This window comes from Pseudorasbora parva, chromosome 11, assembly GCF_024679245.1.
Source record: "Pseudorasbora parva isolate DD20220531a chromosome 11, ASM2467924v1, whole genome shotgun sequence".
Classification (NCBI taxonomy): domain Eukaryota; kingdom Metazoa; phylum Chordata; class Actinopteri; order Cypriniformes; family Gobionidae; genus Pseudorasbora; species Pseudorasbora parva.
In genome coordinates, this window is record NC_090182.1 from 43706585 (window position 1) to 43778673 (window position 72089).

General features: G+C 37.7%; 2 protein-coding genes across 4 annotated transcripts; both read right to left on the reverse strand.

Moving 5' to 3' along the window:
* Nucleotides 1-7078: 7078 nt before the first annotated feature.
* cplx2b (complexin 2b) lies at nt 7079-39237 on the reverse strand. 3 transcript variants are annotated; one of them, XM_067458048.1, is made up of 4 exons: nt 39081-39237; nt 18019-18174; nt 11009-11184; nt 7079-8612 (listed from the first exon to the last, which is right to left on the reverse strand). In XM_067458048.1, exons 2-4 carry the CDS (start codon nt 18047-18049, stop codon nt 8415-8417), a joined length of 405 nt encoding a protein of 134 aa, XP_067314149.1. In that variant the 5' UTR covers nt 18050-18174; nt 39081-39237; the 3' UTR covers nt 7079-8414. The 3 variants fall into 3 exon arrangements, with proteins under 3 accessions (XP_067314149.1, XP_067314151.1, XP_067314150.1); XM_067458050.1 differs by having other exon boundaries at nt 38951-39089; XM_067458049.1 differs by lacking the exon at nt 39081-39237 and adding an exon at nt 18828-18979.
* Nucleotides 39238-46720: 7483 nt separating this feature from the next.
* On the reverse strand, nt 46721-55451 carry slc25a48 (solute carrier family 25 member 48). The gene is made up of 7 exons (XM_067458052.1): nt 55193-55451; nt 54311-54354; nt 53993-54064; nt 52905-53157; nt 49209-49484; nt 48311-48444; nt 46721-47831 (listed from the first exon to the last, which is right to left on the reverse strand). The coding sequence occupies exons 1-7, from the start codon at nt 55236-55238 to the stop codon at nt 47727-47729; spliced, it is 930 nt and encodes a 309-aa protein (XP_067314153.1). The 5' UTR covers nt 55239-55451; the 3' UTR covers nt 46721-47726.
* Nucleotides 55452-72089: the final 16638 nt, after the last annotated feature.

The window sequence follows — 72089 nt, forward strand, 5'->3', positions numbered from 1 at the left end:
TTTGCAGATTTATTAAAAAAGTAAAACTGAAATATCACATGGTCCTAAGTATTCAGACCCTTTGCTGTGACACTCATATATTTAACTCAGGTGCTGTCCATTTCTTCTCATCATCCTTGAGATGGTTCTACACATTCATTTGAGTCCAGCTGTGTTTGATTATACTGATTGGACTTGATTAGGAAATCCACACACCTGTCTATATGAGACCTTACAGCTCACAGGGCATGTCAGAGCAAATGAGAATCATGAGGTCAAAGGAACTGCCTAGAGTGCTCAGAGAAAGAATTGTGGCAAGGCACAGATCTGACCTGAATTTTTTGGCTGCACTTAAGTTTCCTAACAACAAATTGGCCTCCATAATCCTTAAATGGAAAACGTTTGGGACAGCCAGAACCCTTCCTAGAGCTGGCCGTCTGACCAAAGTGAGCTATCAGGGGAGAAGAGCCTTGGTGAGAGAGATAAAGGGTTTACCTGTCCAATGCAGTCCCAACAGTGAAGCATGGTGGTGGCAGCATCATGCTGTGGGGGTGTTTTTCAGCTGCAGGGACAGGACGGCTGGTTGCAATTGAGGGAAAGATGAATGCGGCCAAGTACAGGGATATCCTGGATGAAAACCTTTTCCAGAGTGCTCAAGACCTCAGACTGGGCCTAAGGTTCACCTTCCAACAAGACAATGACCCTAAGAACACAGCTAAAATAACAAAAGAGTGGCTTCAAAACAACTCTGTGACTGTTCTTGAATGGCCTAGCCAGAGCCCTGACTTAAACCCAATTGAGCATCTCTGGAGACCTGAAAATGGCTGTCCACCAACGTTTACTATCCAACCTGACAGAACTAGGGAGGACCTGCTAGGAGGAATGGCAGAGGATCCCCAAATCCTGGTGTGAAAAACTTGTTGCATCTTTCCCAAAAAGACTCATGGCTGTTTTAGATCAAAAGGGTGCTTCTACTAAATACTGAGCAAAGGGTCTGAATACTTAGGACCATGTGATATTTCAGTTTTTATTATTTAATAAAAATGCAAAAATTTCAACAATTCTGTGTTTTTCTGTCAATATGGGGTGCTGTGCGTACATTAATGAGAAAAAAATGAACTTAAATGATTTTAGCAAATGGCTGCAATAACAAAAAGTGAAAATGTAATGGGGTCTGAATACTTTCCATACCCACTGTACATTACAGGGTTAGGATTAGGGTTGCACTTTATTTTACAGTACATGCACTTATGTGTACTTACATAAGAAAGTATGGTCAGGTTTAGGGGTAAGTTCAGGGTTAGTACCAGTTATTACTATTACAAGTACGTAGTATGTACATGCGGAAAAATAAATTGGCTGTAAAATAAAGTGCTACCAGGTTTGGTTTATAGTTACTTACATATATTTATGATAAATGTATAGGTATTACTATAGTAACTATGTATTGTGTAACAAAGACACTGTACAATAAAGTGTTTCAAATGTATATGGAAAAATATTAGTGAAAGTTGATAGTGTTAATATGATTAACTAAAGTTAGTTCTGAGTATCCGATGACATCACAACCAAAAGTGTCCAAATACGTTTTGGGGTGAATCTGTCATGAACGGACGAACCATCGCATCGTGGCTTAGGACACACTGCATGATTGTTTATGCCAAGAGGTATATTGGAAGTAGAACTACAATATCACATTTTTAGTCTGAGATCAAGTTGCAAATGATAAATGACTAAGAAATGACCCGAGTTTAGAAGTAGCAAAGGTTTTGAAATGATCTCTCAGTTCTGTCAGTACCAAACAACCTGAATGATGGGCCTGCTGGTGATAATTCACCATATCCCATCAGACAGGTGGGAACTAATCCCTGGATAAAGGGTGCAGCTTCTGTTGCAGGGACAGAGATACATAAACAGGTACAACCTGACGTTCTGATTTGGTATTTAATGCAAAGTTTATCTGCATGCATACAGGAACATTAGGACTCTCATAACCCGATTCCACCATCTCATTGACAGTTGACACAGCCTGCTTTAGACTGTACATAAGAGACATCAACAGGTATAACATGAAGTAACATTTCACAGCACAAACAGGTACAGACACACATAAATACACACTTACATTGAGAACACAGAAACACGGAAATGTCATATACCTTAGTATATACACTTTCTGACATGAAGAGTTAAATAGATATCAACAAATTTGTACAGGTAACAGATGCATGACTACAAGATGATTCTTTTTTTCATTAATTATTGCAGTCTAACAATATGGCTTTGACTAGTGAAAAATCTTTCAGCACTACAAAAATTAAAAAGTCGATCTCATTCTTTCTTTCTAATTTAATTAAAAAAAGAAATTAGTCTACTTGAGACTAGCATGTGTTATTCTAAAGTATGTCATTCTGTTCTTACTAAGATTTTTCTTTTTCTTTTACAAACTTTACAATCTCAAAAGCATTTTGATCACAGAACAACCAGCCTAATGGGTACGGATACATTCCTGTAGTTATATCATTTGCTAACAGAGCTTAAAAAGGGACACATTTTCAGTCTGACCGATTGGAAAACATACAAAATGAAAACTTAGCCTATCTATAGGTTTATATTTCCCATCATGCAATACAATAGCCATTTGAGCATTACTTTACAAAATAAGTTTGCCTCTTTACCCCAGTATTCATAAACACGTATGTAAACATTTATCCCCCCCCCCCCCCCAAAAAAAAAGTGTCCAACATGTTTATCAAATGGCAGTGTTTACTCAATGCTTAAAAACATGAAGACATTGATAATTGAAATAAAAAGCCTTAGTTTATCATATTTGCAACCCCACATCCGATTTTGCCAGCAGTGTATGGATATTTTGGGTAAAATATGAGCTAGCATTTTTACAAATTGTGTTCATGTTGGTATAGTCTCACATCAGGATCAGAATATAACAATATTTCAAAATGACAATGTCTGTTTCTTCATGCCAATCACATCTTTACTAATGTGTATAAATCTCTCTTTGGTATTATTATTATTTTTTACTGTTGTGATTAAAGCTCATGTATTCTCATTATTAAAGCTGCACTATGTAACTTTTCTGTCCGCTAGAGGTCCCCTATTCAAAACAAAGGCGTAGTTTGATGACATTAAGTTTGAGCTCAGAATCTTGGGACATGTGTTCTTCACCTCATAGCCGGTGGAAAAGAATAGGGACAGGACTTGGGCAGAAATCATGTTGATGGATGCGGTTATTAACGTTACTGTAGTGAAGCAGAGCAGGAGCGAGTGTTGAGGAGCTGAGCACGGCTGATGGAGCGATTGTTGCCGAACACACATTGCTCGCGAGCAGCGGGACTTTTATTATGACGGGACAGAGTCACCAGCGCCATTTCCGCTTTTCTGGTCATGAGTATGAGGTAAAGCAGCTCTGTTTATCATATTAGATACATTTAATTGTGTTTAAAATGATGTTATGACGTTACTCTGTGTGTTCGCTCAGCGGCTACTGTGACGTTCACACTGCTAAGAGAAAAGCGCTTCTACCAAATAAAACCGGAAACCGAGGGTAATACAGATATGACAGGTGACTCCCTCAGACGCTATGCTCAGAAAATCTGGCTCCATGGTTAACCTGTTAAGCTGATTTCTAAATTTTGAAAAAATCCTAAGAAATGTATACTCAGACTAAAACAAATACAGTTTGTGAATCCTTTGCACTAAAAGCATAATTATGGTCTCATTTGAAAGCAGACACCTGGCAGTTTACTGTAAAGTCAAAATGATAATATTTTTTATAATAAAAAAAAGCTATAATAAGCTTCAAAGTTTTGTAAAGTTATTAGAAATGTATTTGTATGAAATATCTTTATGAAAATAAAATTGAAGTGGGCCTTGGAGAAATCTAGAAATGCACTACAGCTAAAGCCACAAGTCTGACCATGTTATATTTCAGATCTGAAGATGATCAGTCTAAAACTCTGAATTTTATTAAACGTTTTACAAGATCGTTTCATGTGATTTTATTTTGAGATATCTCTGAAATATCAACTGATGTTTATTGCCACATCTTCTCAGCTTTCATTCTCTATTTTGCCTCTATTGTTTAGAGGTGCAAACTGCCCCATTCAGTTTGTCTCCCAGGCACACATTTACACTTCTGCAGACTGGTTATGGCTCCAATTATTATTCTTTTGTCTGCATTATAATTACTAACGATTCTCTATTCAAACTGTTCTATTCAAACCTCATTTCTAAATCAAACCTCTCACTTTACCCTCACTGAGACTCTATTGAATGCATTTCGTCCAAATAAGCATTTCAGTAGTTTTACATTTAGAAAATGTTCATAAAAATAAAGTTTTTACTCAGTGGCAGGTGCATCTAGGGCAAGCTAGCATGTTAGCTTAGCACACCAGCAAAACAACAATTTATACGATTAAAATCATGTTTTATTCAAAACTTGCTTCATATCACTTTATAATTTATAAGTCGAGTGTTTTATATAACAATATGTGATCTCATGTAGCTTCGGATCAAAAAATCTGACAGAAAATATACAATGCTAAAAGCTATGTGGAATAGCATTGCATTATAAATATCATCTATTATGAAACCACCCAACATGGCATAAAGAACACAGACCAACCATATATTGCCGCTATTGTGTGTTTATTGTCTTAAAACGTGTCTATCTGCATAAAATAGCGATATAACGATCTCAGGAAGCTGTTTTGGAAATGTCAGATACTTCCTGAATGTCACATGGTGTGTCTGTTCTTCATGTGTTCCATAAGGGGTGAATTTTCAGTAGTACAGCTTTCCAGCGCCCTCCGGCTGCCAGAATGAATTGAAAACACAGCTTAACACAGTCTACTGCGCTCATAATCACACATCCGCGGATTTTGGATAAAGATTGAATAAATAATACTTCTCTGTATAGAAATTTGACTCAAACATGTGAGAATCTATCAATATTTCTCCACATCTGCACACATTTGAAGCAGGGGCGAGGCTACATAAGGGCCAGGGTGGCACTGGCCCACTCAGATTGACGGCTGGCCCACCCAATCAGAAAAGACAAAAAAAAAAAAAATTGGGATAGCAGAAAGAATATGCCTATGTGACAACACAAATCACTTAAACACGTTCAAAAAGTTTCATTAAAAAATAGGGCTGTCAAATATGTTAATAACGCAAATTCATTTTAACAGCACTAAATGTATTAACGCAGCGCGCATTTTCTGTTGGATCCGTGGCATAGCCCGTAGTTGGAAAAAGTGAGAGCAGTCAGACGCAAAGGATGCAGCAGCAAACATTAATAGGGAAAGAAAAGGGTTGACATTAATATTCTAAACCAAAAGTGCAGTCAAGGCCTACATAAACTACCACATAAGCTACCACATTTTTTGTTTAACTTAGACTTCAGAAAGAAAAGTGCGTTTTTTTCACAGAGCGCATTCTGCAGTCTGAGCGCGATGCACTGCAGCGCACTCTCGCTCATGTCTGAGGTAAATCATTAACACCATCACCCCGCTTACAGTACACCTGTTTTATTGAACTAAATACATTACAATCGGCTAAAACGAATTTACAGGTTACTTTCCTCAACAAGCGCGCTCCCGAGTCCGTGTTCTTCACACTGTCCACGTGAATCGCAGCCCAGTTCGGTGCGCACACGCAAAATACCGGCAGTTCAATAGGGAGCGCGCGTCTCTTAAAGGGGCCGCACTATATTCCTACTCGTGGAGTATGGACCTCCTCCGGGTGTGGTGTGGTTCTGGTGCGCTCACTGGTACACATTACCAATTTTTCATACGAACTGTGCCCTGCTCTGAATTAAACTTCCAGTGTAAAAACTCCCTTTATATTCTTAAAATGAGAGAAATCACTACTTACACTTAATTTTAAAGTTTAGGCTTAAGAGACATGAACAATTTCTTAGGTAAACATCTTTGACCTTTGATACGTCTAATCTTCATGCTGTATTGATTATTATTGAATAAGTATGGTTTCACTAGTAATAAATGTACATTTGCATAAAGCATGCATATTTGTCCATACTCATGTTGATTAGAGTATTAAAAACTTAATTTTAGATTTACAATTGCTAAAAATGTGCGATTAAATTAGGATTAATCGCGAGTTAGCTCATGACAATCATGCAATTAATAGCGATTAAATATTTTAATCGATTGACAGCCCTATTAAAAAATAATTACGGTAGAGCGAAAACATTTTCATATAACTGCCTTATTGCAACAGCCAATCAATAAGCTTAGTAGTAATGTTTAGCCAATCGCGTATTGTTGAGGGGATGGGAAGATGAGTTTACGTCTGCTAGTGAAATAAACTTTTAACACGGGCCACGATGCATAACACAAGACGAAATTCTCACAGGTTAAGCTGCAAATACATGTTTGATAACAGTTATACTGAGTTGCATTAGTGACAAGAACTGTTTATTCCATTTTAAAATTAACCCAATTACTGAACACTGATGTCTTGTCACAGTGGTCATATAGCAGCACAATATCTATATTTGTCTTCCTTGCAATAGGCTTTGTAGCTGATTGTTATAAATTAATTTTGTATATATGAATTATATGAATTTGTTGGCAAAAATAAATCATATATAGCTTATATTTACTGTCAAGTGATTTTGTCCCATATTGTTAAATTTGTGTAATTTGAGAGTAGTCATTGAGGTCCACCCTAATCCACCAAGGTCCACTCAGTTAAAAATTTCTGGCCTCGCCACTGATTTGAAGTAAAAGCCCTGAGGGAAGTTGTTTTGTCGAGTGTCTTCATGACGACCAAGGAGGAGTTTTTTATGAATGGGAGCAAATGACGCGCATATTACAATCAAAAGGTAGCGACGCCCAAGATCATATTCATAACTCCTGGCACATATTAACACATTACGGTCATTATAAGACTTTGAGAATAAAACAGAGGTAACAAAATTAAACTTTAGTCTTAGATCTTTTTAATGATGTATAGTTTGTCAAGGTAATTACTTACATCTGATAGTAATTTTGAGCTAATTAAGCAAAGAGAGTTTCAGCACGTCCTCGTCCTCGTGACGGTTATCAGGAAGGAACAATTTTCTCAAAATGTACAAATAGTTGGAAACATTTGGGGTATTGTAAGAACTCAACTGACTAAAATATATAACACTGGCCTAGTCGTTTTTGGACATTTTACTGCAAAAATCCTACATAGTGCACCTTTAATTTAGTTTTTTTAGTTTTTCAATAATACATTATTTTTAATAACACAATGTCTCCATATTCTGCAACAGTACTAAATATATTATCCTACACGTAGGCAACCAGACCTTTTGTCAGACCTTTACGTATCTTTCAGCTGAGACAGATATATTCATACGGCATCCCACATATTTCATTTTTTAATTAAGGTTTGATGCCAATTGATTCCTTTTTTTTGTTTGTATGAGACCATTAGATTTCTGATTGTCATATGTGATTTGGCAGTGATGAATGTGCTGTGAAACAGTGACTTCAGATCCTGAAGAACTCTTAAGATGTTTTGGTCCGGTTTGTAAAAACACAAACTGTGGTTTGGTCACAGTTCTAGTATACTGAGCTTTTCCTGATGTTTTGCTGACAAGGCTAATGTGAATATTACTTGTGGTCAAATCGAGTTCTATTTCACACTACACGATTAAAAATAAAGGTTCCAAAAGAACCATTTTTTCCTTAGTTTTTATAATCTACAGAACCTTCTTCCAGCATAAAGAAATGTTTGTGCATGGAAAAGGTTCCATCGATGCGATTAAAGAACCTTCATTTTTTTTAAAGTGTACAATAAAAATAAATATCAATACATCACAGATAGATGAGAACTGCCAGGCTGCATTCAGGTGGTCTAACGTGGCATTTTAACAAATGCTAATGTATCAACGATGGCAAATTTAATTCATCATATAGTAAACTCTTGACATCATGCACACTACTAAAAGCATTATGGCTGCATTCTGCACTTCACTGACATTTCTTTTTATTGTGAAAATGGAACAATTATATCCAGCTACTGTTTAAAAATGCTCTGACCACACTGTGTTTGAAACAGATAGATAAATGAATCCAGGTAACCATCCTATTCCCAGTGCCAGAGCTCAGTATCAAGATCCTGGAACGTGCTGTTACTGTGGGGCTGACCGTTGAGTACCTAAGGCGGATAACTTTCTAATATCAGAAACCCTGGTGATCAGTAAACAAATAGAGATATCTATAGAAAGTGTAAACAGTTTAAACCTGAATGGCAGTGAAAAGACCAAACGTTGTTGGGTAATGATTCGCGTTTCTATCCGTAGAAAAGAACAAATGAAATTCCGTCAAGGCAGTGAAAAGCCTTTCACCTGTTTGGCAAAAATCCCCCTCACCCATTTTCTTCCAGAAACAGCTTTGTGCCTGTTACTTTTTAAACATGTCCTGCAGAGGTCCTGGCAGGAATTTGAGAACGGTGTCTAGGATGCTCTCCTCATCTTCGTCATCATCTGCCCCGCAGCCTGCTGGGATGGCCTTTTTGGGGCGAGTCAAGGAGCCCTCACACGCTTGTTCCATAGCCGCTTTCTCCTCTGCTTCCTTCTCCTCTTTCTTCTTTAGTCCGTACTACATAAACACGTTAAATATATCAAGATAATTAGACAATAGGGGAAGAGGGATTTTCAGAATGTTAAAATGAAGCAATTTTTCATTATAGTGTAGGTTTACTGTACCGGTATGTCTTATTTAATAACATGATCGGCATAGATCAAACAAAAAAAAAAATTTCAGCAATTATATGCTATATACTATAATATAATATATGCTATATTATCCTATACTATGCAATATAATCAGTGCCGTTCAAATGCTGTATTCTTTACGTTTTTGATAAAAACGATAAAAATATTATAAAACAGAAATATTGTGAAATACTATAACAATTTAATATATTGATATGAATTTCAGCAGCATCATTTCAGTCTTCAGTGTCACATGTAAAGAATTTGTAAGAATTTATATTTATGCAAACAGCAGACAATTTTATCTGAATTGACTTACAAAAGAAGATCAGGCAATTCATCAGAGCCAACAATATTTATTACATTGGCCTTAAAGGGAAATTCCAAGCTTTCTAATGGGGGTGAATAGTAACTTGGTTTTTGAAGCCAAAAAGCACATCCATTCATTATAAAAGTAATCCACGCGGTTCCAGGGGGTTAATATAGGCTTTATAAACTATAATCACTGGCTTCCAGGAGCGGTTAAACACATGTGACGATTGAAAGAAGAAAGTCTTATACACCTAGGATGGCTTGAGGGTGAAGGGATAATTTATACCCAGTTCTGATACATTTCTAGGCTTTCTTAGGCTTGAATAAGACCATGTCCAGATGTTCTCATGCTGCTTCTTATGTCCGCATTCATGACCCTATAATGACCTGATACTCTCGGCTAACACTTATGCTGTGTCCCAATTTGCCTAATTATACTACATCCTAAAAATATGTACTCTTTGTGAATCAAAAGTATATACTTTTGAGTGTGTAGCAGAAAATTATGCAAGCTTCGGGAGATACTACTTCGCCATCTTTAAAGGAAGTGTATGTAAGATTATGGCCAAAACTGGTACTGCGGGTGTATCCCCTCTCCCCCTACCCCTGACTCGAGGTTGCCAGATTGGCTGCAGGATCAGCAGGAACGTTTGTAGATCTGCAGCTGTGGTAACTAGAGCAGATCTGGCAACCCGGATGCAGAAACACTACTGACTTCGTGATTGGTAGATGGGTGGAGGGCGGAGCTTCAGGCAAAAACACAACATGTCAACATCAACATCAGTTGAGGACTGCAACAACAACTTTTAAATGACAATATCCTGACCGGACTACTGTAGTCAGTGATATAAGTATTTGAAATTAACATGATTTCTTAATATCTAGTGACATATCAGGGCCATTTTATGATTCATTGAAATACATTTCTTACATACAGTTCCTTTAACGACTCGGTCGCTTAGTTACGTGCATCCCATCACCGTTTAACTGCCCTGTAAGGCATCGTCAGATGCGTCCCAGTTTAAATCCTCCACATTCAGTTTAATTTCCTACCGTATCGGAGAGAAATGTAGCCACACGTTGATCTGCCATGTGTGTGTCTTTAATGCAGACTCTCCTCATGTGTTTGCAGTTTAAATATAATGATGCATTTAAAAGTTAATGGCCAAACGTGTCATTACAAAAGTTCACAATGCTACTGCAGGTAAAATATAATGTGGACAACACTGAATAAATATATTTTTGTCAGGTTAAATACTGATAGTTGGTCACTCAAGCCCCTTTATCTAAACTTCTCTACTTAACCATCGGACTCGCACATCTGCCATGTTTGTAGTTTTTTAACACTTTTTATCCACGTTTGTAGTTCTAATCGAATCCTCGTCCAACTCGGGTTGTGGGCAATATCAGGCGTTAAGAGTGTGCGTCGATCTGTACTTTGAATTCTGACCGGAAATAGTAAACCCGGTTATGTTTGGAATACTCTTTTCAACATACTACGATTTGGGACATGCTAATTCTATTTTCGAATACTATTTAGTATGGATAGTATGCGAATTGAGACACAGGGTTACTCTATTTTCCTACCTTAAGAAGGAGCTGTTAAATTAGCTGTAATTAGCTGACGTTAAGACCTCCTGCAAATGTGACATTTCATTAAAGGGTAATGGAGATTTTTTATATATTTATGATATATCCCTCCCCACCACCACCACCACCACCACCACCCACACACACACACACACACACACACACACACACACACACACACACACACACACACACACACACACACACACACACACACAAATAATTAAGTCCCATCATTATGGTATAACGGCTTCATCCTGTTTTAGTTTGAAATTGATTAGCAATTAACAAATGATGTACCATGCTTAACAATTCACATTCTCAGTATAAACAGTTGTCACGAGAAGCTAAAGTGGATGGGAAATGTGAAATTAGTACCTTATCTCGAATGGCCTGTCTGACTTTTTCTCTGTCTGCCTCCATACGAGCATGTTTGGCTTTTCGTTCCTCCTCTTGTTGTCTCAGTGCCTCCTGCCTTTCTTCCTCCTTCTTCTGTGCATCCGGGTCCTTCTCCTCCTCTCCACCTAACATCTTCCCCATGTCTTTGGTGGCCCCTGTGCCAAAAAAAATACAGTAAATAAATGTTGTCCTGCTGTTATTTTAAACTTTCTATTCATTAGAGATTCATGATAAACATGTATCATGGTTTCCACAAAAATATTAAACACAACAACAAACAATGCTCCAACTATGTTTTCAACACTGATAATAATAAGATGTTAATTAAGCAGACAATCTGCATATGAGAATGATTTCTGAAGGATACATAAGTACATTACATTTTAAAATCCATCAAATAGAAGACAGTTATTATAAATTGTAATAATATTTCACAATATTACTTTTTACTGTAGACTCCAAAAACCCTTCAAAAGCACAGAGAGACTGATCACGTTTTGCACTGGGCAATCTCTTAATATGTTGATAAACTGGAGCCAAAATGATGAAGGCAAACCGAGACACCAGAATTATGCATGTGCCACTCCTCTCACTGCCATCTGTTTAAATGGTGCGGCTCTACCTATCACGCTGTGTATTCGACATGTTTTGGTTTCAGCAAACAACAGCCGCAGGTCATTATGGGTAATGCAGCATTAAATGCCTTTAAGCAATGCCCATGTTTGCATATACTTCAATTTTCACTTCAACAATATGTTTTAAAATGCAAAGCACAGCTGTGTTTGAAAATCGGTACAGGCTGTCTCAGGAACATGCTGAAAGATTATGTTGCAAATGCGGTACTATTGCTTTAAGTCATTAATCATTTGCATAATGGCTGTGCGTAAAGTGTCTCTACAAGCAACTGTACACTCATTTATTATTAACGGCAGTCGTTTATTATGCATGAGTGTGCATTTGAAATCCAGCGTCAAGGTCTACGCATTACCTTCACGTGCTTAATTGCTTCCGTATGCCACTCATGACACTGAAGGAGAAAGGAGTGACAGTGAACTCTTTAAGTGGCCTTTAACTGTCTGCGTGTGTGTGTCTAGGACACCTTGAGCTGACTTAACAGTTCTCGTATTGTGTCATGCTGCAGGTTGCCCAGGGTCCATAAGGAACGCATGCATTTTTTCACTTTCTGTGGCCTCAAACCCCACACTAACCCCCACTAACTCCAAACCTTCCACCAGACGGTGTTTGAGATGTAACAGTATGTAACATGCAATTCCTTATGATCTTTTGCTAATCAAGAATATTTTTCTTGTTTAAAAGATTGGAAAACAAGACAAGACTTTTTTGCAGTATATTTTTATGTGAGCTTTAGGAAGTCTGTACCAATGTCCTGTGTTCAAGTAACAACCGCACATTTACAGACACAGTTTTTGCAGTTAAAAACGTGACATGCAGATCAGTGGAATAGGAAAAAAAACAAGTTGAACTTCTTTTAAAGGTGCAGTATGTAATATTTACAGCTAGTGGTTGAAAGGGGAACTGCAGTCTAAAGTTGTTGGCCCCGCCCTCTCCTTCTAAGACTGGATGCTCACGCAGGTTGCCAGATTGACGACATGCAACAGGAATGGGTGAAATTGACAATGGAAGGTGACGAGCCTGACTATGTAAGATGCTGAATTGATTTCTCCGCTATTTTAATATGTCTCTGCGTTGAGATTTTTAGATGGATGCTGATGCTTTTTAGGTCGGGTAGGATCTGCAATCTATGACTCAGTTTTTTTTGCTGGTTTCCATGGCTGCTATACACTGTGTTTAACATTAACGATAATATCCCGTGTGTTGTCTAGATCCAACGCAAGATGCTAGTACAGTAACAATAGGAAACTCCAAGTAGTAACGTTAAACATCAGTATGACAAATGTCAAAGTTAATATTATTTCCTGCCAGTGTTGTCATACAAATCTACAAAATGCAACCGTAGATGCACATGACAATCCCTTTTGTCGGATAGAATTATAATTTAGCCTATAGGCTATTTTCAATTTTCATCAACAACACATAACTCAGGAGCTAACTATGTTAGTTTGGATGCTTACAGATCGCTCACTCGATCCTTCTAGCTAGCGTAACCTTTTCCACCACTTAAGTTGAAACGGTAGTAATTTGAAAAGGCATCGTCAATTTGTAAAAAAAAAAAAAAAAAAAAAAAACTGTAAGATGTAAATGTTCTGTACAAACAACATATTTGTGCGTTAACGTTACCCAGTTCGCTGTTTAGAGTTTGTGATTCAAAGTGAAGAAGCTATCATTGTAAAATCAAACGGTGACGCATTACAATGATTAAAATGTTTTTAAAATGCTAAAAACAAAGTTGTGACTGCTGACAATATGAGTTAACCTGTAAAGTTAATGTTATATGCTAGTTCACATGTAGCCTGAAGTTATAGTACTACTGTTACGTTTTGCTGGCTTACTGAAAATAAAGACTATACTTACCAATCAAAAGTGTCCAATTCCAATCTCAAAACAATTGGTTGTCCCTTAAAATCTTTATCTTCGTCAGAAACAGGATCAAACATAAAGTTGGATGCATAATCTCTCCATGATTGACAGTATATAGTAGATGTGTTTCTGTCACTGAAAGGAGCCACGCAGTGAAACAGCCAATCAGAGCCGAACTCCACATTAATATTCATGACCCTTCCAAATAAGGCAAAAACAGACCATTTCATTCTAGGGACAATTTATAGGGTTGTAAATGGACCTGTAAAACCTTATCTGGACAATTTTAACCCTTAAATAAATCACATACCCTATATGTAGATATCAGAGAAGAATTTAAAATATTTTTTCAACTCATTCTAGGGCACCTTTAAAAGACCTTTAAACTCATTAACATCACAATAAATCATACTGTAACATTACAATTTTTCTGATTGAATTGTAACACTGTTTGCAGAATAAATGCACCTTCTCAACCTATAAGGCAGAGGTCCGTGTTGCATTTGTTGAAATTCATCGCTGAAGGTTTGATCATGGCAAATTTAGTCTCACAAATAGTACAAGTGGCATGTGAAGAAACAAAGACTGGCTGTATGACCCTTTCATTGAAGCAGGATTGTGCAGTGGAGATCATTAAAGATCATTATCCGAGATCATTATCCAGTGCATATGTTTGTTTTCAGGTCATCAGCACTCCTTCTGCATTTATTTCACACTCACACTTTTGGTGCACACCGAGTTCGATTGACATCAGAGTTTGGTTGGTTTGAATGATGTGAACGTGGTCTTCCGAATTCGGGTGCGCACCCGCAAACCGCTTAATAAAGGTGGTCTGGGGTTCGGTTCATGTGAACTCTGGTACGGTTCGATGCTGATGTGAATGCAGTCGTACTAAATCTCAGAAGTGAACCACTATTAATGACATATGATTTGATAAAAATGTGATAAAAACACGTTTTGTGTGCGTTTCACTCATTTACCTGACGAGCGTGACTGACATACTACAAGCAGAGAGCTGTAGATCTCATCTCTGCTCGTCTTCGGCGTTCTTTAGAGGATTTGCAGTACATTCGCGGCAAATAGACGCAAGTGCCATTACGTACTGAAGCTCTGGTAACAAAACCAACAGTCCAAAAACTAAAATATAAAAGTGACGGGAGCAACGCTATGCATTTCGCAGCCTTCACGCTGGCTGTTGTTACTAAGCAACCGGGTAAACAGCTGCTGTTTCTGCAGATGCTGTTGCTTTATGCAGCAGCAGCAGCTGCTGTTTTTGATGACGCAAACGAACCCTGGTTCGGAACCAAATAATATAACATGAACACAGTCCGGGGGAGGCAGGATGAGGGGGGAGCAATCGAACTCGGGTTTGGTCCAGGCAATCGAATCAAGTGTGAAAGCACCCTTAGAGGGAGTGCGTGCACCGAGTTGCCAGATTGCACAGATTAGTAAAACACCAGGAAGGAAGTATATCCTTTTAAGGGAAAAACTCAATTTGGGGGATTTAGTACAATTTTGGTTTTGTACCTTAGGGTAATGCCCTAGTGAAAGTAATGTACCCTTCTTTCCTCACAGTGTATGATAGTTTTATGCTTTACTACTTAAAACAATTACATAGAACACCTTTAACTTGAAACCTGAATTTTTGGAATGGAGTGTCACGCAAGAGAGGCTGCAAAAGACGCAAGACATGAGCACAATGGTCAAACACGTCTGTCTATAAAAAAAAACTATGGAAAAGTAGCGAATGAAATGGAAAAGTGCTTCTGTGTAAATGTCACGTGGGGCTTAGGGGCAGATTTGCTAAACAGAAAAGTTATGTGCATGATCTACTGACGGCGTGCAAAATAATGAACACAGACGCAGCCGGATCATTTCCATAATGGCCAACGGCATCTTCCTAGAGCAGCGCAAATTAGTGTCTTGTTTAAGACGTGCTTTTGGGGGCGTTAAATAACGACGCAAATACCAGCCAATTGACTAGCACAAACCTTAGTGAATCGCCTTGTTTGATTCATTTAAATACTCTCCTCCCATAACTCTTGCATCTGAAAGGGAAACTCCTACAAATGCATATGCAATAAAATCAGCTGCAAAAACATCCCTGTCCAGGCCTTTTCAGTGCAAATTTTTCACTGGGAGTTTTTATGTTGGCACACGCTGTTAGTAAATCTGGCCCTTTGTGTGTCATTTCTGGGCTCTCCTCCCTTCTGCCATTGGTCGATCAAACTGATAGCCCTACCCTAAACTCACACTATTGGTTGAGCCAGTGTTGCTGTTGTCGGGCTGGTAAATAAACAGAGTAATGTTTTGATAATGATAATCAGCCACAGTGCTACTCTTTATAGGGAAATAAATCCACAGACATCTTAATCATAATCGTCTCTGCATATTAAACTGGGATATGACAAAGTATTTAAAAAATGACATGCTGCAGCATTACGAATGAAATGTTCCTCAGATTTTCATGTACATGGATTGTTCTACAAACACAAAGCAATTGCCACTCCGGAGAGAATGAAGCAAGATGTAGGCCACTGAATGTAGTTCTGTTGTCATGTTTAAAGCCACACAGAGGGCTGGTTAACATAACAAAAGAACGGCTTCCCTCTATCAGATTCTTCATGGCTTTACATCAAAGCACTTGGCAGGAACAGCAGTGATGGTTATGGATGGAAGAGCAAATCTGGGCTCTGGATAATGATGGCGCAGCGGCCGGAACTGTATTCCAGTATCTCTGAGAAAAGCTTAAAAAAAGCTCATTCTTAATGATATGTGAATTATTGGAGCTTAGGAAATTTGCATATTAATTACCTTCTTTTATAACAGTAAAGTAGTAGTAGTAAAATAGGTCACTTGTATTTCATAAGCTCTGCCTTTAAAACAACCTCAAAAAACAAATATCTTACAGTAGGAGAAGAGAATCTGAGAATGATTAATAAGAGGTTGGTGAGTGTATCTGGAGATATTTTGTGTGATTACGCCACATGAACGCTACAGCCCTGTCCATTAATAAGCAGAGCTGTCCTGAAGCACATTTTTATTACATTTTGAGCCGTTTTTTGTTTTCCATATTTCTTTAATAAAAGCATTTCACACGTTCAGACAACAAACATAAACGTTGTGTTTTTTTACAGTCCGCTGAACGCGGAGGGCGGCGTGGGGTGACTTCTCTGTGGGATCTTGAAGACATTCTATATGCTTCTGAATAATTTGCAAGGGTTGAGGAAATCTAGCGAGGGAAAGTCTGTTTAATAATGGATGATTTTCATGAGTAAATCATGCTTCATTACCTCAGAGCTTTGGAGCAGAATTTAAACAGTCATTTTCTAAGGTCTATGCAGCAAATACAGTAAAAATCAGCACATTTGACAAAGATCCTTGACTTCAGGATCAAATTCAGTGCACATTTACATATCAAAGCTTTTTTGAAAAAAAAAAAAAGTGCGACACAAAACATTTCTTTCATATTTCATTTTAGGTTTCTCAATTCATAGTCATAATCGGACGTCTTGGCCTCATCCATGAGGAACACCAAAGGAACTGTAAAATACGGCGTGTTTCTTAAAGACACCTCACGCAGAACGCAGAAGGTCATTGTGTGGTCACACAGTCTGCCTCTTCTGGCCCACTCAAGGGGATTGAAAGCGGAGAAATACATTTCGTTTTATTGCCCATAGTCACTCAGCTGATAAAACCAAATCATGAAATTGATTTAAGGGCTCCGTGACCTTTAGACAAAGTTAAGTTCATGGGATGGGATCTATAACCTTTACACAAAACAAATAAATGTCAAATAAACCAGAACCAGATCAATAAACAAAAATAAACACTTTGTAAAAATGTATGAATTATAAAAAAACATATTGCTGACTTACTATCTTGAAGCATTCATTTAATTCAATGTATTAGTATTATTATAAAATGTCTAGCAAACAGTCTAACCTAATACATATGAATAAATCAAATGTTGGTTTTTAAGGAATACATTATTTTAACACATTGCACATATTTTATTGCACATATTTTAAAATGAATACAAATTTATCTCTTAAAAAACCGTCATCATTTCCTGTTTACATGCTAATATGCATGTGCGTTTTTATAATAATGCATACATATATTTATATAAAATGTACCTATATTATTATTATTACCTATATAGACACAGCAGACAATTTGAAATGTCTCAATTAACTGGTATTATTTATAAATACTTTTTAGTATTACTAGTAAATCCTTTTAATAACTATATATTTTTTAATAATTTAAATATCAATAAATGTTGTCGTTTTTTATTGCATTATTTTAATTTTACAGTGAAGAAAATTGTCTCAGCCTCATCATTTTCTGCCACGTATCCAATGAAAGTTAAACCATGAACCAAATTAATTCAACATTTAGAAACATTACAATCTGATTCTTGGTATTGACCAAAGTGACATTTGGATTGAGACTAATATATGCCAGTTTGATAACTTGACACCTACCGCCCAATGCTTGCTTCATCACAAAATCCATGATGCACTCAGATATCTGGTCCTCTTACAGCCAAATAAAATGTTGCATTTAGTCTTGCGGTGATCCTGATTCTGCCGGTCCACCACAGTATGTCAGTCTTCTGTGTCCTGATCAATCCGTCAGACCTGTTGGGATAAAAATAAAGAAAACCTGATCAGCATGTAACGTTAATCATGTTGATCGCTATGTTATCAAGACAACCTCATCTGTCAAATCTATTAGTATTGGAGCTGAAATTTTACAAAGCTACCATAAAAAGTAGACAAGTCTCATGCAGCAGTTGCACAAAATGAATTCACAGTCAGTTCTGAAAACTCACAAAAGTCACAGGAATTATTGCTTACAGGAACACACTGAACATTTCCAGCCACACCGTGACATTAAAGACATAACCAGTTATTGTGGATTTCATCTCAAGGAGTTACCTGCCTGAACCTTTATAAAAACGTGCTTTCCTTTAGCAGACAAGAGATGGTTTGTCATGGCTTGGCCATTTTTCAGACATTGCCATGTGACCATAACATATGGCAAAAAATAAATAATAATAATAATAATAAAAAAATTAAAAAGCAAATATGAGCTGCACTGAGCCTTTGAATGCTAAAAGAACATCTGAAGATCAGCACAGGAACAACAAAAACAAACCTACATGATAGCAGAACCGCTCTAAAGAGACAAGACACGATACTACAGAACAACAGACTGACATTATTTGTGTTTAACTCTGACAACTGTATCCACTTATGTATTTGCTTAAATAAATCTGCCTCCCACTTACCAGTTTACTGACTTTAGCTATGTGTTCTTCTTGAAGTATTCCTGAGTGAATGATGAAAAAACCTATACTTGCTCGAATAGCTGAAACATGGAAAAACTCGCTGGGTCCTGATAAACCACCTCTCTCTCTTTCTCGCTCTCTCTCTCTTTCTCTCCCTGTCTGTCGCTCCAATAGCCTCATTCATACTCCCCCACACTCCGCCTCCTCATCTTTCCATCTCCCTTCTGTAAAAGGAAGTTTATTTTGCTCAATTTAAAGGACAGATTATCCAAATTACTGCATGTTTCTGCTTGCTTAAAGCATAACAAAATAGCTTTTTTAACAATATATGTGTGTATGTGTGTGCGTGCGTGCGTGTGTGTGTGTGTTTACATACGGTATTGCCAAAATCAAGTTTATTTTGCTCAATTTAAAGGATGAATTATCCCAATTACAGCATTTTCTTTAAAGCATAAATATTTTTTAAACAATTCATAACTTTTATAACATCTTTTAACTACTCTAATCTGACTACTTTTTCCAGGAATGAGTAATCTAACACATTACTATATCCAAACCAGTAATCAGATTAAAGTCATTTATCCAAGTCACTGTGAGTTACTATTTTAGTAATTTTCCTTAGTAAAAAATAAAAAAATAGATATATTTTTGCTTTATTCTTGCATCTCAGGGAGAATATTTTTTTTAAAGAAATATTTTTAAATTTCAACTTAAAATGTCAGGAGATACATTGTTGACGTTACTGTTAAAAATGAACTTCTAATAAAGTGAGTGTTGGCAAAAACGGTTGTCATTTCTATGTTGAGTGTTGTCGGCAACTGCTGAATGTAACTAATAAAGTAACTTGTAATGTACAAGACAAATATTTGTCAAATAACAACAACTGACAGTTGCAGAATTATATTAAAGCACGAGAAAATGAACGAAACAAATAGAAACTAATATTACAACGAAAAAGCAGTTAATGACTGGTTGTTAATAATAACTGGTAATGTTAATTAAAATATGGACAAATGTGATATTTTGTGGAGGTTGAAGCTCACAATATAAATAGTTATCTCTAATGTTCAAGAATCCCAACTAAATCCGGTGGTGTCATCATTAACTGACGCCGCTTTGAAGTGACGTTAAAGGGAGCGAGGATATATCATTTCACTTGATTCAATTCCTCTGTCCTCACGTCTTTTTCTCGCGTCCTTCCCTCTAAGGAGCTAAGGAGCGAGGAAAGGAAGCTGGGAAAGGAAACGAGGATGCACAAATAAGAATTGGGAAGCACCCACTGTCTTCTCTAATGCAGCTCAACCATGCCCCGCCCTTTTTTTGAGTATTCCGTGGGCAGTAATGAGTTATGTGACTTCATAAGATCCCGAAAACTCGTGTAGTAGTCCAAACGAGCTGTTCATTGTAGTTCTTGGAAAAGAGGAATCTGTTAAATAAAATATCTCCCTTTGGACTGGGAATATTTGATATTGGAATTTGAGGAAAAGCATAATAGGACCACTTTAAAGAGGGTGGCTGTAACTAAGTAACTGTAATAAGGCGGCATCCATTTAAAAGCACAATATGTCATTTCCGCTGCTAGAGGTCACTCTTTAAAAAAAGGTGTAGCCTGATGACGCCTTGATAATGCAGAATAATGGGAGTTGTTGTCTCCACCTAGCCTAGAAATCTAGACGCACCCTAGTGGCAGCAAATCTAATCTGCCGCGAGTGTCGTCTAGCAACTCTCAATACCCTTCTGAGCTGTATTCGCCTAACTCTTGCTGGGCCAATCACATCGTGTATAGAGTTGGTGGGCGGGGCTTAACATAATGACGATTCGTTGCTCTGGTTGGTGTAGCGCTATCCTATCGCGTGCAGAGGGAGTTTGAAAGACAACCGTTTATCCTCCCCTCAGATTGAGCTGTCAATGGTGAGTTTCCAGACCAAACATCTTGATGTGGGTCTGGCTTGTCAGGCTAGTCTCCACCTCTACAACCGATGGAAAAGAGCAGAACGAGGCTGCTGGAATGATTGCTAATGAGAGAAAAGCACGTCACGGCTCGAGAACAGTGGAGCTTTTTTTATACCGCACAGTAAAACAGGCATGGTAAAAACATGGTAGTCACGATAAATCAAAAGAATTAGATTTAAACATTGACAAACTGTGTTGAGCTATATAACAGTGATTAGTTTTCTGTTGATGAATGTATTAATACATAACATATTAAAGTGTTTTTGGTGTTTTAATAATTTTATTTACATTCATTATGTTGTTATTATTGCACACTGTTTTACACTACAATACACTTACACTTTACACTGAAAATAGTATCTGTCACCATTTGCAAGTATAAATGGCACCTAACCACTAATTACATTTAGTGCAGATCACATCTATCTACTAAATTTTACACTTTGTGAAAAGTAGACATCGCTTTCAAACATGTTTTCAATTCATGTAAGTAGCATTTAACGCAAATAGCCTATCCCCAATAAAAATATTAAAGCTACAAGGAATTAGACAAATGAATCATCCTGACCCATCCTTACATGCAATGGCTGTTCACCTATTCCAGAGTCAAAATGGGGCTGTGATAACACCCACCATGTCTGATTAGCATAACACATAGCATCCTTCTGTGACCTTGAGGTCGGGTTTGGTGCCATTTACCAGCTCATTTCAACCTGACTCTACCTGGCTGTGTAGCCTCTACCAAGTCAGCAGTTTACTGACAGTTTTACTATAGCAAACTAAGTCCTGCCAGTGATACAGTATACATAAACGCTTCCATTAAACTGTCTTCGAGTGTTTTCACATGAGTAATGAAAGACTGAGAAAAGATGTGGTGCAGTAACCATTTAGTTTAAATGATTTGCATTATCATACCTTCTAATTATAGATGTTTCTGTCATCCCATATTCTTTCCAGCTCAAGCATAAGTCCTGGTGAATGCATTTGATCTGACATCCGAATGTGGAGATTTGTAAAAAAAAAAACTAAAACAAAACTAAAAACAGCACAAGTATGTCATTTGAATGCACAATGGCCTATAATGGTGTAAATACATGAAGGAGAAACAACGTTCTGAGTGATTCTGATGGTGCATCTCATCCATCTTTGAGCTTCTAGAAGTATTTAATGGGATTTGAATGAAAGCCTCAAGGTTACAGTTTGCTAACTGAAAGCATAAACGGAAACTCAAAAGGGTTTTTTTTTTTTTACTTCTTCATATCTTCATATCTTTTTTTTTACTTCTTCATATCATCTTAGCACACATGAATGCAGTCGCTGTATAGTTTAATACTAAAAATAAAGAAGAAGAGGAGGAGATCATATACTTTCTATTAGTGGATTCTTATGTAAGCTCTACTTCAGTGGCAAACTACAACATCACCGCAAGGCGTTTGATTTCCTAAACAGAGAATCACTGATGTATGGCACAAAATAACATTGTGATAATATGACAATTAAGATAAGATGCTTATAGTGCTAAATACTGAGGTGGATTTTAAAAATCAAAGGTCTCACAAAAACAACATAGCTGCTTAAAGCATGGATGGAGACTTTGGCCAACCAGGCATGAAATTATTACTCTTCCTATTAAAGACTTTACACAATTATGCAACACAATAATGCATGAATAGAAAAACTGTCTTTGCACATGTACAGGAAACCTCTCTGAGGAAGTCATTTCTCCAGCATCGGTAAGAATAATAGATGCTTTTTATGAGTTTGGGGTCCTATTAAATTTATTTTCCACAAGAAAACAGCAATAATATGCCTCTTAAAACAAGCAATTTTAAGAGACTCTCACTTTAAACCAGATCACAGCAGATCTGTACGTGAGAGATGTTTCCTCATATTTTTAGTCTGAGAATACATCAATTGATTTGCTAAGGCAAATTAACAACTGTTAAAGAAAGTAAATGTATCTGGTAGATTGCCCAAAAGTCACTTTCTATGTGACAGTGGAATAATGACTCCAGTGAAGATACATTCTCCATGATGCTGTCCACATCCCCTCTTATCTTCTTACAGATCCTTTCAAAGACAGGCATTTAGGAGTAATGCACATGGTTCCTGATTGCATCCATTAAGCCTATTGGAAGCTACCTTCAGCCACAGCTTAATGACTCAGGTAAAAGACGCCTGGGGCCGTTCAAATCAATAGATATAGACAAGGAAAGATGCCTGACTTTCCCGACAACCCCAGAGCTTTCAGCTTAAGGGCAGGGCTGAGTGCAGATGCACAACTTTAAAACACATTACAACTCTAAAACCTTTCTGACAGTTTCTTATCCAAAATGATGCCTTTAAAGCAAAAGGGAGAGACAATTAGCAACAAAGCCTTGAGGAAATATCGTCTTTTCTAGTTTCTTGATGGACTCTGTCATGTGAATACACCACACAGAATTGTATCACTCTGCTTTTTTGTGTTTGTTCATTCCAGGCAGACTGTTAGTCTGTGCATTAAAATGAAACGGAAGTTGTGATAGTCTTTTCTTCCCTGTTGTGATGTATATCTGAGTGAAACGCTTGTCGAACAAGAACAAAAATGTAGGGCAGGACTTGATTTAGTCCATTAGGGATTGATCGGATGGTTGTGGTTTGCCATTGCTGTGATCTCATGTGATTAACAGGTTGTCCCGCAACCTGCAATCAGAGAAGACATTACTGCAAGAGGGATGGGACGTTATTTAGATTAAAGATTATGAGGGGACACAAATAAAAAAACATTATGATGTGCACGGATAAATCATTTATTATAAAAAAAAATACTGCAATATTCCTTAAAAAAAAAAGAATAGTCCATTTTGATTTCATGGTGATGATAATAAAGTATAGTTAAATATCCACTACAATAGTGCACACTTTAGGGCTCGCGGTCTTTGGAAGGATTTACGCAGTCAACTACTGTATGTGTGAGACAGAGCAGAACGCGGAAAATGAAGTAACCTTTCTGGACAGATAAGTCAGCTATACCCCAGCACATAGAGACTCTTTTGCCTATTATCACGTATTAGAGACCCCAAATTAGTAAATACAATAAACCATCAAAACCATTCAAGGGTAAAAATGTAATTGATGTCTACAAATAAATAACATATATAATACAGATGAACAAATTATGAAGCTCAGGTTGCTGAATATTCAATTCAAGTGCTTATCATTAATGATAAGATTACAGATCAAAATCTAGACATGCTGTGTTTGACAGAAACCTGGTTAAAACCTGACGACTACATTACTTTAAATGAGTTTACTCGCAAGATTATCATCATAAACACAAGCCGCATCTAAATGGTAAGGGGGAAGGGGTGTTTCTGTAATTTATGATAATATCTTCAGTATTACTCAGAAATCTTTCAAATACAATTCCTTTGATTTGCTTTATGTAATGTTATGTAGTGTAATTGATCATTCTGTTTGACATTTGTGTTGGCTACTGTTTACAGGCCACAATGCAGACTTTATCAAAGAATTAGCTGTTTTTCCTAGTACTAGCTGAGTTAGTATTGGCTGCAGATAAAGTACTAATTGTTGGTGATTTGAATATCACACCCGGGCCCTTAAAACGGCAGTCAGTTCTTTACCTGTAAGTAGGGCTGTAACGATACACCAAACCCACGATTCGGTTTGTATCACGATTTTTGACCCACGGTACGATACAAACCTCGATATGGGGGGGACAAAACGGTTTTATTCTGTACAGTATTCTGTAGCCTATTTTGCCGTCAATACCATATATCTGTATGGTCAATAGGCTACTGCCGACGTTTTCTTTGCGGTACCAATAGGCAATATATATTTAACATGAAGTATAGGGCCTCCTGTACATCAATACCAACAGAAGCGCCGCGTCAGACACGCTTCTGGTGTGCAAAGAAAGAGAAAACGCCACGCAGCCGCCCCGCGGATGACACGCAACAGAAACGCCACTCACACCACGTTGCCAGCCGGTTGGGGAAGCTTCTTGAAACACTTACGGCAAATTGTGTGGGTCTTGTCAACTACACGATTGCCATCCTTGTTCTCCACCGGGTAGCTGAAATGTTGCCATACTGCTGACTTAAAAGTTGGACCTGGACAGGAAGGATAATTCTGGGAGTTGGAAGGAGTGTGTCGCGATTCTGCCTTCTCACATCGCGATACAGGTTCGTGGACCTGCGTATTGCGATTTCATATCGCATATCGTTACAGCCCTACCTGTAAGATTGATAATATTTGGAAGTATATGATAACCATTAAGCCGTCTACAGTAGCACATCAGACAGAGCATTGTAGTGTCACTGAGGAAAAATTACACTCGTTCACTGCTATAGGAGAGGAACTCTAAACTCATTAAATCATCAAAATCAGCATATGCTTGAGCTTATCCCGACTATAGGCTATTAAAAGAGATGCTTCCAGAGGTCAAAGATCCTCTTCTTAATAACATTTATTCATCTGTGTCATTAGGATATGTACCGAAAACTTTTAAGCTGGCTATTAGTAAACCACTTATTTAAAAAACGCAACTTGATCCTGCATAATTAGCCAATTACAGGCCAATCTCAAATCTACCTTTTCTGTTAAAAATACTTGAAAAGGCAGTGTCTTCACAATTATGCTCCTTTTTAGAAAGAAATGGTATATATGAGGATTTCCCGTCAGGATTTAGACTGTATCGTAGTACTGAGACTGCCCTCATTAGAGTTACAAATGATTTACTCTTATCATCTGATCATGGTTGTATATCTCTATTAGAGTTACTCGATCTTTATAACTCAATATTCAATCGATAATATCGACCACAACATTCTTTTGCATAGACCCGAAAATGATGTTGGCATTAGTGGAATTGCATTGGCATGGTTTAAATCATACTTATCTGACCTTTATCAGCTTGTAGCAGTAAAAGAAGAGATGTCACACCGATCACAAGTTCAGTATGGACTACCGCAAGGCTCAGTGCTAGGGCCGTTGCCTTTCACCCTGTATATGCTACAAGCATGGCGTTAGTTTTCATTGTTGTGCTGACAATACTCAACTCTATATTTCTTCATGCCCTGGCGAAAATGACTAATTCACAAGATTAATGGAATGCATAGCTTATATAAAAAATTGGATGAATAGTAATTTCCTGCAACTTAATTAAAACATATATATATATATATATATATATATATATATATATATATATATATATATATATATATATATATATATATATACAGTCTTGTTCAAAATAATAGCAGTACAATGTGACTAACCAGAATAATCAAGGTTTTTAGTATATTTTTTATTGCTACATGGCAAACAAGTTACCAGTAGGTTCAGTAGATTCTCAGAAAACAAATGAGACCCAGCATTCATGATATGCACGCTCTTAAGGCTGTGCAATTGGGCAATTAGTTGAAAGGGGTGTGTTCAAAAAAATAGCAGTGTCTACCTTTGACTGTACAAGCTCAAAACTATTTTGTACAAACATTTTTTTTTCTGGGATTTAGCAATCCTGTGAATCACTAAACTAATATTTAGTTGTATGACCACAGTTTTAAAACTGCTTGACATCTGTGTGGCATGGAGTCAACCAACTTGTGGCACCTCTCAGCTGTTATTCCACTCCATGATTCTTTAACAACATTCATTTCTTGGTTTTGCTTCAGAAACAGCATTTTTGATATCACCCCACAAGTTCTCAATTGGATTAAGGTCTGGAGATTGGGCTGGCCACTCCATAACATTAATTTTGTTGGTTTGGAACCAAGACTTTGCCCGTTTACTAGTGTGTTTTGGGTCATTGTCTTGTTGAAACAACCGTTTCAAGGGCATGTCCTCTTCAGCATAGGGCAACATGACCTCTTCAAGTATTTTAACATATGCAAACTGATCCATGATCCCTGGTATGCGATAAATAGGCCCAACACCATAGTAGGAGAAACATGCCCATATCATGATGCTTGCACCTCCATGCTTCACTGTCTTCACTGTGTACTGTGGCTTGAATTCAGAGTTTGGGGGTCGTCTCACAAACTGCCTGTGGCCCTTGGACCCAAAAAGAACAATTTTACTCTCATCAGTCCACAAAATGTTCCTCCATTTCTCTTTAGGCCAGTTGATGTGATCTTTGGCAAATTGTAACCTCTTCTGCACATGCCTTTTTTTTAACAGAGGGACTTTGCGGGGGATTCTTGAAAATAGATTAGCTTCACACAGACGTCTTCTAACTGTCACAGTACTTACAGGTAACTCCAGACTGTCTTTGATCATCCTGGAGGTGATCATTGGCTGAGCCTTTGCCATTCTGGTTATTCTTCTATCCATTTTGATGGTTGTCTTCCGTTTTCTTCCACGTCTCTCTGGTTTTGCTCTCCATTTTAAGGCATTGGAGATCATTTTAGCTGAACAGCCTATCGTTTTTTGCACCTCTTTATAGGTTTTCCCCTCTCTAATCAACTTTTTAATCAAAGTACGCTGTTCTTCTGAACAATGTCTTGAACGACCCATTTTCCTCAGCTTTCAAATGCATGTTCAACAAGTGTTGGCTTCATCCTTAAATAGGGGCCACCTGATTCACACCTGTTTCTTCACAAAATTGATGACCTCAGTGATTGAATGCCACACTGCTATTTTTTTGAACACACCCCTTTCAACTAATTCAACTAATTGCCCAATTGCACAGCCTTAAGAGCGTGCATATCATGAATGCTGGGTCTCGTTTGTTTTCTGAGAATCTACTGAACCTACTGGTAACTTGTTTGCCACGTAGCAATAAAAAAATATACGAAAAACCTTGATTATTCTGGTTAGTCACATTGTACTGCTATTATTTTGAACAAGACTGTATATATATATATATATATATATATATATATATTTAATTATTGGACAAAAAAGCTCCACAAGTAGTAACCTAGAATACTGTCTAACACTTGATGACTGCTCTGTCAAGCCCTCGTCGTCAGTGAGGAACCTGAGTTTGCTCTTTGATACCAATCTTTCATTTGAAAGCCACGTTTCTAGCATCTGTAACACTGCATTCTACCATCTTAAAAATATATCTAAATTACAGCACATAATTTTAACGACAAATGCTGAACAGTTAATTAATGCGTTCATGAGCTCAAGGCTAGATTATTGTAATGCTCTCCTGGGTGGTTGCCCTGCTCGCTTAATAAACAAACCCCAGCTAGTCCAAAACACAGCAGCTCGAGTTCTTACTAGAACCAGGAAGTATGATCATATTAGCAGGTTTTGTTAACACTGCACTGGCTCCCTATTAAACATCGCATACATTTTAAAATCTTGCTTATTACTTACAAAGCACTGAATGGTTTAGCTCCCCAGTACTTGAGTGAGCTCTTAACACATTATACTCCATCACGCCTATTGCGGTCTCAAAACTCTGGCCAGTTGATAATACCTAGAAAATCAAAATCAACTGCAGGCGGTCGATCCTTTTCCTATTTAGTACCTTTATGAAAAAAGGTTTTACTGTTGGTATTTATGAAAAACAGTAGCACAGATAACTTTCTGACATTAAAGGCAGAGTATGTAAGTTAAGGTAGATGTTGCTTGATGACTGTGAATGAGCGTGGAATCATGGGAGTTGTAGTCTTGACTCTTCACCTCTTCAGCCAATTGAAAGGAATCTGACGGACTCTGACAGAAATCATGTTCATGAATGAGTGAATGTATTAAAGTTTTATTAATGTTATTAATGTTAATGTTAATGCGTTATGAAGTAGGAAGCGCCGAGATCAAATGCTAATGAGAGAGACCAGCGCAAAACACCCTTCTCTGAGCTTTTATTCTGTGGGGAAACGGTGCTATTTTGCATGGTTAAAACAATCGCACTAATTACATTTGAGTAAAAACAGGATGACTAAATGACTGTTGCTAAATGACGTGCAATTAATTTGAAAACAAATTGTACAGTATTATGAAGAAAGCTCTCTCTGATTATTCTAGCCACTTGACAAAACAGTGTTGTCGCTGAAGCACGGTAAAAACGTTACTCAATTTGAATCATGAAAACAAGCAATTCAAACAATAAGGCTAAACGTGTTAGCACAGTGTTGTGCTATCCAATGATTCGACTACTAACAATAATTCGTTTTCTGTTGATAAATGCATCCAAACAGCTGCTTGTCAGTGTAATAATATACATATATTGAAGTGTATTTGGCATTTCCTTATGGAAATCAAGAGTCGAGTGGATATTACATTATTGACAGGTGACACAATGACATGGTCCATTGGTTAAAATAATAATATAATAATAATAAACATTTATTTGTATAGCACTTTTCATACATGAAATCCAACTCAAAGTGCTATATATTATTTATTGCTAAAATAAAAGAATTAGCAATATATAAACTCGATATCAATAAAGAAACCTTCACATCATATTATTCTGAAAAGAAAGTTTGAAAAGATATGTCTTAACCAGCTTTTTAAAAATATGAATGCTTGGAGCTTCTTTCACTTCATTAGGTAGTCTTCCAAATATCTGGAGCATATAGTGGCTAAAAGAAGAACCACCAGATGGTTTATGAACTACTGTATATTGTGACAGAAGAATAGCACTGAAGGACCTCAAACAACGATTTGGAACGTATCTTGACAGACAGTCTGAAATGTATTGAGGTGCCAGATTATGCAGAGTTTTATAAACCAATAAAATAACCTTAAAGTCAATCTTTTGATGAACTGGCAGCCAATGTAATTCAAATAAAACCGCTGAAATATGCTCTCTCCATTTTTATTTCATTAGTACTCTAGCAGCTGCATTTTGTATCAGTTGAAGCTTTGCTATAGAGCCCTTAGGTAAGCCAGTATATACAGCGTTACAATAATCAAGATGAGAGAAGATAAAAGCAGCCGATTTCACTTGATTTAAACATGGTTTGAAATGTGTGGGATAATTAAAAAGTACACAAGTCAACAAAATACATAGCATTGTTCTTGTGGTTTCTGGATATTATTAGCCTGACGTGGTCATACTCAATTCTAGTCAGAATATGAGTCTGAAACTGCTCCATTGGGCTGTGATTATGGGGCGTGTTTCAACCGAACCAGGAAAGACATCAATTGGATAGACCAACAACCAATCAGAGCAACGGAGCGACGCATTACGTTAGTTGTCAAATGTCAACAGAGCTCAACTGCACTGTGTTGCCAAGTCCACGTTTTTTTCTGCGGGTTGTTTTCTATGTCCGCGGGTTTAAGCGACTATTATGTGATATATAGACCCATGAGTGCGAATTTTAGCAGCCAATCTTGCCAAAATAACACACATTTTACCCCCCAAACATCATTTTTTTCCGGAGAATCCCTCGAGAAGCTATTGTTTAGGGCTAGTAGTTGGCGGTTTAGTTGTAAAAACTTGGCAACCCTGTCTGCACGCGCGCTGGAATAAACAATCTTTGCCGGTGTTGTAAAAAAATAAAATAATTTAATGATACACAGAGTACTTACCCAACATGATCATAATAAATTGTGATAAATTGTGAAGGTGAATGCAGATACAAACAAGCTCTCCGTTTAGGATTCGAACAAATATAATCCAAGCCCCTTTGATGACGTGATGATTACGTTACTGTTGATCATCTGGCCGCCATCGTCTAAAGCCTGCCCTGATGATCTCATTGGTCCGAACAGTTTCTGTTCAGAGATAATTACTCCTCTTTGGAGCGAGGCCAGACCGAATCGTCCGACCTAAAAATGTTGTGGGCAGGGGTAAGTTCGGCTGGCATCCAGGCTAGGATATTATGATAATTGTTACATATCCCTGTAAAATTACAGCCATTCATTTATAATAAATGTTAGCAAAACAATGGTCATTCCCTGTCTTTTGTTGAAATTTCAGATATAATGTGAAGACCTTTTGATTGAGCTATTTTATATACTGGTATTATTTATGCATATATAGACCAGGGAAGCTGCTTGTATTCAAAGCAGGTAATCAGTTTAGTACCATAAAGTTGCATTGTATGTGAAGAATGTGTGTTTTTTTGTTTTTGTTTTTGGTATTAAATGTACTTTCCCCAGTTGTTTAGGAGAGAAGTTGTACTAGGTCACATTACTGAGAAAATAATGGGTGAGTAGATTTATTTTATGTCCTCTAGTCTAGAATCGGGCTGTTTTCCTGATTTTATGTGGGTTAATTTTTTATATATTTTTTTACAAATCGACAAGAACACCATGCACCTGAGGGTAATAAACATGCCTGACATTTACAAAGAAATGTTTTGAGGTTTACACCATTACAAATGACCAATTACTACTGTTCTTCTATTTCAAGATTAAAACAAATAAAGCAATACAATGCAAATGATAAAGAAAATATATTAATTATGATTTGTTTAATTCTCGTGTTGAAATTAAGTTATTTACTTAATTGTTTGAGACATTGGCAGCCAGAGACAAGCCTGAAATGAACAATATTTTTCGGTTGAATTGCATGTCCATGCCTATGGCGAGTTGTTCACTTAGACCAGTTACATTTCTGTGACATTTCTTCTAAGTTTGCCAAGCTTCAATTATTACTTGATTAAAAATCAAAAGCCTATTTTCAGTGAATATCTAGAAGTATAAAAACCATGCACACAATCTGGAGCCTGGAAGTTTGCCATAATTCTGTTTAATTGTCATCACATCAAAATGAAAAGCACTGATAAGCAACCGTAACAGCAAACCAAATGGTTTCAACCTACTAGGCTGAACAGTAAATAAGGAACTGATACACTTCCCGCAAAAGGCAAGGCTGTGGGAGGGATACAGGAAGGAAGGGCATGAAAGGGTAATTAGGTTAAACTCTGAGCAGCTCTGCCTGGTTTACAAAGCATTTCTGACAGAAAAGCACCATTCACGAGATTAAATATAGGGCATGGGGCCTGGCTACAATACTATACAGATCCATCCCAACACACAGGAGCAGAAAAGCAATCTGTTCATTCTCAGCATGTATATTAATACATCATGCCTGGAATCATTTTTCCGGGAATTATTAGCACAACAAAACACAGACCTAGTGCAGAGCACTGTATCCTACTTTCACACGGCCAAATGTCCTGTCCTGCAAGTCCAGTGCTATATTACAAAAAAAACAGCAGAATAAATGTAATGCCACATGGCTGGATGAAAAGGCATCCTCAGAGGTCTATCATGATCTATCAGGGCAGCAATACATTTTTCAGTCTCAGAAAACCACATAGGTTCTGTTTAAATAGACATTAATGTCTTGGCTGAAAAAAAAAAACCCTATATAAATGAGTTTTGACTGTAACAGAAAATAATATATATTATAATTCTAAATAATTTATGATACATGTGAACATACATGTGACAATTCGAAATTCCATATAAAATGGTTTAACTTAAATTGTATATTTATTCAGTAATAATTATTATTATAATTTGATAATAATAATAATTTCACTTGGGATCATAATTATATCTGATTATTTAAAATAAAAAATAAATTTAAAAAAGAAGTATGCCGCCAAAAATAAAAGCACACCTCTCTTCAAGTGTTATTCCCATAACTGACATTGGCCAATTAATCTAATCCAAATGTGTATATACATTTTGAGAGCCTGATTACAAAAACAAAAGTCAAATTTACCATTTTTTTTTTATTTAATACGGAAGGCGGTCTGGCAAAAACGACATATTTTACTTTATAACGTTAAATATTTTTCTTACAAAAACCCATCGATTTGCTTCAGAAGGCCTTTATTAACAACTCTGAGCCGTCTGGATTACTTTTATAATGGATGGATGCACTTTTTTGAACTTCAAATTTTGGCCTGCCATTCCCTGCTTGGAAGAGCCAGGAAATGTTTTATTATAACCCCAAATGTATTAGTCTGAAAGAAGAATGTCATATACAGCTAGAATGACTTGAGTGTGAGTAAATCATGGGCTAATTTAGTTTTTTGAGTGAACTATCCCTTTAGGTGTATTTTCCTTTTAGAAGTAATCCCAGTAAGCAATTCAAAACCATCATGGTGAGCAGCACACATCTGAAGTGTGAAATAATCCATTATGTATCGGCTTTATCAGCCTAATTTTCCTATTGGACTGATAACGAAAACATCAAAAATTAACATATATCGGCCAATAGCGATATGGTAGCTTATATTGTGCATCCCTAAAATCAACCCGATCACACATAAATGCGTATAAATAGTACGAGTGTGCAATGTCGTGGAATGTATACGCCAAAACTAATTTTGGCGTGCATATGATAGGCTTTTTTTTCACGTGCATATGATACGCACTTTATACCGTGTATATATGACACGCGCTTGGGTAGGTTTAGGGTAGTGGGGTGGGGGGTTCGTATGTATAATACGCCATAAAGTGCGTATCATATGCACGCAAAAAACCACGACATTGCACACTCGTACTATTTATATGCATTTTTCGTGAATGTTGTCAATTGAGTGTTTCTTCATCTTAGAGCAATTTTGTCCCTAATGCATGTTTTCTTAAATAATCTACCAAAAGACATTTCAGCAACAAGCATGCTTAAGATACATTTCTAAGATATGATGTGCCAATAATGTGCATGCATGGCACACACAATACAAATATTCTGCTCAAGTGAAATTAGTGAAAACAATGTACTGTAATTGTGTCTAATGATTTTCATTTAATTGTATGTATTTAGGATGTTACTGTAGCTGTCAAATTTGACAAGAAAGTCATGATCATTTTCATATTCAGACAAAAATGACAGAACAGTCCTGTGATTAATATACTAAGCTATTTTTTTCATCAATAAATAAATTAAAAGAGGTTGTAATGAGCTCTTGATCACAGCAGGTTGTGACACAGGTACAAGTCTGATACCTAAATATTTTAGTAGGTAGAATTTTTACAGTATTTTACAGTACAGCAAGTTGTAATTTCTGATTTATAGGTCTAAAAAAGCAAATCATACAATTTTTAAACTGCAACATTATCCCTTGGTTAGGAATCACTAGCACAAAATAAATATCTGATATTTTACGGCAAAGTATCAAGAGTCAGCATTGACCCACTTAAGCCAGCATATGAATATTATACTCCCTGCTGAGAGAGCAGTTGAGGACACTTGATTTCAGGAAGGGGGTCTGCAGCTACTTCCACTGGACTCCTGCTATGTGATTGTCAAAGCCATCATTGCGTGCTGGGTTGGGCTCACACAAGAGGTCACGGGAAACCCCCTCTCCAGTGGGGCCAATTAGCTCTTGTCACATTAAAGTTAGCATGTCATATACACATTACTGTAGTGTTGCTGACTGCACTCCTTAACACCTGATTCACACTTTCCATTTTGCTGTATTCAAACAAGGCCTGTGCCTTGCAAACAGATGGGCCCGACTTTGAAAAATAAACAGTTGCGCCGAATGCACACAATATTTCCGTGTGCAATCTAGTGAGAATGCCAGAATAAATTTGTATACTTCACACTGTGAAACACTGGACCACCTGTGCAAAGAGATTACAATTAATGCAATATGAAATATACCTGGTATTGCTTTACATGTCAGACGGATGGTTTTTCTGGATGTTCTCTTGGGTTCTCATGGGGGGCCAAGAAATGCTTTGAGATTTTTTAAAAAGTTTTTAAGCCTTCAGCACTTCTCAAACCTATTTCAGCATTATATTATTCTATAGTCACAATCCTTCAGACTCAAGTTCACACATAAATATTGGTTTTGCACTAAAACAATGCATATCTGTTGACCAGTGTTGGGGGTTAATAATAACCAGTAATGTGAGTTACATATAACCAGACACATTTTTTTTTTCAAGTAACTAGTAAATTAACGCACTACTTTTGAATTTACAACAAAATTGTCCCCGGCTGCGGTTGGTCTCCATTCAGCCGACAAACAGAGGGAGCCCTCTCCCGGTTATAGCCATGAACTGTTTCTTCTATGGTTACGTCCTGTTATTGCCTGTATGAATAGCGCTCACCCTGTCTGAGGTCCTAACACCCCAGAATAGTGACGGGGACACTGTACTGTAAAGGACTGTCCTTCAGATGAGGTTCTGGCTTTCTGTGGTCCTTAAATATCCCAGGATGTCCTTCGGAAAAAGAGTAGAAGTGTAACCACGGCATCCTGGCCAAATTTGCCCAGTGGCCTCTGCCATCCTGGCCTCCTTTTACTGCAGTCAGTCGGATCCAGGCCGTATCCAGATCAGATGCTGGACCTGCGACTGGACATGACCAACGCATCCCTGAAGTGTATTTGGCTCACCGACAAGTCATCCTCAATAAACTCATCTCCGGTGTGACGACTCTGATTTTTCGAATATTCATATTTAATAATTTTTTACTTGACATGTGATCCTAAATAAACCAGACTGATCTCATGAAATCGGGTATGTATGACATGCCAATTCGTATGCCATTTTGGCGTGATATCAAGACAATCAAGTGCTATCGTTTTTTAGCGTGTTTATCAACGCCGTTTCATTCTATCCCCCTACACTGCCCCTACCCCTAAACCTACCCATCACACACACACAGCCCCTAAACCTACCCATCACACACACACAGCCCCTAAACCTACCCATCACACACACACAGCCCCTAAACCTACCCATCACACACACAGCCCCTAAACCTACCCATCACACACACAGCCCCTAAACCTACCCATCACACACACACAGCCCCTAAACCTACCCATCACACACACACAGCCCCTAAACCTACCCATCACACACACAGCCCCTAAACCTACCCATCACACACATAGCCCCTAAACCTACCCATCACACACACACAGCCCCTAAACCTACCCATCACACACACAGCACCTACCCATCAAAAGAAACATTCTGCATTTTTACATTTTCAAAAAAACATAATTTAGTATGTTTATAAATCCATTTACCTTGTGGACACACACACACATATTCAGACACATTTTGAACACGTAACTCAATCCCTTCCCTAAACCTACCCATTTGTGTATTATAAAAAACAGGATATAACAGGCAGATACGACTGCAGGCACAATTTATTCAGAAAGTACAAATATCCCAAGTGTTCCGAGGCCAAACGATTGATTTGTGTGAAGAAAATCCCCAAAAGCGATCAGTAACGTCGAGTCTAAGATTAATAATATTTTTCGAATATTGCAGCCAGAGCAACGTCAGGTCAGCTTTGACAGCGTTGGCTGTCGTGTGTCTCGTGACCAATTGCGTCATTACGTCAGCTTTGATTGTAAAATGCCATTGGCTCTCGTGTGTCTTGTGACCGATCGCATCATTCTAAACTTGTTGTGTATCATTTAAATGAGAAATATTAACGAGTGCGTGTGTGTTCTGTTCACAAATCACAAACACATTGTGTATAGTCGGAGGGTGGGCTTAATAAAATGACGGCAGAGTTGTGACGGTTCCACGTGCTACTTGAAAACAAAGAAGCTGGTGAACAACAGTCTTTCGAATCGGCTTTGGCCGCGACTCTAGAAGACTTGGAGTTGAGACTTGGAGTTGAGCTGCGCCCTCTACTGCACAGATGTGAGTTTTCATTTCCTTCAACCTGAGGCATATTCATTTCACTATTGATGTGCAAGGGCCTCTACTTTTTTTTAATTAAAAAAGCAAACAAGCAAACCCAGCCCAGATGAAAAAAATAATACAAAAAGTAACGTAACACATTACTTTCCATAAAGGTAACAAAGTGCAAGTTACTTTTTTAGGGAGTAACACAATATTGTAATGCAACACTGTTGTTGACCCATAGGTTGTCAATTTTTGCTATCTCGGGCCGCTTCCTTGAGTCTGAAGTGTGTTTGGTGTTTGTATGTGTCAGCCAAGTGGCTAACCATGCAGAGGGAGTAAAGAAATCTGGGGAAGAGAGATAAGCTTTCAGTTGAAATACTTGCTGAAAGCATTTCATCCAAAGAGCATTATCTTCAGACCATTTAGCCAGATAAAAGGTCTTTTCAATTACAATCAACCTCTCCAACATATTTCCATATTTGACTCAGTAACATATACATCTAGTTCACAAAATAGCAGTTTTATTATATTAGGAAGCATTAGATTTCCATCAGTGATTGTGCTGGCTTGTTCATTGCATGCAAACAAAAAATAGCTGTGCTAATTAAGGTACTATCTAAAGTAAATATAGTCGTTCAAACTTCATAAACCAGTTCATCAATAATAACAAAAGAGACAAAAGCTTCTGGTAAGCTGTCACTCCACACCTATTGGCTGTTTTGTGGTGTTGCTCAGCAGCTGTTTTATCAGAATTCTGAGACATTTAGAGCATTTCAATGGTGGCAGCAGAACCATAGTCTGCAAAAAGAAATATGATCATAAAGCCTCACAATGCAATTTGATGGAGGTTGGACACAGCTATAAATAATTCAGCACTTGATTTCTCCCCTGCAGCTAGACCTCTCCTGACGACTCTCAGCACCAAACACACAGTGGAGGCTTCAAAACCGCCACTCCACACCTGTCACAAACAACACCTCTCTGAGACGCTCCTTCCTCTCATGCTGGAGGACAGATGTGTCCATATGACTGACTTAAAGAGTCCTGAATCAATGTTACGCCTGTATGAATTTCTCCCAATTCTCTGATTCTATTCAGTGAGTGAAACACTTTAGCTTTAAAAAAAAAAAGATATGAAAATTGTTTTAAAAACCTGTTGCTTTAAATTCGGAAATCTAAAACTACATTTTCTGCATAACAATCAGTTTAATATTATCCAGAACAATGCACTTACATTAAAAACAATCAAGGAAATTGGTGCACACATCACTGTAATTTTCTTTTGCAAAGTTCCATGTCAGTATGAATGCTATAACGCCCAGTAAACATCAAGCAGCATAGAGCCAATATAAATCGCAGCATAGCCAATCCAAGTTTCACCAGAAATAGCGTGATCTTATCTGTTCCTCTACTATACATCCATGCATCCTTTCTCTCTTTCGCTCCTTTTATCTCTTCTTTTCACTCCCACAGCACATGAATAATGGTCAAGGGTTAGGCCTATTTCCCGTTCTTGCCTAGGGCCAAATGTAAGAAATAGTAATGTGCATTTGCTGAGTCCAATCAGGGAGAATTCTTCTGAAAGCTCATGCGTATGAAAACAGTGGGGCTGCATGCCAAAGCCATTTGAATAGCTCAAAACATAATTACTGTACCATCCACATAACGGGTTTTTAAAATGTTATCTTAAGAGAACTGATTATAAACTACATTTAATCTTGATGGCATGCTTAAAAAAATATTGCAATACTTATTACAATCCTAGATAATGAACATAACTAAATGCATTAATGTGCACATAGATAAACTCAGATTTTCATTGTGCGATTTACGTAACCCCACAAAAACACTACTATATTGGTTAAGGTTAAAGGTATGTTATTGTCTCACGGTTCAAAGAAGCATATTATTGAATTTGAAGAGGTTAATTTCACAATTTCTATTCTAAATTTTACACTTGCATGGCAGAGGTCTCATAAAACCAGATGTCAGCCACTGTACACAGCTTGTTACTTTGGCCCATGGTACTTATAAATCATAATCAATGTATAAACTGTTTTATTTGTAGAGAATGACAGTTAGATATTAAGTGGTCATGTTTGAAGAATTATAAATGAACCAATACAATGGACAGTAAGAGCACATAGGGAATTATCTGGCCATTCTACTGTACTGGAGTGCAAGGCAATTTTAGTCTCAGATACTGGTTTCTCATACTCCCACTGTAGATGAGAGACGATCTCTGAAGCTCAATCTCACTACAAGAAAAGATCAACAGTAGAATCATGTATAGCCGAGGCCTATCTTATTCAGTTGTTGTCGGCCTTGCCCACCACCGGTATACAATATAATCACGCAGTCCATCAGCTGACAGATTCATCAATTGCTGCACCTGCGCATATTCTCTCTCTCTCTCTCTCTCTCTCTCTCTCTCTCTCTCTCTCTCTCTCTCTCTCTCTCTCTCTCTCTCTCTCTCTCTCTCTCTCTCTCTCTCTCTCTCTCATCATGAACGTCGCGCGCGCTTTCTGTCTCTAGGCTTATCTGAAAACACACAAGACATCTCAAAGCACCTGACAACTCACATTTCACTTGCCCTTTTCTTAGAAACATGGAGCTGAAACTGGCAGATCACCCCTTACCCGGCGTGCCCAACCCTCTCCATCGCCGAGTTCAGCCCCGGGAACATGCGGCATTCAACTGCAACAGCGCGCCGAGTCTGAGCAAATGGATGGAGAAAAGAGAGCATGCGATGAGCGAACATTTACAAACCTCCGCGATGTGAGAGAGCTCGGTGTTCCTGACTGCTTTGAATTCGGCGTCTGGTGTGATGTGTGCTGCTCCGTATCGAATCGCACCCTCCCTCTCTCTCTTGTCAGATTCTCGCTCTGCAGCCACCCGCCCCTCTTCCACACCCTGCCATTAACAACTGAACCTACAGCATTAGGCCCATGTCACGAGGAGGTTTAAACCCCACATACTAAAAACAAAAGCTGTGGGGTGCATGTCGGTTTTTTTTTTTTTTTTTTTTTTTTTTAAACAGTAGGCTACGTTGCAGCCGGTTTTTAAAACCTTTAGCTAAATAAACAGCACAAGTTAGATATAGAAGTTAGCCAGAGCACATCAGCGAAAAGAGCCATAGCTTACGCCTGAAGAGGTAGTCATAGCAACAGTGCGCCGCTTCCGCACTTGCGTTTGACAGAACACCACTGCCATTATCTTCATAGATGTTGATATCAAAATCAAACTTTTAGGGTTTTGTTTAAAATACCATTTTGCTAATTACCATTTAGCTAACTGCGCCAAATTAACATTTGTGTTGTTCAAGACAGGTAAAGTATAGTTTCAATTATTCGAGCCATTTCGTTTTCGTTTTTTATTCATTATGTAAAAGTTAAATTGCAGCATTTTTGAAAATCTGAATGTAAATTCAAATGAAATTCCATTGCTTTGGCAGTGAGCATTTGTTTATTTATTTATTTTTGACGTTTTTTATTTTTTGACTTTATGATTAGCCTACTTTTATTTTTGATCTGCTGAATGCAATTTTGATCTGCGCACTACAGGCCCGACTAATTTAGCCTGATGCCCATTATATATATATAATGTGTGTGTGTGTGTGTGTGTGTGTGTGTGTGTGTGTGTGTATGTGTATACACACACACACACACACACACACACAGTGGGGAAAATAAGTATTTGAACACCCTGCTATATTGCAAGTTCTCCCACTCAGAAATCATGGAGGGGTCTGAAATTGTCATCGTAGGTGCCGTATTTATCGTATTATGTCCACTGTGAGAGACATAATCTAAAAAAAAAAAATCTAGAAATCACAATGTCTGATTTTTTAACTATTTATTTATATGATAAATGACAAACTTAAGACAGGCCTGGACATATGCTGGTTTAAGCAAGGGAACCTTCCCTGCCATGCATGATTTCAAACCATGACGTCTTACCAACAGCAAGAGTGTATTACCAACAGTAACCTTGGAAATGGTGGTCCCAGCTCTTTTCAGGTCATTGACCAGCTCCTCCTGTGTAGTTCTGGGCTGATTTATCACCTTTCTTAAGATCATTGAGACCCCATGAGGTGAGATCTTGCATGGAGCCCCAGTCGGAGGGAGATTGACAGTCATGTTTAGCTTCTTCCATTTTCTAATCATTGCTCCAACAGTGGACCTTTTTTCACCAAGCTGCTTGCCAATTTCCCTGTAGCCCTTTCCAGCCTTGTTAGTAGTTGGATTCTTACTGATTATATGGGGTGGACAGGTGTCTTTAACGACCTCAAACAGGTCCATCTATTTGGAGGTGGACATTTTAAAGGCAGACTAATAGGTATTTAAGGGTCAGAATTCTAGCTGCTAGACAGGTGTTCAAATACTTATCTGAAGCTGTATCATATGAATAAATAGTTAAAAAATCATACATAGTTTTTTTTTATTTTTTAGATTATGTCTCTCACAGTGGACATGCACCTACAATGACAATTTCAGACCCCTCCATGATTTCCAAGTGGGAGAACTTGCAAAATAGCAGGGTGTTCAAATACATATTTTGCCTTAGACTAGAGGGTATGCATCGACGTCACTTTCCCTCCGGAACACGCCCCCTCAGCTAGGGCTGAGTGGCAGAAGAGCTGGTGCGTGACTAGAGTTAAAGGGTTAGTTCACCCAAAAATGAAAAATCTGTCATTAATTACTTTCCCTAATGTCGTTCAACACCCTTAAAACCTCCATTCATCTTCGGAACACAAGTGAAGATATTTTTGTTGAAATCCAACGGCTAAGAAAGCCCTTTATTGACACCAATGTCATTTCCTCTCTCAAGACCCATAAAAGGCACTAAAGACGTCTGCATAATATATGAATCATATTTTGTGAACTATCCCTTTAAACTGCTTTTTCTGAACTGTTATGAACAGAATAGTCCTTTTCCTTTAACACATCCATACACACCTGACCTAGGGCCAGTTACAAAAACATAGCCATTATGTGAATGGGTTAGTTCCCTCAAAAATACCATTTCTGTGATTACTCACCTTCATGTCAACCCCGCAAGACCTTTGTTCATCTTTAGCACACAAATTAACATATTACTGATGAAATGCAAGAGGTTTCTGAAACACTAATTGGCAGCAACCTCAGTGCAACTTTCAAGGCCCAGAAAAGTAATACAGACATCGTTAAAATAGTCCACGTGATTCCAGTGGATCAACTTTGAAATGTTATGAAGTGACTGCAGATAGTCAAGGCACAACCAGTCTTACTTTTCCTATCAAGTAAGAACAATTCGCATTTTTATGTAACTGATGTAAAATAAGCTCTATGTCTGACTAACATATGTGGAGCCATTTTTTTGACCAATTTTTAAGGTGCTGAAATGGTGTTTAATATAGACAACACATTCATAAACAATAATGTTCCATGACACTATCTGTCAGCAACGTGGTATTATGTGCATTCAGCTATTTCAGACTTCAGTGTTTTTCCTTTCGGTCAGCAGGACCTTGTTGTAAAACGCGCTGTGTACAGTGATTACTGATCCTTCATTACCTCCTGTACATAGACCTGAACAAATATTACTGACAGGTGCTACACTGAGTAACACAATCAGTTCAAACAGAGCAAAACATGAATAAGCCATATGGGGTCTGATTTCAGAGGTCTGCTCTATTTGAAACTGGTTTTATGACATCATGTCTGTAACAAGAAAACAACGAAGTTTAGGTAGCTGTAATGGGAGCCACAATTTAATTATAATCTTAATATTGAGAGAGCCATGAGGGACCATTCAGAGATAAAAATCCATACTGAAGTTGGAATCATTTCAAGGTCAAATACTGTAGTTGGTAGGCCTTCATGACTTTTCTGGATATGTGTCACAGACACATTGGCCAATAACACAAAAAAAACATGAAACCTGTACAAAACATGCAACGTATTGCTTTAGAGTTGGACTTTGTGTGCTCATTACATAGAAATCATATAAAATAATATCCACACATTACCCTCTTACATAAGCCTGGAAAAAGAACAGGCATTATGCGGCTGATTGTGACGAGCAGGTCATCCATCATCATTAGGCTGTTTCACGCTGTCTTGAATTCAGAGATGTGAAGTTGTCAATATCCATGCATGTAAATAAGTTAATAAGATCAACAGCAAAAATAGATCAAATCCCTGCTGCATATGGAGCACCCACATCTGACTCATCATTTAATCTGAAGATATGAATAATATATTTCAAAACGCTTTTAATTGCCATAGTTATCATTTTTCCCATCTGTTTTTTTATTTTATTATTTTTTTTATTCTCTTCAGAATAGCAACAATAAGTATTACTTTAGGTACTTTACTTTTCTTTTGGATTGTACACACAGCTAAAGCTAAATAATGAGCATTAGATGAACATGGATGGGTTTAAAATAGAGACAAGGATATAAACTTATATCATTTGTGTTTAATGCATGTTTATAGCACTGCTAAAGGGGTTTTAGGCAGCATCTATATGCTCTGCTGTTTTGCCTGTGGCTTCTAGGCAAGCAGCGTCAGTTTTCAGTAGAGGTGGAGTTTGGCGGAGGCCATTCAGCTTCAGTGAGGTTGACACAATGCAGGCCTTTAGATGCGGCCTGTGTCCTCAGCTGTTTTAAACCTCATCTATCACTTCACTGGATGGACATAAAAGAAGACTGCTATAACTGCACCTACGAGACATCTGGTACTGTGCTCATTGTGACTGAAACATTATTTAGGTCAATATATTTGATAAATAATCAAACTAATCAATTTAAGCTACTGATATTTACTGTATGTAATTGAGAATATGTTCATTGCCGTCCCATAGACAGTGCAGCATATTTTGCAATCATTTTGTTTCTGAATAAGGTTTGTAATTATTCAGACATACTGATGATGATCATCAACAGTGCTTTTTAGAAAAAGGTTGCTCTCGCAGGGCAGGTTTGATTTTGGATGCAGTGTCACCATCTGGTGGAAACATTTGGTCTTTATATTTTCACGCAAACTGCTGACTTTCGTAACATAATGAAACAGCGCCACCTAGTGAATCAGTCGTTTAGATATTTACATTAATTTTGCATCTCTATTCTTGTCCTCATATTCCCCTTTCTATTATAATTAGATGATAAGTATTAAAAGAGTTAAGGACATCAACTCAACAATTGGTGAAAGCATTTTCTGATATACAACAGCTGAGATCAAACTTTATCTTGATTTATCTTGAGATTATTCTAAAAACAAACAAAACAAAAAAACATATCAAGTAAAATAAATCAGTATTAGTTTGAAAGGGATTCAACAACCTTGAAATGTTTGACTCCCACTAGTGTCATATTTAGGCTAAACCAGGCCCTTCCCATCCTTTATCAATACAAGGGAAATTTTAGTGGGAAGTACAGTGATACATCTCAAAACAATCCAACCTCTGACACTGCTAAGTAAATTATACACTTTTTAATCTGTGCTTGACTGCTGAGTAGTTTAGTTTACTTCATACAGAGAATCTGACAGGTTTTTGAACTTGAAAACAATCTTGTAATACAGCTGTGTTTTTGGAAAAACACATCTGGTGTTTCTTACGCTCTTGAGAGTAAAGTCTCTCAAAGTTTTTTTTTTTTTTCCATGGCCACACCAGTGCCATTGAAGAATTTAAAAAAAAAAAATTAAACAAAAAATAATAACTTTTAAGTGAACAGTTCTTAAAATAAATCTTGGTGTAAAGAACATCTTAATATTCTGTTGGATTATGGAAAGGATTTGAAAAGGTTCTTCATGAAACCACTGATGCCAATAAAAACCTTTATTTTTAAGAGTTTAGGTAAGTGTCACATTCAGGCAAGAAAAATGATCTTAAACCTAGTGAACTAACACTAAATTTAGCATTTGAAAGTTTTATGGTATTCATTCACAAGAACAATTTATACATTTACAGCTGATATTTACAGAATTATTGGCACCCCTGCTAAATATAATCAAAGATGGCTGTAAAATAAATCTGCATGTTTATCTTTTGATCTATTATTCGGAAAATTCACAAAACTCTAACCTTCCATTGAATAAAAAGAATTGAAAGAGGGGTGTAAATCACATTATGAAATAAAAAATTTCTCCAAAACACGATGGCCATAATTATTGTTACCCTTTTATTAAATACTTTTTGCAGCCGGAGAACACCCTACAAGAGATCAGAGGCCATTCCTTCATGAACCTCTCCAGATCCTTCAGATTCCCAGATCCGTGTCTGTGCTCTTCTCTTCAGGTCATCACTCATTCTCTCTAGGGTTCAGGTCAGGCAAAGCTTCATCTTGTGTTCAGTGACACATTTTGTGTGTTGATTTTGATGTTTGTTTTGGATCTTCATGACCTCCAGAAAAAAAATAGGCCCTCAACATTAAATATCCAGCGGTGTATTTAGTAGTGGGCATGGGGTACTTTTTATCCCTGTTTGCACCAGACACATCTGGTGGGTTTGCCACAAACACAGGTCCTGTTTGAAGTTTCAGACGTGACTGAACTGAATATGCTCGAGTGTGTTTCTGGATGAGCAAGAAGGATTTTTTTTATCCCCCCCCCCAAACAACATGTGGTGATGTAGGGGTTGTTTGATTTTTTTTATGCTTTCTGACCCCAAGACTCAACTAATCTCTGTGATTCTCCATCTGTGATCTTGGAGAGTCTTCATCCACTCAAACTCTCCTCTTCGCCAAGCATTAGGACGATATAGACACACGTCATCCAGGCAGATTCATAATATCTTTAGTTGATTGAAACTTTTTAATTAATGCCCTGATGGTGGAAATGGGGATTTTTAATGCTTTAGCTATTTTCCTTAAAGCCACTTTCTATTTTGTGAAGCTCAACAATCTTTTCATCAGAACTATTTTCTGTGGTTTTACTCATTGTGGTGAATGATTAAGGGAATTTGTCCTCCGTTTCCTCATATTTATACTCCTGAACAAGACGTCATAGCTGGACAATTTCATGTTTCTAGTTACTCTGGTGTGCTAAAAATGTAATTATTAATGGGAATATAGGCCAGAGATAGTTTACTCATAAACAATTCTAAGGGTACCAATAATTGTGTCCAACGTGTTTTGGAGAAAAACATTCATAATGTGATTTTCCCCGGACTTTCCATTCTTTCACTTCAATGAAAGGATAGGTTTTTGCATATATATATATTTTAAATGATAGATCAAAACGATAAACAATGCAGATTTATTTTTACAGCCATCTTTGATCATATTTATCAGGGGTGCCAATAATTCTGACCACAACTGTATATTTTTTTTTTATACATTATTCTTGACACTCCCCTTTCCTTAATAATTAGACAAGAAGATAGCTGAGGTTAAGTAAAAATGGAGGACATGAACTCAACAACTGGTTTTCAAATGAACATTTTCTGATATACTACGGCTGAGATCAAACTTTATCTTGAGAGGTTTTTCAAAAAAAAAAAAAAATACACCTCATCTTGTAAAATACATCAGTATAAGTTTAAAAATGATTAATACAAACTAGCAGACACTTTATGTTACAGGTCCACTTTATAGTTTGATTTATTTTAATTTTCATCATATTGCAAGCAGATAATCTTAAAGGCATCCTGCACTGAAAGCCTGCTAAACTTATCAGAAAAGAAGGGGAAATGCAGAAAAAAGATTTAAAGGGTTCGTTCACCCAAACATGAAACTGAATTCTGTCATTAATTACTTACCCTAATGTCTTTCGACACCCGTCAGATGAAGTTCATCTTCACACACAGATGAAGATATTAGTGTTGAAATCCGATGGCTCAGAAAGGCCTTCATTGACACCAATGTCATTTCCTCTCTCAAGACCCATAAAGGCACTAAAGACGTCGTTACAAAGCCCATCTCACTACAGCGGCTCTACAATAACTTTATGAAGTGACGAGAGTAGTTTTGAGCGCAAAAAAAGAACTAAATAACGACAAAGTTTTGAATCAGCGTATTGATTCATGATTCGGATCGCCAAAGTCACGTGATTTTAGCAGTTTGACACACGATCCGAATCATGAATCGATTCACTGATTCATAACCGTTCGAATCTTTGTTTTGAAATTGGCCCATCAATACATGTAATTTTTTTGTGCACAAAAACTATTCTCATCTCACTCGTCTTTAGTGCCTTTATGGGTCTTGAGAGAGGAAATGACATTGGTGTCAATGAAGGCCTTTCTGAGCCATCAGATTTTTAAAAAAAATATCTTCATTTGTATTCTGATGATGAACGGAGGTCTTACGGGTGTCGAACGACATTAGGGTTAGTAATTAATGAGAGAATTTTCATTTTTGGGTGAACTAACCCTTTAAGCACTGGCTAATTGTCACACATCTATGAGAAAGGACTGAAATTGCAGAATGAGTGTAACGGGTTTATTAAAAGAGACAACAGACAGGACGAGAGATGGTGGGTGAGCAGGTGACAACAGTCCAAACAGTCGGCAGGGAATGAAGCACAATGACAGGCAAGCTGAGAGAGTGGCCGCTGAGACCTGCCCAGAATGTGAACTGGTGTGCTGTGGTAGATGTCCTTTCCTATAGCTCAAACAGTAGAGCATGGTGCTAGCAAAGCCAAGGTCATGGGTTCGATTCCCAGGGAAAGCAAGAATTGAGAAAATGTAAAATGTGTACCCCTTGAATGCTATGTAAGTCGCTTTGGATAAAAGCATCTGCCAAATGCGTAAATGTAAATGTCTACTGTAGATAGACTCATGAGGCATGATCAGGCACTGCCTGAGAAGCTCAGCTTGCAGTGCAGGACTGGAACAATCAGGAGACACAGTAAACACAAGACAGGGTAGATAGAAACTAATGCTTTGCAATAACTAGAGAAACTAGTACAAGCGAACAACTAATTGCAAGAGCACAACTAACTAAGTAGTACAATATATAATGGCTGGAAAAATATGAGGGAAAGTCAGCACAATAAAGAGGACTCATCAAGGCTTAAACAAGAGGAGCACATGGAAAACACAAACAAAGACAAAGCCATGTGCTGACAAGACTGTCAGAGGAGAACCCTGACAGCTTTATTAGCTGATAATGCAAGATAGTGACCATTTTAACATGCAGGATAGATAGATTTACAGGACAGGTATTTTCTGAGCAAAATAAAAAATTAGTATATCATTCACATGCAGACAATGCATAATCATATATTAAAATATCCAAATCTGTTCAAAATACATTCCTATTTTACACAATTTTCTTAATATAAGAAACACCAAAAAGCTTCACTGATACCCTTCATTGTATCAACAATGAAATGCCACATGTAAGTCTACATGCCAATAAAATCTCGAATACTCTCAAATAATTTCCGGGAACATATCATTTGTATTAGCTTGTTTCAGCTTGAGTCTTTGTTAGAAACTGCGGAAGAACTGGAGGGAAAGCTTGTATCCAAGAAACATGGTTGCACACATTGGAAATCCTCTGATAGCATTCACAGTCGCTCCACGAAAGAAAACCTGCATTGGACAATAAAAGTAAAAAACAAAACAAAATCATCAGTATTATATTCATATTTCACAAAACTCTACATTTTAACATAAACAGCAACTCATTTACACCAGGTCTCGCTCTATTAATGTGTCTGTGACCCGTTTGAACTGATCTGACCATAAAATGACTTCAGTTGGTGTTTTGTATGTATGTAACAGAAAGTGAGACTGGAACTGCGGACAAATCACTGTTGGAGACAACTCCATTTACCTGCACTTTGGTCTTTCAAACCTTTTACATTTCACAAAGCTAACACGCTACATGAAAGGTAATACTCGAAAACGCATAATGGGCCACTTTAAAGATTACAATCGGATTTAGAAGTAACCGCATGAAGCACATTTTTAATGGTTTATCTACTTTTGTAACTGTTTATCAGTTGTTTTAACTATCCCTGTATCTGACACATAAACACTTTGTTGTTTAACATCCATCAGCAACTTACATGTATTCCCTCTGTCTTGTAACTTAGCATAATGCAATGCATAATGCCCTTGTATTTCCTCTGCTGCATGGTATCGGCTTGCAACCGGCTTTTCACCACGTCCGAAGGTGTGGCGGTGACCCAAGAGATGGATCCTGTGGAAAAAAAGCATAACCTCAAGTGAAATCTAATTCAGTATCCTTGAAATGTTTGACTCCCACTAGTGTCATATTTAGGCTAAACCAGGCCCTTCCCATCCTTTATCAATACAAGGGAAATTTTAGTGGGAAGTACAGTGATACATCTCAAAACAATCCAACCTCTGACACTGCTAAGTAAATTATACACTTTTTAATCTGTGCTTGACTGCTGAGAGGTTTGGTGTCATACAGAGGATCTGACAGCTTTTTGAACTTGAGAAAACTATTTTGGAATACAGCTGTGTTTTTGGAAACGTAAAAACACTACATCTGGTGTTAAAAAGAAAGTGCATGGTGATTCTTTACACTCTTGAAAGTAAAGGGCTTTTTTTTTTCTCACACCAGTGTCATTAAAAAAAAAACTTTTTGGGTTCCCCAAAAACTGAGCAGTTCTTAAAATAACAACAACAACAAAAAAAATTGGTGTGAAGAACATCTTAATATTCTGAAGGATTCTGAAGAAAATGTTGATTATAGATATATTTCATGAAATAGTGTAATTCATAATACATAAGTGCAATATATTTCAAATGGACTATTGTTGGACTATGTTGTTAAGTTAGCAACATTCTAACATATCTACTCTGAGCCTGTGTGTTTGAGAGTGTTTCAAATCAGTCACTTATTAGGTTCCACTTTGGTTATACGCCAGATGTTTGTGTAGGCAGTAGACAGCAGCTACTAGTTTGCCGAACTCATTCAACTCATGTCTCATTTACCTGCTAAACCTCCAGCTAGCCAAATGCTGCAGGGATGCGGTGGGCCATTGCCATCAGGACTCAGCCAGTTACAGAACAATGAGTATGGTACGAAGTACAGGGTGTAACCAGGTACATCGCGCAATATCATGGCTCCCGCTCCTCGGTAGAGCCCTTGAATGCCCTCGTTCTGCAGGACAGTACTAATGCAGTGCAGTGGCCCTCTGTACATAGACTGGGACTGAATTCCCATTGACCGAAGAGGAACACTCCCATTTCCAGCGAGGTTAAAGTTCTCTGAAAACACACAAAACAGTACATGAGCGATGCTCTGTGTATTTTTATAGACTTTCTTTTCACAATTGTTCATTTCCTTGGAAATTATTAGCTTTCAGTATGTCATTACCTAGGATTTTTTTTCTTTAACCCTTTCACGCATAGAGATCATTAAATTAGACATCTAATTAAAAAGACATTTTCTTGCATATTCATGGGTTTTGATGGCATAGTTGCACATCAACCACTACAGGACACTAGTGCATCATCCTATTGCCACCCACTGCCACCAAGTGGCATGCCTTTGTATGTGTATATTTTGTTTTCTCCAAACCAACATTGCCAATGTTCAAGCAGAAATGCCCAGTTGCTCTGAAATATCCATCCTTTTCTTCTATCCTAGGAGACTAAGGAGTCATATGTACCTCAATATCATCAATATCAATATCATTGTTGAATTTTCCAAGTATTGATTTAAATTGGGAGGAAATTCTGATTAGTCATCTGTGTATTAAAGAAACTTTTGCGTTCATTAATCTACTCTCAGGTCTGTTACCAAGCAACCAACCAAGCAAGCAGCTGCTGTGAAGTAAATGCTAGAGATTAAAATGGAGAAACAATATAGGGGAGGAATTGGGAGGAAATTCTGATTAGTCATCTGTGTATTACAGAAACTTTCGAGTCCATTAATCTACTCTCAGGTCTGTTGCCAAGCAATTAACAACACACAAGCAGCTGCTGTGAAGTAAACTGCTAGAGATTAAAATGGAGAAACAAAATAGGTGTGCTTTTAAAAAAGTGCTGCAGAAAGAGAAGTGTTGATAAGCTTGGTAGAAAAGGCAAAGCCTATCACTCTATTTCACGAGAGCCTGTGATTATTTATCAGTGTTTTGTCATCAAAGTGCAGCACATCATTTGGGTGTTCAGGAAGTGTTTCCACTATCAAACATCGCTTTTCTTCATCTTGTATCATTAATAAACATGACACTATTATCAGATGGCTATTGTTATGTGATTTTTACTGGTTGTCATTCAGATGATTTTGAAGTTAGGACACCAGGGGGGTTGTCGAAATGTAGACAGTTTTTAGGAATATATTGTCGAGTTAGGATGCTTTTGTAATACCCTTTTTCCTATCCATAGTTAAGATAAGATAATGCACTTAAAAACGTCATTCTTTGATTACAAAATGCGCATTACTTGTGATGCATTACTTCACATCAAAAAGTAATCTTTATACACAATGCACGTTACATGTAATGCATTACTTTACACTTAACATCAAAAAGTCATCAGATTACTTAATGCATGTTACTTGTAATGCACTACTTGTTACATCAAAAAGTAATCTGATTATTTGAGAAAGTAATCGAATTACCTAATTAACATTGCTTGTAATGAGTTACTTTACTCGCTACATCAAAAAGTAATCTTACTTGCAATGCGTTATTTTACTCATTACATTTAAAAGTAATCTGATTACGTCATGCATGTTACTTGTAATTCATTACTTTACTCCAGAGGTCTTCAGCCCTGCTCCTGGGGTCCCACTGTCCTGCAAAGTTTATTTTCAACCTGCTTCAGCAAACCTGTCTGTGTATTTTCAACGAGCGATCCTGAAGAGTTTGATTAGCTTCATCTGTCTTTAATCAGGGCTGGAGCTAAACTCTGCAGGACAGTGGGTCCCCAGGAGCAGGGTTGAAGACCTCTGCTTTACTCATTATATCAAAAAGGAATCTGATTACATAATGCATGTTACTTGTATTAATTACTTTACTTGTTACATCAAAAGGTAATCTGATTATATAATGCGTTACTACCAATACTGCTCCTTTCAGATGAGATTTGGAAATACCTGATCGTTAGTTTTCCATAGTCTTAAAGGTGTCATGAACGGGCTTTTAAGTATTTTTTTACTGTTGCCTGAGGTCAACTAATGATGTTCGTGTGGTTTTTACATTCAAAAACATCATAACTAATAAGTAGTAGGCTATTTTCTACACTGGTTTTGAGGCTCTCTCCTGAACGCTGGGTTCTGATGGGCGTGACGCACTGGAGACTTGGAAGTAAACGCCCAAGGCTAGGATTGGATAAGATTTGCATATTTAATGAGCTTAAGCTCCCCTGTCAGTTCAGTTATGAGGGAGGGGTTGTTTTGAAAGTGGCAACCGGAATGGTTCTCTCACAAGGCTCGTAAACGTCTTTATCAAACAAACACAATGATTTATCTCCCATCTATACCTGCGACTGATTGAAATATAATTTTTTTATTACTTGGCCCGCCTGATTGGAGGATATAAGCGCGAACCGCACACACACACACACACGCAAACAGAGAGAGGCAAATATCAAGTCAAGATAGTGAACAAGGGAGATCAAGAAAGGAATATTATTTCACTATTTAAGATTCACCGGCCTGCCGCCAGGCTTACGTTTTGGTAGCTCGTCTGGAAAACACATAGCCCCAGGACGTTGGGCTTTGCAAGCCCTGGCCCATAACGTTATATGTCCGAGTCTGATCCTGAATCGCAACGAACCAACAAATAAAGGATTCTCCAGCCTGTGACAGCGTGTTAAGGTATGTTCTATTAGACACGTATACAATCAATACGATCTGTAACAATGCAATACTATCACAAATAAAAAAGTGTGTTTTACTCACGTAAGTGTGTTGCACCATTCCTGTCGGATCCAATATAGAAGGCACAAAATTGTGTTTTAAATATGTCTGCAAAAAACTGTATCTAAATATGTCTGCAAATCCAGTAATGTAAACCTTTGCTTTACTTACAAATGATTCCGCAGTGAAATTAAGCGAACAAATGTCTACTCATTCCTAATATTAGAATCTGAAGGAAGCTAATGCAGGGACTATGTTCTTCCTCAAGCAGGCACAGCGCAATATCTTGCTATTTTCTGCGTGTTCATTGCTCGCCTCCACGAGTCGGTGGGCGGGGCTACTGAAGCAGGCGTACATATTTATCTATTGAGGCGCCGTTTCCCCCTTCTATTACGTCATTGATCAATATATATTTAAGAGCTCGTTTGCGGCGCCTGGTGTCAATAAAAGCGCTTCTTTGACAAACAAGGAAGTTTTCAGCTCTAAAACTTACAGGATATTCTTATATCACGATGGACTTTTATATATCAAAGGCTCAAGGGAAAGTCGATTTCTCAATTCATCACCCCTTTAAAACATCAATAAATCATTTGATTTAGAGTTCAGAGAGGAGAGCTAAACGTGTCTATTTTGGACATAATTTTGTGTAATGTTTCTCTCTGAAAATTCTTGTTTTCCATGCCCTAAGAGCATTAAAATCACATAGGAAAAAACAGCTGACTATGGTTATCATAATTCATGCATAGGGTTAACATAAATATGTCCAGTCCTATTCCATGCATAGCTCCAGGGTGCTACATTGTTAAGACTCTATAGCTTACCTGCAAGAACAGGTTGTGTTTGCATCTGCAGTCTAATTTTGACAAGGTCAACAGGGGCGCCCACCCCCACCGAAACCAGACCGGTCAACATGCTCGCTACAGTCAAGTCAAACATGCTGCAAGGGTGTCTACTGTCCCCATAACGATATCTGCTAATGAGGCGTTGTGTGTTGCTGAAGAAGCCGAACACCATAGAGTTATAGAGGGTGATGCTAGCCAGTGGAAACGACAAGCCTTTGAAAAAACCTGTAACCTGAGACAACACAAAAAGAGAGATGTCTTTGACATGGGTTGTTTTGCTTCTTAGTAAAAGAAAAATCTTTTTTAATTTCATAAATGGGGTCATTTTTTATATGTAGCCCATCTCAGGGACAACTGGGAGCATCATATACCCTGTATTTTTTTTTGTTTTGTTACTTTGATCAATCCTAAATTTTTTCATACATATTATTTGCAATTAAGTATATTTTCATAATTTTACTACTTTTGCTTGAGTGGATGTTGCCACTTTTGTCATATCCTGAGATGCTGCAACATTTTACATCAACTGGCAATTATTTAACAAAAAAAATTATTAGACGATTTTAACATTTTCTTCAGGGTTATTGATTATTTTGTTGTGATATAGTTTTATTTTCACTTGGCATCATCTTTCATGCCATGTGACATCATCTGTGTTAGGAATTAATGTGATATTAATAACATTTGACAACAAGATTAATTTTTTTTTAACGACTAATCTAAATAATCTAAAGTAAATAAAATTCAGAATTAAATTAATCTAAATGACTACAACTTGAATCTAAATTACTGTTAACTTAAGTGGCAATCTCTAAACAATGACTAACTATGAATCTTTTTATTTATTTATCTGGATCCATGCTCTAATAGCCATCTTTTCATTATGTAAATAAGTTTTCATATACTTCATAAAGTTTAAGAGCCCGAAGAAAAGTATAGCTCTAAAGGTAGAGCAAAACAGGAAAGGCTCAACAAATACAAATCCTTTATTGTGAACCGGTTATTGAAAAAAATGCTTTTCTGTAACTTTTTTTAAAAAATTATTTTATAAATATGTAAAGTCTTACATTTTCCTTTTTGTAGATGGTTACAATACAGTGGAGAGTATTCTTGTATCCTTTGCCAGCTTGTAAACGAGTCTGTAAAAGAGAAAAAAGAAAAAAAAGAAAATCATTATCCCCAACCCGGGTTGGCCCATTCCTGACTAATACATTCTATGACATCCCAGTGGGTAAAAAAGGACAGTAATTATGTCTTATGAAGTCACTTTTATTGTAAAGGGAAAGGGAATAGCCTATAAATACAAAATGTAATTATTTATATAAATGTAGGCTAATAAATGCATTACTAATCGTACATTTGCTCAAAACAAATCACAAAGCTACCTTGACTGTGTCAAGCGGATGTCCTACAATCACACTGGAAGCTCCTGTAACAAAACAGTGCCGTTCAAAATGTTGCAACTGAAGTGTACAGTGAAGTGTTAAGACAATGATAATGATAGATGTACTGCATAGCTTTGTAGGAGGCTCTACTCGCAGAACACTGTGTCCGTTTTCATGAATAAGTGATTGTTTTGTACATTTCATGGTCGATGGGCATACACATTAGGGCTTTAAAGAACACTGCATTCTTCGCTGGAGAACCAAAACCCTTCTTTTCCCCCCACACACAAAAACCCGTTTAAGGTTGAGAAATGTTGATCAATTTGCCAAAATACGAAATCACCGTTATTTGCAAGAGCGCATAAAATAGTTTAATACTTTGTCTGGAGAATGACCTGATACTGAAATGGTTTTAACGTACATGTGACACAAATTTCGTTAAAAATTATGTATTCTCTTCACATTTGCAGAAAAGAGAACAACACATAAACAGAGCAACGACGCCCCTCACGTGGTTTGTCTCAATCAAACTTGTTTTTCGACACTTTATCTGGACTACTTTCCCATTTTTGCAGTACTTTCAAGAAGAAAAAAACTCTCAAAATGCAGATAACGTCGCTTAAAACAGTTTTTAAGTGTTAGTTTAATGTAACTGTTTGTAGACGCGAGGATAATAGACTAGGCTACTTCACGAAAATAAATGAAAAAAGAAAAGAAAAAAAACGTTCACTAATTAAAGACGCATAAATACAATGTTACATCTCCGTTAAATTGCACAATATCAGCTACTCTGCGAAAATGTACGTCTGGGGTTTGTTTGCAATGCTAATCGTACCTGTTTTTTTTATTTTTTAGAAAACATGCTAAACAAATAAAACTCACCTCCAATCCATCCTGCTAAAAAATCATCCAAATGAAAGATTGTCATTGTACAACAGACTGAATCTACACAGGAGATCTCCGCATACGCGTCGGCATTGATACGGTTTGCTAAACGTTCATAGGCTTCATTTAACTGTTCGTCCGATCGATAAACGCAAAGGTAACTTCAGCCTCATCCACATATTTAAATCAGTGAGGAGGGAGTATATGGGGGCGTTGCAGACATACGAAAATAGAGTAGTCCACTAACATCCATAATGCGCTGAATTAAACCATGTTACTGCAGACATATTTCTCACTATTATAAAATAATGGGTAATGTGCTTGAATCTTTATCGTGTGACTCTACGCCGAGGAGTTCTTCTATATGTTGAGGAATGCCTGGAATGTGGTTGTGTCCATGACTCACATCTGATTGAAACATAAAACCTATATGTTTTTCACAAACCACTACATTATCTTGAAAATAATCTTTAACTTATATATAAATTATAATATTGACAGTTAGCCTATTTACACTCCTTTACATGAAACCGGTTGAGATGTAAACAAACCTTCTGTAAATGACATGCTTCAGTCATGTGGGAAGTTATACTGGCAATATGGACAGTAGCTTTGAAAACTTTTGTATGTGGACACACAGTTATGAAAAAGTGCCATGGAACATCACACTCTAAAAAATGCTGGGTTAAAAACAACCCATGTTGGGTTGAAAATGCACTAACCCAACAATTGAGTTGTTTTAACCCAGTGGTTGGGTTAAGTGTTGCTTAAGACAACCCAATTGCTGGGTAAGAACAACTCAACCATTGGGTTAAAACAACCCAATTGTTGGGTTAGTGCATTTTCAACCCAACCTGGGTTGTTTTTAACCCAGGATTTTTTAGAGTGCATAAAAAAACTGAAAATAAAACTGAACTGAACTAAAACTGAAAATGTAATTTGTGCCGTAATTCAAAATGATACCAAAGGTACAACCAGCAGTGAGTTCATTGCACTTTTCCGACCACTTTCTGTTTAATTTCTGATTGAAACCCTTAAGTCAGTAAATGACAGACATTATTGTGACTGGAATTATTGTGGACTGATGTTATATCATGTGATGAATATCTACAGTACAAATCCCCTCTTGTGTAAACTGAAATCATATTTTCTTCTATGTGTAATATATTGTTGAGTCACATGTTCTCCAAAAAGTTTTGGCACAAACTCAAACAGAAAATGGACCCTATGACATTCAGTTGTAAACAAGTTCCCAGAACTGCCCTATAATGTTTAGGCAATGCTATCTCAACGTTCTTCCAGCAACATTAATAAAGTCAACAGAGTTTAAAGTTATCTTTAATAATGTTCTCAAAATGTAAGCATCTATACATCCTTCATTGATTTTTCTTTTCTTTTTCTAAAATGTTTTAGTTAAACATTTTTAAATGTTAATATTCAGAGAACATTCAAGATAACATTCCCATAATGTTTGCAAAATACAGTGAATAAAAATATAAATAAATCAAATAAAATTAGGTTTTGTTTCAACTTGGTCATGTTTCACACTAAAATGGTGCAGTCAAAAAGGCAGGAAATCTGGTTTAATGTTTTGTTTGACTATTTGGCCGATTGCGACTTATCATTAACTCACTCATAGCAATAAAGTCGTATCTTATGGGCCATTTAAACTTTGTCACCTGACCTGAGATGGATGGGGCCGTGAGGCAATCCACTCATGCATTGCGGCATTTCCTGTCCTGGTTGCTTTTAAATGCAATTTTGGGAATTAAACATTTTTTAAAGGATTTTAACAAGGGTGATTCACGTCTCTGATTAGTGCCTTTGAGCACAGCTATTGTTGTGATAAGTGATCAATATTTAACCACAAAACCCAGCAGTCTTATCACAGCACACCGGATTGCATGCAAGGTACAGAATGCTCCATCTCTCTGTGCAAATAACTTAACTGACAAGGCAGCTCAAATGTACTTTTTCTCATGTTCATGCATTACAAGAGATCTCCTGTGCAGCTGTTGTAGACTTGACTACTGATGAGGATTTGTTTGGGTGTTAAGATGAGGCTTGGCTGCAAAATCGGTCAAACGTCAGCAGAATAAATTAAAAGCCAACACTGCATGGACAAAACAAAGTCTTTGTTTCTGACACAGAATGAGCAGTGCATGCCTGGAAGAGCCTGGCAGATTGCAGGCTTCAGATGGTTTTTCTTAAGCTTTCTATTTTGGCTAGAAAAAAAGCTATTGGTCTGAGGTGAGGTGCAAGGAACAAACAAGTTCTTTAAAATAGGCTGGGATGTGCATTTCTTTTGAATTCTGGTTAAAACACACACACACACACACACACACACACACACACACACACACACACACACACACACACACACACACACACACACACACACACACACACACACACACACACACACACACACACACACACACACACACACACACACACACACTGTAAAAAAATATTTAGAAAAAAAGTTACTTGGTTGCCTTAACATTTTGAGTTCATTTTGAGTTAATACAATGAAATGTTTTTGAGATTCAACAGCCTTTTTTTATAATATTATTAAAAGATTTTGTAAGCATATTGGTTAATTGTGTGTGTTTTATTTCTCATGACGGAGCCAAATTGTGCTATTTTCATGATTTATCACATTGTTTATGTGGTTCAGATACTATATTATTTTGAGTTTCTATTTATTAAACAAATTTCCTTCATTGTATCAACTCAAATTTTTAATTTCAATAAACTCAAAATGTTAAGGCAACCAGGTTACTTACTTTACTTACTAAGTTAAACCAACAACAACAAAAAAATATTTTACAGTGCAGAAATAATATACATGACTAAAGAAAAATACTTCTGATACTTCTGGTTATAATTCATTTCAGAAGGCTGGGCATTCTTGTTGGTCAGGTTTCTTTGAGTCTGCTGAAATTAGAAGTTGGCTAGGTCAAGGTCTCTGGTTTCAGTGCAAAAGAAAGATGAAGGGCCCTATTTTAATTATCTAAACATATGGTCTAAAGCGCACAGCCCGGGTGCACTTAGACCATGTCCGGATCCACTTTTGCTTGTTTAACATCCAAAAAAAAAAAAAAGATTTGCTATTTACATAAACTGAACACTTCTCTAGCTAGCGAGAAACCGGATCTGCTCATCCAATAATGTCTGCTTGCTCGTCATTACTGCTAATCCGGATACAGGCAATGCATATCCATGACGCATTTTTATATACACAATAATAATCTTTTACATTTGAATCCTTTATTATTTTATATTTAAACAATGTTTGTGTGTTATAACAAAAATACTGCGCCATATTGACTTCAGACCAGGTTTCAGTTGGTCAAGGGTGCAGTCGATTTCAGTTGCTTCAAAATAGCAACGCGCTAACAGTGCTTCTGAACACGCCTCGTGTTCAGACCAGCACGCCTGAAAATGGCTGCACAAATGGGCGCAAATGCATTTGCTATTCAAACAATGTGGGTACAGGACATGGAAATTAAAACTGGCGAGAAGCATTTTTTGACCCTCTTGGCCCACTGACATAGTTAAAGGGGTCATACATTAAGAAATAAAATGCCCTTGATCTTTTGAGAGGTTATTGTATTAAAAATATCCTGTGCGTTTCAGAACTCAAAACTACCTCATTAGTCCAAAACCTTTATTGAAACCAAGCCGCCCAAATGACTTGTTTTGGATTTTGCCACATTATTGTCCACACGTCACAAAGCAGGAAATATGAGAAAGAAGCAAAACGGAGTACTCCTGCAACAAAACCATACTCATCATTACAAGCCTCTCATCATTACAAGATGCTGTGCAGTGCCAAGTTGTGTAAAAACACAGACTTTGCATTGCCATCCTTGTGATCCTAACATTAATCCAGTCAGATCATTTCAGTAAGACATTTGTTTGTTCGGTTCATTTTACTGTAGATTCGTTTTTAAGTAAGACACTGTTCGGCACAGGCTTTTCAGAGATTTGATGCAGTGATTAGACATCTATTGGATCTAACAGTATACTGCAATGCTGCAGTCAAACTGAGTAGTTTTGATTTGCTGTACTTTCCATTGACTTAGCATTAATGGGGTTAAAACATGTATTTCATTTGATTTAAAACATGACAGTGAAAATTACAATAAATACCCCCTTTTTCACTTTATCAAAAAGGATGAACATGACAATGGTCATTTGTTTACGTGAAACATTGCAAACCATCCTATCAACTATAGCTGTGGTAACTCAGTACTTTAACTTTATTAACCAAGACTTATACGACATATGTAATATGCATACGTTTCACATTGTTGGCACTGTTGTTTCAACTATGTAACAAGATATTTTTTCAACATCAGAAGTTTTCAAAATGAGTAATGGTGGGGACGGTGAAATTATTTGAATATTCAGAACTGTTACCCAATCAGAGCAGTGGGTGTTTACTTTCCAAGTCTTGAGGGATTGGGGTTCTTTGGCTTGTAACAACAGCAGAGCCCTTTTTGGTGCTAAACAGAACCCTTTTAAGGTTCCACAAATAACCTTAAAAGTGCTCTAGGACCTTAAGGGTGTTATAAATAACATTTTTAATAATAGCTTGTTTCATTTATATTAGTATCTTCATAGTATTAATGTAAGTATTATTTATATAATTTGTATACAGTTGTGGTCAGAATTCTTGGCACCCCTGGTAAATATAATCAAAGATAGCTGTAAAATAAATCTGCATGTTTATCCTTTTGATCTATCATTTAAAAAAATCACAAAAATCTAATATTCCATTGAAGGGAAAGAATTTAAAGTGGGGGTAAATTCACATTTTGAAATAAATGTTTTTCTCCAAAATATGATGGCCACAGTTATTGGCACCATTTTATTAAATAGTTTTTGCAGCCGTCTTTTGCTAAGATAACAGCTTTTCAGTCTGGAGAACACCTGACAAGAGATCAGAGGCCATTCCTTCATACTGAACCTCTCCAGATCCTTCAGATTCCCAGATCCGTGTCTGTGCTCTTCTCTTCAGGTCATCACTCATTCTCTCTAGGGTTCAGGTCAGGCAAAGCTTCATCTTGTGTTCAGTGACACATTTGTGTGTTGATTTTGATGTTTGTTTTGGATCATTGTCCTGATAGAATATCCAACCACAGTCCATTATAAGATTTCTAGCAGAGGCCATCAGGTTTTGATTTTTTATCTGTTGGTATTCGCTAGAATCAATGATACCATGGATCTGAACAAGATGTCCATGACCTCCAGAAAAAATAGGCCCTCAACATTAAATATCCAACGGTGTATTTAGTAGTGGGCATGGGGTACTTTTTATCCCTGTTTGCACCAGACACATCTGGTGGGTTTGCTGCCAAAAAGCTCTTTTTATAGTTTCATCTGACCACAAACACCGGTCCTGTTTGAAGTTTCAGTCGTGTCTGAACTGAATATGCTTGAGTGTGTTTCTGGATGAGCAAGAAGGATTTTTTTTATTCCTCCCAAACAACATGTGGTGATGTAGGGGCTGTTTGAGTTTTTTTTATGCTTTCTGACCCCAAGACTCAACTAATCTCTGTGATTCTCCATCTGTGATCTTGGAGAGTCTTCCTCCACTCAAACTCTCCTCTTCGCCGAGCATTAGGACGATATCGACACACGTCCTCATCCAGGCAGATTCATAATATCTTTAGTTGTTTGAAACTTTTTAATTATTGCCCTGATGGTGGAAATGGGGATTTTTAGAAAGCCACTTTCTATTTTGTGAAGCTCAACAATCTTTTCATCAGAACTATATTCTGGGGTTTTACTCATTGTGGTGAATGATTAAGGGATTTTGTCCTCTGTTTCCTCATATTTATACTCCTGAACAAGACGTCTTAGCTAGACAATTACATGTTCCTAGTCACCCTGGTGTGCTAAAAAAATTAAATATTAATGGGAATATACTTCAGAGATATTTTACTCATGAAACATTTTAGGGCTGCCAGTAATTGTGGCAAACATGTTTTGGAGAAAAACATTTATTTCTTAATGTGATTTTCCGCTGACTTCTAATTCTTTTACTTTGCACTTTTTGTGATTTTTTTGAAAGATAGATCAAAAGGATAAGCAATTTACCAGGGGTGACAATAGTTTTGATCACAACTGTATATTATTTATTGATATTGTTTTCTTAGCCCTCTATCTGCCTGGTCTTGTAATATCTAGTTCTCCTTGCATGTACAGCCAGCCAAACTCCATCCATAAAGTACAGATGAGTCAGGATTCATCTTAGTCTTCGGCATTTAATAAGATGCCAAGCACATTATGAATAAGGAGTAAAACTGTAAATAAACAGAAAATAAACAATATTAGAACAATTATCCAATGACTAAAGAACATTCATGTAGTTCTGAAACTCTGAAAATGCCCCAAATACATTCAATGTAATCAATTTACATAAATGGGATCATCAGATGACCAAGAAAACAGCAACAAATACAGATATTTACACATATAGAGTAGTTATCTTATCAAAGTAGACTGAAATCAACACACTGAGTGCTATATCAGACAAAGGCTAAGCTAATAGCTAAAGGCTATCACAAAAAATGCATTAACTCAAAGCCTTGAACAAACTTATCGCAAATATGTATAATCAAGTGTTATATAATGAAGAATTAACTAACAGATGATGCTTTTACAAATTGAAACAAAGTATGGCATCCAAAGATCGAGGAGATGCTGACTGGTGAAATGAGATCACTTATTTTTCTAGAGAATTGCTCCTAGTGGCGCCAAAACTAAAACAACTATACAAAATAGAAGTGACAAGTAAACTTGGAGCAGAACACTCCCTGCCAGACAACTTAAGGATGTCTCATGTAAGTCTTAATTTTACTTAGGTAACAGAAGAACAACCTCTGTAACTGGTCTGAGATACTTTACATCCTTTCCACTTTTAGTCACTTTTAACTGAACTTTGCTCTCCCATCAGAGCTTGGAAAGACTTTGGACACAAGAGCCATAGGCCACTTGTTATGAGGGCGCTGATTGTATTTTAGAAGTACGAAGTCTCCTTCTTGAGTGTCAGGTTGAGTAATATTACACTCACCACGACTTTGTAGTGTTGGGAGATACTCACGTCTCCAGCGATACCAAAAATTGTCAGCGAGACTCTGCACCTGCTTCAACTGCTGTCTGCACATGATGTCACTACCTGAGAAGTCTCCAGGAGCTGAAGGAGTACCAACCTTCTGAGTCAGAAGCATGGCAGGGGTCAGTATAAGCGGTGAGTCAGGGTCTTAGGAGACTGGAACTAAGGGCCTTTCATTAATTATTGCAGAAATTTCAGCCATGAATGTGCATAGGGCCTCATGTGAGAAGGGACGAGAACCATACTGCATCAACATTGAATCCAGAATCCTCCTCACTACACCTATCAAACGTTCCCAGGCTTCCTATGTGTGAAGCATGGGGTGGATTGAATTCCCATGAGCAAGAGCAGTTGGTGAGGTATTCTTGCATCTCTATGCCCTTCATCATTTTGGAGAATCCCAGTTCTTTGCTTGCAGTTACAAAGTTAGTTCAACAATCTGACCGGAACTGTTTCACTGGCCCTCTAATGGCAAAAAATCTCCATAGACGCATTTGTACAGCTAGAGGTGTCAAGATATTCTATTACCTCTATGTGAACAGCTTGCGTGGACATGCAGGTGAAGAGAATAGCCCAACGCTTGCTTTCTGTGTGGCCTCCTCTTGTACGACGAGCTGAGACTGAGAACGGACCAAACACATCCAAGCCAACATAAGTGAAAAGTGGGGTTGGACTGAGACACTCCTCTGGAACATCTGCCATTTATTTTAACTCTGTACTCTGGACACTATACTCTCCAGGAAAGACAGACTTTTGGACTGAAAGGAGAATGACTTTTTTTGGCTTGAGCCAACTCACTCAGGCAATAGGGTTTATGATATTTATGCCAGCCAATACCTTTGCATGTCTGTCCTTTAGACATAAAATGAAAGGAACGGGCAACATGGATCAAGCATGGCACTGCTCTCAACAGAGAGTTCCATGAGGAAAAGCACTCAACGCGTTCTGGGTCAAGTTGTTTCTCACTTATACTTGTGGTAGCAGTGCTCACTTGAGGTAAAGAACAAACCTCAGAATCTGTCTCTGGATTCGCCAGCTCAAAGGTCTCTTGCCAGTTAGATCACTTTCTGAAGGTCCATAAAGTCTGGTCCTGTCAGCCACATGGTGTTTGTAAGAAGAGAAGCTAGAACAGACCAAGAGGCACAGTCAACAAGATTTGTGCTCCGTAGGCACAAAATGCCATTGCTCAGTCCTTGATGACTGCCTGATTTTTTCAACACTCTTGTGCACATACACATAGAACATCGTTCTTTCATTGTGTCATTGTGTATGTAACCTTATACAACCTTGCTGTCGCAGAAAAACTTTACAGAGTCTGGTTTTAAATCAGTCTCGTCCAAGATTAAATCTGACATCTCGACAGCTAACACAGCTGCGCAAAGTTCTAACCTAGGTATAGAAGATTAATCTAGGGATTTCAATTTAGCTTTACCTAAGGCGAAACCAAAGTTGATCTGTCCATCTTCATGGATAGTGTTGAGGTAGGCTACTGCCCCAATAGCCTTCAAAGAGGCATCTGAAAATATGCACAGCGCTGTACATTTTGCTTTTGAGAGTGACTTCAGGCTATATGTCCTCTGAACATGAATTCTCTCCAGGTCTTGCAATGAAGTTCTCCACATTTCCCACTCTCTGCATTTCTCTTCTGGGAGAAATCTTCCATGAATTTTGACAGATGCTGCAAAGCCTAAAGGGTCATACAAACTGTTAACAGTGGAGAGAATGCCACGACGAGTCAGAGGTTTCCTGTTATCTGATGAGGAAAATGTAAAGGTATCTGTCGATATTTCCCAGTTCAGGCCGAGACTACGTTGAGCAGGCATGGTTTCAACTCTGAAATTAAGATCTTTGACACCTTAAGCCTAGTCTTCAGGTGGAAAGGCTGCCAACACTATTGGGCTGTTTGACATTATCTTGTAAGCCTTAGATTCGATTCTGCCAGGGATGCTTATGTCCTCCGAAGTTAATCCACAGCTTCAAAAGCAGTCGGAAAAGATCTCAGACCGTCGTCGACTTAAAAATCTCTCTTCACAAAGTTCCAATGTCTAAGCTTTCCTTCTTTGGCAGCCCAATGGAGTCCGTAGAAAACCACTGCTAGGGAGGGGCTATTTCCAAAAACATGGACTTTCATCCTACATTAAAATTACATCCTTGTCAAGATCATTGTCATTGAACCATAGGAACCTCAAATAATCTCTGTGATTTTCAGAACATCTGCTGTATATCGGCAGCTACAGCAACAGGCTCCTTCCTAAATCGAATCAGCACACCTAACAAGCTGTTGTTTAAATCTGGTACTGTCAAAAGGACGCTATTCAGTGAGAGACCCTGATTTTGGGTGCTGGAGTCAAACACCACTCTAATTTGGTAAGGCTTTTAGGATGATATACCCTGAAGAATGGCAAATCCCAGTGTTCCTGGTCATCACTTAGGGGAGAAGCATACTCGGCATGATTGTTTTCAAACAACCTTTGCATGAAGTCTGTGAACTGCTGTTTCATCTCTTTTTTTTCTGTAAAGTGCGATGTAAAGAGCTGAGCTGAGAGAGAGCATGCTCTCTGTTATTGGGAAGTAGAGACCTTGGGTATCTGAAAGGAAGAGGACCCACCCAGCTATTGTCACTGTCTCTAAAAACTTGTTTTCCATGATCTCCATGAAGAGATGATCCTCAACAAACAGAGCAGGCTTGTTGTCCTCCCTTGTGTGCCCAAACACCGAACAGCCAAGCTGATTTTCTTTGCTTGCACATGCACCCTTGTAGATATGAGGGATACCTTGTATTTCAGCTGTGAGACTTAAGTTATCCTTCAAGTTGATGTGACTTCGACATGGGGGAAAGAATGAGGTTCTGCCATTGTCCAGCACATGTGTCTTGTAACTCAACACACTTGGTTTGTGAAAATTACCCAGGCAAACATCTCCAACTATAAGCCAGCCTAAATCTGTTTTAATCGCAAAGGAAGCATTATGGGGCGCCTTTATCTGGTGTCTCACCTTATGGACTCTCAGAGCATCACTACCCAAAAGCATCCGGATCTGGACACTGTCATCAATTTCTAGAATCTCAGAAGCTATTCTTTTAAGATGAGGATGATTTCGAGTGACCTCTGGGGTAGGTATTTCTGCCCTGCTATCTGGAATATTGTTGCACTCGATTAGAGTAGGTAGTGCCAGGCTATTATCACCACTAACAGGCTCCATCTGAAATCCAAAAGCTCTTCTTCTAGAAGCTTCAATTGTCCCAGCACAGGTTTTCAGGAGATAATGAGAAGTCTGACTATTTATGCAGAAAAGCTCGAAAAACTCAGATCTTACTAGTGACCTGTTGCTCTGGTCATCGAGCATTGCATACATCTTGATAGCATCTTCTGGACTGCCCTTTGGATATACTCTGACTTAGCACATCTTTGAAAAAGATTTAGCTGACAAACCTTCTCCACAGACTTTAGTACAGACACTGTTCACAGGAGGTGATGAACGTTCTTCCTCCCCGCCATGATCTGAAGAAGAGGCAGATTTTTTTTGGAGACCCATGGTTCTGGTGCTGGGGGGAGGGCAGTGTTGTGGTCTTCACTGTCACATTCTGTACACTTTACTGCAGTCTTACAATTGCATGCAATGTGGGAAGATGTACAACATCGAAAGCAGATACCATGTTCCTTCAGGTAGGCCTTTCGTTCCTCCAATAGCTTCATCCGGAACCCACGACGCTTCATCAGTGGATGAGGTTTGTTTTGTATAGGGCAGTTTTTAAGGTTTTCATCACTGGTGCCCGAGTCTTACTGGGGTAGGCCTTTTGAGAGACAGCCATTTTATGAACAGAAATGGGTCTCCTTTGATGTGTTTGTCTGCTCAAGAATTTCTCACCTTTAGGAGGATCAGCAATTGTGAAGCTTAGATCATTTCTGGCCTTTGCCTAATAACAAAGTTCACAAAATGCCAGAAAAGAGGGAATGAAGCATTATACTGTTCTTTGTATTTCATGCTGTGACTAAGCCATTTCTCTTAAAGGAGGTGTGGTAGCTTTTCCACTATGGGATGTATCCCTCTTAATGGCCCTCATTTATCAATCTTGCGTAGAAACGGGCATATATGTTGGCGTAAGATTATGCTTACACTCCTCTCACCGCCTGATTTATGAAGCTGTGCGCACCTCTGCAATCCAGGTGTACGCAATACTTGCCCTTGATAAATGCCGTGGCTGAAAACGATCGTCATTAGAATAACACGCCCCTATATATTCAAGTCTCTGCCTCCCCCACGCCGTAATTTTACGCCATGGACACACGGAAGACGGTAAAGAAACGAAACTTCTCCGACGAAGAGGTCGGGCGTGCCTCAATCATTTTACTAGTCCACTAGTCAGGGCACAGATTAGGATATAAGTCCATGGGCTGACTCCCTGACAGTGCCCTGACTACTGAACTAGTGAGATGATTGAGAGGCGCCCATCAGGACCATCACCAGGGAAGTGGAAAAAAGCGAAATTGTTTTATTTGGGAGTTTAAAGAGTGGGATTAAAGGCACCCACAAAACAAACAAATATGGACCCAAATTACGAGTACTGTTAATAGTGTGGGGGTTGAGAAGCGCACTCCAGCAGTTTAAAGCTGTTTGGATGATAAATTACCTCACAGTGCATTATTTTACAGCACCTTTTGAAGGAATTAGCATTTAATTTCATATCACGGCACATGTATTGGGGTGTACGATATGATGATGTGATGTGAAAGAGCCTCCATTTATTCACATTAATAATTGCTTGACAATTTGTAAGATTCTTTTTTTATTATATTATTATTATTTTATAATTAATGACGCTTATTGTTATTTAGAAGAAGAATGTCGTTATTATTTATTTTATTAATATTTAAAAGAAGAAAATTGTAATTTTTATTATTTTGTCAGTCTGAATTATTCAGTCCCAGTCCGTGCGCAGCTGCTGCACAGGCTCGCAACTAGAGGAATATATGCCTCAAATGCTTTGGTAGCCTTTAGTCACACAAATTAAACATTGAAGTCTACGTTGCACAAAAATAAAGACTGAAGTTTATAATTAAAATGTTGTTATGGTTGTTTTTTACAGTGGGTCATAATATAGCATATCTTTGTCAGTGCGTTTTGTGGTGTTAGGAATTATTTTTCTGCGCATTTTCGCACTAACTCAAAATGTGCATACACCACCTCCTGAGCTGGTGTAGGATTTGAGCGTGACGTACGCCAATGTCTATATTGATAAATCTCAAAGTCACCGTAGGTTTGGATGTACGCAAGGTGTACGCTGTAAATTTGGTGTACACACTTTTGATAAATGAGGGCCAATGTATCCAGATTTGTCAGACCAGGCAGATAGCCATGTTGCTTGGCCGCCTGTAGTTCTGTCAGGAGATCACCCAACTCTCTTAACTTGATAAAGTCCTTACTAAGAACCCTGGGAAAGTTTTCAAACGTTTGCAGAAGTGCATTCTCAATTATCTCAGGCGCACCATAACATTCTGTTAATCTTTCCCAGGAAACATGTAATGCTGCCTTAGGATTTTTGACATGAACTGATCCTAACCTTTTCACATGGTCAGATGATTCTTTGCCGAGCCACCTAATAAGCAGGTCCAGCCCTTCACCAGCTGTCAGGACTAAACCCTCTGTGGCTCCAACAAAGGCTGATTTACATGCTCTAAAACTCTCAGGTCTGTCATCAAACTTAACGAGACTTGTATTCACCAACTCACAACGTGCTAAATATTTAGACACGTCCAACATACCTGAGGCTTCTAGTTAACTATACGAAATAGAAGTGACAAGTAAACATGGAGCAGAACAACAACGTCTGAAATAGCCTACAGAATTGTGTTCAGAGTTACAGTTTGTCTGTATATTTGATTATGCCAAAAACAAGTATGTTTATGAAGGCCAAAATTAACGAAGATGAACATGTGAGCCCTTTACTGGGTTAAAAAGAAAAAGTGATATAAAGTCATGTGATAATGTTTTTGTTTTGTTTTTTGAATGGGATGAACACTGTGTAGTAATATAGCTGTGCTCCAGAAAATGAGGTTGCTTTGACAGTTACAGATTTGAAAAACAAAAAGGTAAGAACCATAAATGCTAACACAAAGAACCATTTCAGCATATAAACGTTCTTTAGGACAATACGGTTCCAATTGGAGCTGTTACTACGTTTAAAGAACATTAAAATAATATATATTTTTTAAATGCCACATTATGAATTTTTGGTGAATTAAAAAAAACATCCCAAAAAGTTAAATCTGAAAGTGCACTGTATATAAAATTAAAACGAACCCCAAGCCGTTTCGTTGTGACATCAAGACAAAAATTAGAATATTGCCAGCATTTTCAGCCTCGCTTGGCATTTTGATACAGTTCCCACACCTGCACCTAAACACATTCAGCAATTATTGTGTTTGAAAGAGGATAGAAAATCTTGATAACATAATAGGACTATTTGGACATTTTTCATGAACCCTTTAATCTCAGAATTAGAGAAAGAACATGACATCTTTTCATTTGTTGTGCAGTTTTAAAGCTAAATGTTCATTTGGTCTATCACAGAGATATGTAGTTCAGTTAGGTCAGTGACCTGAACATGTTTTTAGCCGTTTTGAGTCTGTGTTGACACAGATCACCACCGCATATCAGTAACCTTTGTTTTTGTTACTTTTGAAATTGACAGTACAAACCCAATCTGAAATGGAAAACTTCCAAATAGAAGGATATATTTAATAAGAACAAATATTATATTATATTATATTATATTATATTATATTATATTATATTATATTATATTATATTAATTATATTATATTATATTATATTATATTATATTATATTATATTATATTATATTATGATAATTATTCTTACTTAAAATAAAATAATATATATCAATTATAAATAATATTAACTATAATGATAGTTTAGTCCAACAATCACACACATTGTTCATTTTATAGAATTATAGAATTATTACTTTTAAGAATTCTAATTAGAGCAGATAAATAGTCCTTTGACCCCAAAGTTGCAAGTTCAAGGAATGCAAATAAAATGAAATGTGTTGAGTAATTTAGATCTCTTTACACGTCATTGTAAAACCTTGACAATCAGGGTGTGTTGAATTTGTGAATTCCCATTGGCTCTTAGTGCACAGTGAGATAAATGCCAAGGATGTCAAACTTTCAGGTTTAGTCCTTTCAAGTCATGATGAGAAGTCATTTTTTACAAATGCAGAGCAGTGGCACTTTTTGTTCAGCTTTGATCACCTGCTGTACACCTCTACATCCCAACAGAGTTATTGCAAGGATAACCTTTTTTGGACAGCCTTGACTGTAAACAGCAGCGAGCCTGATACGTCCTCTAGTGTGTAAACCACAAAGAAAAGTGCAAATGACACTAAATTAATATTTAAAATATTATTTTTCCTCTCTTGTTATATTCTATATTTTTGCATGTTGATATATGTATGCCTTACATGTCTGTACAACACACTTTGCAATATAATGTCTTCTTGTCAGAGAGATATATAATTTACTTAAATGTGATTAAATGAGTAAGAATTCCCATGAATATAGCTGCAAGCAACAATTATCGCAGCTGAGCAAGCTATCTGTAAAAATGTTTTTTTGAACATGTTATTGTGGAAATGAAATTGATATGGCATAGTTGGGGAATAATTACAATGGCACTTATCATCTCAATACACCAAAGCGTTGCATAGCCTACAACCTAAGATCCTGAATATCTTGCATTAGTCAAGATACAGAACCGTCATCATGACCGATGAATGCAACTTAGACAGCCAATCAGACCAATGGTTCTGTTCAAACCAATCAAACCAATGGAGCCAATGCTATGTTTTGTTATATGTTAGTGGGACAACACACAACACCACCATCTACGGCATCGCTAAGGCCCTTTTTTTTCTCCTCCCCATTGTCAGGTGTGTGTGTGTGTGTGTGTGTGTGTGTGTGTGTGTGTGTGTCCTTGTTTATATTACATTGTGGGGACCAAATGTCCCCATAAGGATAGTAAAACCTGAGATCACCTACATTTTGGGGACCAGCCAGCAGTCCACACTTTTCAAAAGGCTTATAAATCATACAGGGTTTTTTTTTTTGTTGAGAAAGTAAAAGTGCAGAATGTTTCCTGTGATGGTTTAGGGGCAGGGGCAGTGTAGGGGGATATATAATGTACAGTTTGTACAGTTTAAAATACATTACGCCTATGGATAGTCCCCACAAAGATAGTGAACCAGATTGTGAACCAGATAGTGAACCACACACACACACACACACACACACACACACACACACACACACACACACACACACACACACACACACACACACACACACACACACACACACACACACACACACACACACACACACACACACACACACACACACATGGTACGGAGTCTGGTGGTGGGGACACGAAGAAGCAGGTGGCCTGATGATCTGAGGGTACAGGTGAGTGATGAGTTCTTGTAGATATGGTGGTGCAGGTCTGGTGATGCATTTATGTGAAAGCAAGAGGATTTTGTAGTCGATTCGGGGTTAAACAGGGAGCCAATGCAGTGAGTGTAGAATGGGAGTTATGTGATCATATTTCTCAAAAGGACTTTGGCAGCGCTGTTCTGGATGTATTGAAGCATTTGGATATTTCTGCCAGAAATCCCAATGAAGAGTTTGTGGCAGTAGTCCAGCCTGGTGGAGACAAAGGCATGGACAAGTCTGGATCTGGAATTCACTTGCATCTGGAAAAGGTTAGAAAGGGACAGAGTTTGGAGATGTTTCGAAGGTGGTGGAAGGAAGTTTTGCAGATGTGTTTAATATGGTCATTGAAGGTCAAACCGAACCCCTAGGTTTGTGACTGAGGATGAGAAAGTGATGACCTGGCCATCAAAGATGAGCTGGGATAAGGGAGAGGAGTGGATCTGATGAGGGGTGCCAACCAGTAGTGCCTCAGTTTTAGAGGAAGTTACTTCCCATCCATGCCTTCATCTCCTAAAGAGATGTGGTGAGTCGTGACAGAGCTGTGGAGGGGCTCGGGCAGTTTTGATGTAAAGTTTTGTGTCATCAGCATAACAATGAAAAGATAGTCTATGTCTGCTGATGACAGGACTGAGGGGAAGCATGTGGAGAATGAATAAGATTGGGCCGAGAACTGACCCCTGCAGAACACCACATGTAACAGGGAGCAGCCTGGACTCACATTCTCCCAATATAACACGCTCAGTCCTGTCAGAAAGGTAGGACTGAAACAGCTGCAGTGCTGCTCCCGATAGTCCAACTGTATTGTGGAGACAGTCCAGGAGGATGGTATGGTCCACGGTGTCAAATGTAGCTGTTATGTCGAGGAGAATGAGCAGTGATTGTGATCCTGAATCAGCTGTCATAAGAAGGTCAGTTTCATCAGCAACGAAACCCTACTCCAGACCAACTCTTTAAGCAGACTCGGAACTCAGATGTACACCAAAAGTGTTAGTGTGGTTTCAAACTAGCACTTTTGGTGCACAACCAAGTTCGGGAGACCGTGTTCATATAATTTTTCGAACTTTGGTGCACACTCGTGAACCGTAACGTTACCCAAGTCTGCTTAAAAGGTGGTCTGGGGTTCGGTTCATGTGAACTCCGGTACGGTTCAATGCTGAGGTAAACGCAATCATACTTAATCACGGAAGTGAACCGCTACTCATGGCGTATGATTTGATTAACAATGTGTGTTTTGTTTGTGTTTTACTCATTTA

Coding starts and splice junctions, on each gene's coding strand:
- cplx2b (XM_067458048.1), bottom strand. CDS start 18,049: ATGGATTTTGTGATGAAGCAAGCATTGGGCG. Junction 11,185..18,018: donor GATGAAGCAAGCATTGGGCG/GTAGGTGTCAAG, acceptor TTTTTGGCACAG/GGGCCACCAAAGACATGGGG. Junction 8,613..11,008: donor GACAGGCCATTCGAGATAAG/GTACTAATTTCA, acceptor GTGTTTATGTAG/TACGGACTAAAGAAGAAAGA.
- slc25a48 (XM_067458052.1), bottom strand. CDS start 55,238: ATGACAATCTTTCATTTGGATGATTTTTTAGCAGGATGGATTGGAG. Junction 53,158..53,992: donor CCATCTACAAAAAGGAAAAT/GTAAGACTTTAC, acceptor GTGTTGTCTCAG/GTTACAGGTTTTTTCAAAGG. Junction 49,485..52,904: donor AACACAACCTGTTCTTGCAG/GTAAGCTATAGA, acceptor GTGTGTTTTCAG/AGAACTTTAACCTCGCTGGA.